Below are 68,376 nucleotides of genomic sequence, written 5' to 3' on the forward strand. Positions count from 1 at the left end.
ATCCACAGGCAAAAATGTCACTGATTTCACTGTTCTTAACTGAAGCTTAGAAATTTTCATTAATAAGCCTTCTCAGTTTGTTGTATGCCTAAACCAATTTCTAATTATGATGGCATTTTTGACAGTTTTGTTTAGCTTTTTAAGGGTAGAATTGGTTGACCTCACTCTGTCATCACACCAGGTATGAGAGAATGTTTTTGTTGTTATTGCTGTTGTTTTTTCAAGTGAAACAGGAAGCCACTGAGAGGTATCACACAGAGGAGGGATATAATGTAGTTTATATTTTAAAAAACACTCTGGGTACTTATATTAGTTAAGTATTGCTCATAAGAAACTACACCAAATTTATTGGCTTAACACTTATTTATTTATTTATTAAAGATTGTATTTATTTATTCATGAGGCACAGAGAGAGAGGCAGAGACTCAGGCAGAGGGAAAAGTAGGCTTCCTGTGGGGAGCCCGATGCAGGACTCGATCCCAGGACCCTGGGATCACGACCTGAACCAAAGGCAGATGCTCAACCACTGAGCCACCCAGGTGCCCCCAGCACATATTTATTATCTCATAGTTTCTGTAGGGCAGAAATTTAGAAGCGATATAGCTTCGTGCTTCTGATTCAAGTTCTCTTGTGAGGTTGCAGTCAAGTTGTCACCTGGGACTGCGGGTCAAGATCCACTTCCAAGTTCACATCCTTGACTGTTGTAGGAGGTCTACATTCCTCACCATCTGGATCTCTCTGGAGGATTGCCCATGAGCTGGCAACTGTCTTCCTCCAAAGCAAATAATGCAAGAGACAGTGTGACCAAGATGGAAGTCACAGTGTCTATGACCTGGCCCTCCAAGCCTCCCAGTGCCCCTGCTCCACTGAATTCATTAGAAGGGAACAGCTAAGTTCAGCCCACACTCAGGAGGATGCAAAAGCGCCACTTCTTGAAGAGAGGAGTACTAGAAAACTTTGTGATGGCAAATGAGTCACTTGGGAGAAGCAGAAGGAAATTAAGGAGTGGAAACTGTACCGTCTAAGTCATTACAAGCACAGCTGCCAGATTAGTCTCATCATATGAAGGTTTGTCCATGGGATTTTCCTGCTCAAAAACCTTTATAGTTTTCCACTGCCTGTACCCTCTAGGTGGAGGGCTAGAATCTTCTAGGATCTCACGCTACTTTCCAGCTGTGCCTCCCAAATGCCCCTTTTGCTTTCCCGTGGATCAACCAGGAGCCATTCTTCTTCCCCATGCCTTTCCTTCTCATTCCTTCTCCCTAAAATGCTCTTGCCTCCGATCTCAGCATATCCAAATCCTTCAAGTATCATGGGACCATGAAACAGTCCCATCCCAGCCAGAGATAGTAAGAGCTTCCTCTTCTGAATTCTGAGAGCTCATCAACACTTGTCTCCCAGCACGCCACCTTCACCCTCACATTAAAGCATCTTTATGGCATACTCCCCTGGGCCACCTTTGTCCTCCACCTTGGCACTTAACCTGGCATCCAGAAGTTTGGTGAGTATATGTCCATTTTATTAGCATCATAAGGACACAAACTATAGCAAAAAAAATAGAGCGAGCTTTGCAATCTTTGGATTTTTTTTCTTTATCATAAAGTGATTTAGCAAAACTTAAAAAGAAAAAGCTTTATGGGTGTTTGGAGAATGAACTGTAATGGAGTAAGGACAGGTGCAGTCAGGTTTGTTCAAGGCTACTGCAGATGTCTGAGTGAGGGCTGGCGTAGACGGAAGTGGATAGATTTGATGTATGCTTTTAGGGTGGACCTGACAGAATTTGACTTAGCATTGTGGTGGGCGGGGAGGGGGCACCACAGAATTAAGGATGACTTCCAGGTGTTTGCTACTGCTAACTGTGGGGCTGATGGTCCCACTTCCAGCGAGAAGAAGACTATAGAAACAGCACATTTGGGGGGTCATGCAGATGTGGAGATGCCCATAGGGAAACCTAGTGGTAAGGTCAAGGAACAGTAAGGTCAGTTCGGTCACAGAAGACACAGGGGCTGGAGATGCAAATTTGAGAGTCCTCAGCATATAGATGGTTCAAAGATGCGTGATGAGTGAGATTCCCCCAGGACGAGGGTGGAAGCAGAGGAGGATGCAAGCCCAGGCCCTGAGGACCTGCAGGATCTAGCGAGCAAGCAGAGGAACAAGAGGGGGGAGAAGTCTGAGAAGGAAGAGCTGAGGAGGCAGGGGGACAACTGGGTGTGCTGCCTTGGATGCAGGGAAAGGCTAGTATTTCTAGAAGGTTGGAGCTATTTACCAGTTACTCTTGCACCAGCAACCACCGGCCGGCCGCCAGCTCTGGCACATGTGTCACTTCGTCCGCAAGCCTGCCTCCCGGGTCCTCAGCCACCGTCCCGTCCTGCCCCTGCCGCCAGCATCCCAGCTCCAGTCCAGACCTCTCCTTTGCTCCTTCCCTTCCTTCCTCCCCGGCAGCCAGAATGACCCCCGGGAAACCCTCCATCGGATCCCATCATTCGTGTTTCAAAGCTCTCCCTGGTCACCCGTCACGTGGGGATACAGTCCACACCGCTTGTGAGTTTCCAGGCCAGCTGGCCCCTGCCTCCCTGACCCCCACTTTGCATGTCTGACCTCCGGTCCTGTTTCCTGCTGTCCCCCACTGTCTCTGTCCTCGGGTTCCAGCCTGAAGTATTGGCCTAAACATAACCTCCCCAGAAAGGCCTTCCTTGACCTCTCCTTGAACCCCCTCCCCTCCACACGATCATCCCAAGAAGCTTTTCTTTTCTTTTCTATTCTTTTCTTTTCTTTTCTTTTCTTTTCTTTTTTCTTTTTCTTTTTCTTTTTCTTTTTCTTTTTCTTTTCCTGCCATTAGCACTGGAGAGGCTGTGTCTGTGGTTTATAACCACGTGGCAGCACAGAACACCAAGTAGGCCCTCACTAAATACTTCTTGAATGCATTAAGCAAAACCAACTTCTCCTTTCCAAGGAAATTCTCCACCAGAATTTCTCTTAAATCAGAAAATATCTTTTTTTTTTTTTTTTTAAGATTTTACTGATTTATTCATGAGAGACACGGACTGAGAGGCAAAGTCATAGGCAAAGGGAGAAGCAGGCTCCTCGAAGGAACACGATGTGGGATTCGATCCCCGGACTCTGGGATCACACCCTGAGCCAAAGGCAGACGCTCAACCGCTGAGCCACCCAGGCGTCCCTACACCGGAAAATATCTTCAATGACTTTATTTACTTTAAGTAATGCAAGCTAATTTGGACGTTTTAGATAAGGCTTTTCAAAAAACAACAGGCCAACAATATCTCGGGAGGCAAGACCTACAGACTCAATTATTCTAAATCATTGCGACTTATAGACTGAACGTGATGCTTTCATTAACGGTTGTTTGTTAATCCACTTAATAATGAGTAACCTATTGAGGTTGAACGAGAGGTGAGTTAAATAATCCCTGATTCTGTAGGAGTAATTAGTTATACATATATTAATTTGCCTGCTTTCAAGTCAGGCACTATTTAAAAAAAAAAAATCCAAGAGGGGAGGTAGCAGGAGTGTAACAGCCATCCATTCTTTGCAACATTTTCAGAAAGCAAATGAAAATGAACCTGAAACAAGCCAACAGCAGGGGCACTCATTAACTTAATACACTTTAATCTTGTGAATAGAAACTACAGCTTGATTCATGGAATCCAGAGCTGCACACTTCCACCTCCAGCCACCTGACAGACACCTCCTCATGGGTGTTCTGGTGGCACCTCCAGTTCCGCACATCCCAATTTGAACTTATTGTGCAATGAGTATGGTCCTCGTCCTGGGCTCCCTGTCTCCGTGGTGTGCCACCCCATATGCACAGGCTAGTAGCCTCAGCACCATCACCCCGGGCCCGCTCCTCGGCCCCCCAAAAGTGTCAAGCTGCCACATCCTGGGGACAGTTTCATAGCAGCCACCCTGATCCCTTCTCAGTCTCTGGGATAACTCCCACTGAGGTCTCTTAACTTGCTTTGCCACCTCCATGCTCCTCTCCATGAAGCCTCCAGTCCTAGGTATGGGACTCAGCTTCGAAAACCGAGATACAGTCATCCAGCCTCAAAGCAAGCAAACCAAAAGACCCCCAAACATTTCATCCTCATCATAATAACTAATACTGAGGACTAATTGTGTGTGAGCTCCATGCTCCGTGCTCTGCACACGTTACTGCACAAAATCCTCCCACTCAGCCCTCAGTCCAAAACCAAACAGCCCACCAACATCTGGCCCTCCCTGCCTTGCCCACTTCATCCAGGCTTCTCCCTGGCTTTGCCAGGTGCCGTGTCAACGGTCTTTGTGTTCCCAGGACACATGGCAAGCACTGGCTGTTAAAATGCTTTCTCCTTGGCCCAAGTTTGCTTGACTCCTTTTGGTCATATGATTCTCAGCTCAAATATAAGTTTCACAAAGAAGCCTTGTGTGATGGTCCAATGCTGGCATCTCTCCTAGTATCACAGAACACTAGCACTTGTCACCCCTCTGTCATGACTTTTCTTTGTTTCCTGGTCAGCTCCCTCGGTAGAATGTAGGCTCCTCCAGGACAAAGATCATGTTCAATTTGCTCACCAGTGAGCTGCAGGAGTAGCACAGGGCCACATGATGGGGGGCACTCCATAAACAGGAGATGCATGGTTGAGAGAAGGAATGAATGAAATCACAGTTCCTGGTAAACACTCTGGAAATGGTCGCTATCACCAATATCCTAGAGCTCCTGTCTCTAATGTTTATCCTTCCCGGTGACCGGCTGTCTCCAAGCATCCAGGTCTGATGGTGTTAGCATCCCTGCTCAAATTTTCCCCCGAGGATCATCAATCCATCACTTTTCTGCCTCCTACTACGCACAGGGAGCCATGCAGCGGGCTTAAAAAGCATCATCTCGGGTACCCTTAACAGCTACCCCCACGAGGTAGGCCCTCTTTTCCAGGGCTGCATGATGACCCTGGAGAGCACGTTTGCCTTCGTGGGCCCTTCTTCCATAAAGAGATATTTAAAATCATATATTACACAGCATCAGTTGTTTATACCACTTAGATTTGTACAAATATACCCCAGGCTGGTGTCATTATTATAATACTCATTGATATTCTGATTGATAAAGAAATGAAAACTTTTTCGTGGGCCCTAGACACTTTTCCCCCTAAGTCAGCCCTGCTCTTGTGCCCAGTTGTCAGTTGAGAAAACTGATGCTCCAACGGGGAAGAAAGAGCGGGGCGGAGACCCGAACCCGGGTAAAGAGGGAGTCTGAGTTTAAACTCTTTTTTTTTTTTTTAAGATTTTTATTTATTTATTCATGATAGACATAGAGAGAGAGGCAGAGACACAGGAGGAGGGAGAAGCAGGCTCCATGCAGGGAGCCCGACGTGGGACTCGATCCCAGGACTCCAGGATCACGCTCTGGGCTAAAGGCTAAAGCGCTGAGCCACCCAGGGATCCCCCCAAGTTTAAACTTATCCCAAGCTGAGCCCCCTGGGACCCCCCCCAGGCGGGGGTGGGGTCCTCCCGGGGGCGGGGAGCCAGGAGCGCGCCGCTACCCTCTGAGCCCCGCCCCCCGCAGGGCCCCGCCCCCGCCCAGGCCCCGCCCCTCGCCCAGGCCCCGCCCCCGCCGGTTCCCGCCGGGCCCCGGGCGCCTGGAGCCACGACTGAGCTGTGCCCCGCCCCTTCCCCGGCTCCAGGCGCGCGGCCGCGGAGGGGGCGGGGCCGCGGGACCGCGCGTGCGCTCGCCCGCCCCCCGCCGTGCGCATGCGCCCTGCTCGCGCGCGCTCACGGGAAAGGATGGCGGGGGCCGCGCCGGGCGCCATCATGGACGAGGACTACTTCGGGAGCGCGGCCGAATGGGGCGACGAGGCGGACGGTGGCCAGGTGAGGGGGGGCGCCGGGCGCCCCCGACGAGGACTGTTGGTCTCCGTCGCCGGCGGGCCGGCCCCGCCCCCGCCCCCGCCCCCGCCGCGCCCGGCCCCGCGGTCGCCGTGTGTCCAAGCACAGCGTGCCCCGCCCCCTCCCGCCCCGGAGCGCGCCCCCCGCGCCCCCGGGGCCCCCCTGCACACCCCGGCCGGGCGGGGGCCGGGCGGGGGCCGGGCCGGGCGGCTCCTCCCTGGGGTCTGGGCCGCGCAGGTGCCGGCCGCCCTGGGGACCCGAGCGGCCCCGCCGACCCCTCCCCCGGGGTCACCCCGCGCCCCGCCCCGGCCCTTCCGGGGCCCCGACGCGGGGCCGGTGCAGACGCGGAGGAGGACCGAGCTCAGAGCCCCAAGTGTGAACCACCCAAGTCCTTAAGAAGTCCCAAGCCAGCAGCATCATTGAGGCGGAAAGCGGAACTCGGGGCTTTCCTGCATGTTTGCACACCGTACTTTTCTTTTCAGCGCTTGGGGCCGACCCGGGCCAACCTGGGGCTCCCCTCGGTGGCCTTGAGGGGCCGGTGTGGAGGCTGGGCGGGGGCGTCCCTGGCGGGAAAAGCAGACCTGGGGACCCCCGCCCCGCCGCTGTGGCCTGGAAGCTCAACCTGAAGCGGGTGTTCAGGATGCGGCTTCCCAGGTCCCCCCCCCAGACCCCAGCGGCGGGCCTGGAGGGGGGCTTGCCCGTTAACGAGCACCCCTGTCCGGTGGGGGAAATGCAGAACCCACGTTCCGCTGGGGGCTGTGTTCCTGGAGCCCTAAGGAGCCCTGTGGCGGGCCGCTGGGTGGGCGCAGCGCCATGAGGCCTTGGAGGGAACAAGCTCCGAAGGCCCGTGATGGCTGCTGACAAGCCTGACTTGTTGAAGAGTTTGGGGCAGGTTGCAGTAGCACAAGGACTTGGGTGTTTGGAGGCTCCGAGAGCCTGTGCTGCCTTCGGTGCCTCCCCCCACCCCTCGTTACCTCCTTCCACTCGTGAGACTTTTGGGTGTTAATCTCATTTTGTAAATGAGGAAAGTGCAGCAAAAAGAGCCAGTGACCTGCTCAAGGTTGCAGAACTGGCCAAGGAAAGAATGAGGTGTTCCAGCCCAGGTCGTTTTGTCTCCACTCAAGCTGCTGGACGCCCGACGTGTTCCCCACGCGAGCTTTGTGACGGCTTCGAGCATCTTGTTCCCGACGCCCTAGTGCTGGTCACATTGAGCCTTCAAGTCACAGAGTGTTACAACTGAGGCACATGGCAGGGCCCTCGAGAGCAGTGCCCTCGTTTCATAACCTGATAGTCCGGCTTAAGGCCCTGTCTTACGCAGTGAGGAATGGCAGGGGGCTACGGAGTTGAGACTGGAGATGAAAGTCTCGACTTTAATCATGATCCAAATTCACCCCACTGACCTGATAGGCTCTCAGCGATGAGAAGGGTGGACCAGATGTTCACTTCTTAGAGGAGGAAGTCAAGATAGGTGACTGAAGGGGCGACGTGAGCTGGATTTTGAAAGACAGTGGCAGGGCAACTTGGGAGACGCATTCTGTTCACTTGATGCCATGTTACTGGATTTGAGAGGCAGGAAGTTGTGTAAAGAGGCTACAGTGATATTAAATCCAGATGGTAGAGGCTAAGAGCCACATTGAAAGGCAAGTAGTTTAGTCTGGCTTCAGCTTGTCAATGGGGACTGGCAAGAGGGGAGACTGGCCAGGTGAACGAGTGAAAGGTTGAGTCGTGCTGGAGCTGGGAGATCTCTGACGGAGACTGGAAACTTTAAGCAAGAGAGAGATATCAGGTTTGTGGTTTACGAAGACCATTGTGGCATCCGTTGTGGAAGACACTTGAAAGGAAGGAATGAAACTGAGCCGTTAGGGACGTATTGCTACTGCAGGCAATTCACAAAATAAGGAATGGTGAAGATGGAAAGAAGGGCCAGATTGGATGTCTATGTGGGAGACAGAATTGGTGGGTCTTTGTGATGGAGTGTGGGGGTGGGGTGAGGGAGCAGAACCTGAGGATGACTCCTGGCTTTGTGGGTTTGGGGTAACAGGTAGATGATGGAATTCTTTACTAAAATATAGGTTGCAGGAAGATCTGTTTAGAGGTCAGTTTTGGACCTAATGAGTTTGGAGAACTAGTGGACATCCGGATGGAAATGAGAGTAGACTGCTGACACTCCGAGCCTGGAGCCCAAGAGAGCGATCCAGGCTAAATTCTAGATTTATGAACAGGGAGGTGGCATTACCCAAGAGAAGATGTAGAAGAGAACAGGGCCCAGGGCAGAAGCCCGAGAATACAGACACAAGGATGAGTCTCAGGGTAAAGGCCAGCCTTCCCTCACAGCCTTGCTTAAGGCTCGCCACACAAGTAAGGTCTGAGAGAAGGATGCCCCAGGCTCCAGAGAAGGAATCCGTGTCCAGAGCATTGCCTGCAGAATGTTAGTCTAGACCAGGAGTAGGCAGGCTTTTCTGGAAAGGGCCAGATAGTAAACATGTTAGGCCCTGCAGGTCCCTGTCACAACTGCTTCACTCTCCCATTACAGGGGGAAGGCAGCCAGAGACCATACGTACAATTGAAAAAAAAAAATAATTAATGGGTATGGCTGGGCTCCAATAAAACTTTATTTACAAAAACAGAAGGACTGGATTTGGCCCTGAGCCATGGTTTGCTGGTTCCTGGTTCAGGTCTTACCCCATCATGTTAGTCGCATGGAGGTTGGTCTCCTAGTTTGTGAAGTCCTTCGGCAGAAAAAGCCATTATCTTGTCATATGCCCTAGGTTTCCTGGTGACAAGTACAGGGCTCAGTTAGAGTAAGCACTTAAAGCATCTGCTTGTTAGCTGGGATGACAGCATTCACGCTGGACAGACGTTAATGTCATCACATCATCATCCTGCTGTGTTCTTGGATTCAGTGACTTGCCCAAGGTCGTTTCCACCCAGCACAGGGACTAGTATCTAGCCAGGCCTGCTGATTTAAGACAAGTCCGTGATCGTCACTTGTTAACAGCATATTGATAGCTTGTGCTTTCAGGAGTCACTGCATCAGTCTATGTTGGAGGAAAGCATTAAATGGCACATATGAAATAGTAGTTATGAAAACAATAATAACTAGTATCTATTGAACTCTTATTAACTGACAGGTACTCTGCTTGGTTCTTCCAGAAATTAGATTACAGAGTCCTTACAACAGACAGATGGAGCAGTCACTATTGTTATCTTTACTAGAGGAGGCAATGGCCACGCTGAGAGCCTAGTGTGCCACAGTGGAGGCACGATACAAGCCCACTTGCTAGGTGCTGGATTCCATTTTCTTAGCCACCCATTACTTGCCCAGCCCACTTCATGAGACTTATGAAAGTCAAGGAAACAATGTGTGGGGGACACTTTGGGAAAGGACAGGGTCATACAGATTTAAGGTAAGATTACAGGATACTTCTATTAATGAAAAAATAGCGTGGCTCTTTTTATCCCCAGCAGGAGGATGATTATGGAGAGGGAGAAGATGACGCAGAGGTCCAGCAAGAATGCCTACATAAGTTTTCTACCCGGGATTATATAATGGAGCCCTCCATCTTTAACACTCTGAAGAGGTGTGTGAGAAAAGTCATTTGTATTTGGAGGAGGCTGGGGGTAACTTAGAGGTAGTTTGTAATGGATCCAGAGGATGGTCTGCAAAAGTGAGAATAATGTGGTTTTGGAATGGGAGGCTTCTAGTGCCCCGCTTCCCTTTAAAAACCTTAATATCCTAGCTATCCTGTCATTGATGGATAGGCATTGATGGATGCCTGTCTATATTCATTTGTGTGCCATAGCTTTTCTGTTACTTTTTCTAGGTATTTTCAGGCAGGTGGTTCTCCGGAGAATGTTATCCAGCTCTTATCTGAAAACTACACTGCCGTGGCCCAGACTGTCAACCTGCTGGCTGAGTGGCTCATTCAGACAGGTGCTTTGTGGGTGGCTTGTCACTCCCCCTCCTCCCACCTTTTAAATAGACCTTTGGATCTTTATAATTCTGATAAATTGGAAAGGTCTTGTTTGTTTTTCCTGGTTTTTAAGACTTCTCTAAGTAGGAACTAAACTTCTTACCCATCTTCATCTGCTTGATTCTTATCTTTGATTCAATAATTGAGGTTTACAGATAGCCTGCAAATGTGATTCTTATTGAGCTGTTTGCCCTAACCTGTTGTAGAATTATAGGATTATATAGTATATGTTCAATGTGACATTTTTAAGAGATCTCTTATAGCAAGAAGTAATTGATGGATAATTTAGGACTGGGCATGATTATGGCTTTTAGCTAACATGATCAAAGTAGAGCCTGTAAGTCCACTGAGCTGGGTATGGATGACATGATGGAGCGGGCGCTGCCCAGAAGGCAGCAGGTTCATTGCTACCACAGCACTTAGAGACAGTGTGCCTCTCGTCACTGGCATCTGCTCTCTTCCACCCAGTCAGTATGTTTTTCCATCTTCCTGCCTGTTCATGGTGGCAGTTTCTCCTTGTCCTAACTGGGCCTTCCGAGATGCCACTGTCCTTTGCAAGTAGGCAGACATCCTTGTGCGTTCTGCCCTGAGCTCCATTTAGAGTCTTACCCCTGAATATAAATGGTAATAAATATCGGGATCCCTGGGTGGCGCAGCGGTTTGGCGCCTGCCTTTGGCCCAGGGCGCGATCCTGGAGACCCGGGATCGAATCCCACATTGGGCTCCTGGTGCCTGGAGCCTGCTTCTCCCTCTGCCTATGTCTCTGCCTCTCTCTCTGTGTGTGTGTGACTATCATAAATAAAAATTAAAAAAAAAATTTCTTTAAAAGATAAAATAAAATAAATGGTAATAAATAAATGGAAATAAATGGTAATTTTTATGAGAAGTCCCAAATTCCAAGCGGTCAGAAGCAATTCTGTGGTCTCTGGTTCACATGTGGACTCTGGTCCTGTCTGCATTTCCTACAACTTGTTGAGGGTTCGCTTGTTCCCATCTGCCTGTTTTCATTTTCTTTCAGGTGTTGAGCCAGTACAGGTTCAGGAAACTGTGGAAAATCATTTGAAGAGTTTACTGATCAAACATTTCGATCCTCGCAAAGCAGATTCTATTTTTACTGAAGAAGGAGAGGTGAGATGTCTGTCTTCTGTCTCTAATACCGGGTCCTAGGATCTTTTGTTCCCTCCACATGAATAGTGGGAATGTGGGGTGTTGTGCGAGTGATGTAAAGAGTTCGGTCCTAAAATCAGGATGTGGGACGAGTTGCATCAAGTCAGAACTGCCCTTTAAATGTTCCGTGTGGTGTAGTCAGCTCTTGCGTGCCGAGAGGTGCACAGCTGGGAAGAGGAATAGCAGGCTCACACCTCCCGTTTCCTGCTGACTCTGGAGCGCAGGCTCTGTGAGTGGAGTGCTCTAGTCGTCTGGGCGCCCTAGGAAGCAGATGCCAAGATGGGATTCTCTGTGCGGGAGAGGATGGCGGACATGCCTGTGAGAAGACCGGCAGGGCCCAGAGAGTCGTGATGCACATGTGGCCCCTAAGGCAGGACGGAGGCAAGGAAGGTTGGAGATGAAGAGCCCTAGGTGATAGTGCAGTTTTCAGAAAGTTTCTGCAGAGTCGAGGCATCTTCAAGCCACAGTTGCCTGTCACTGAGCCCCATGTCTCCTGGGGCAGGCCTGCCTGAGGAGCCCTGCCGCCCTCATTTGGTGGCTGGGGGTATCCAGTGGGAAGCCTGGCCTTGGCACAAATGGGAGGTAGACTCAGAGTCGGCCCTTGGGTCTATCAGTCAACAGGAGGGGAGCCACCCCCCATGGTGATGGACTAAACCACTGTGCTGTCCAATGGCCTTTTTCTCCTGCTGAGGGCACGCAGCTGATGGAATGGGCATTATTTGTGTGTGTGCCACAGCCCCACTCCACGTGCTTGCCTAGATTCTCGCGTGTCTCCCAGAAGCGCCTTCCAATATGCTCTTGTGTGTGGTTGAGTCTTCCAGAAGCTCTGAGTGGGCCTTCAGGGCTTCGGCACTGCCACTCAGCCACCCGTGTGGCACCACCAACTCCGGGTCAGCTTCCTCTGCTGGGACTCTGGGCTGGAGTTAGATGCTCTCCGGGACTCTTCCAGCTGGAATATCCAGTGATTGTTTATACAATATCATCTTCACTTAAGCTCGAGCTAGGCCTTTTATCTTGCCGTCTGTTTGTTTATTGGCAGACCCCAGCTTGGCTTGAACAAATGATTGCACACACCACGTGGAGAGATCTTTTTTATAAACTGGCTGAAGCCCATCCAGACTGTTTGATGCTTAACTTCACTGTTAAGGTAGGAAGAGTATTAGAGTCACAGAAAAGATAAAAGTGTTAATGAGCAAGAGTTATTTTGGGTTGGTTGAGAGGTGGTCTTTCTTCTGCAAGGTCATATTTGCTTTTTGGTAAAGGTCTCCATCGCTTCACTAAGTCTGAACAATAGGAAAGAAAAGCATAGAATATGTATCTGTGGGGCTTTTTTTTATGATTTTATTTTAGGGGTGCCTGGGTGGCCCATTCGGTGAAGCATCTGCCTTTGGCTCAGGTCATGATCCCAGGGTCCTGGGATCAAGCCCCATGTCAGGCACCCCGCTCAGTGGGGAGACTGCTTCTCTTTCTCCCTACTGTTCTCCTTGCTCATGCTCTTTCTCTCTCTGTCAAATAAACAAAATCGTCAAAACATTTTTTAAAATTTTAAAAGATTTTATTTTTAAGTAATCTCCACACCCAGTGTGGGGCTCAAACTTATAACCCCAAGATCAAGAGTCACATGCTCCACTGACTGAGCCAGTCAGGCGCCCCCATATCTGTGTTTTTGGATCAACATGAACTATGTTTTAGAATTTGGCAAGAACATATTCATAGAATTTGTTGTGTGCTGAGAGGAATCTTTAAGATTCCTGGTTTGGGGCGCCTGGCTGGCTCAGTTGGAGCATGCGACTCTTGATCTCGGGGTCATGAGTTCAAGCCCCACGTTGGGCACAGAGGTTACTTTAAAAAAAAAAAAAAAAAAAAAAAGAATGTCTGGTTTGTCTCTTTCATGTGACACATGAAGAAACCAAGATGGGATGGTTAGCCTGGGCCACAGACCTAGTTAGTGGCAAGGCAGGGATCAGAATAAAGGTTTGAGACCTGAGACCAGTGTTTGCTTGTCCCACCTTACTACAAACACTGATGACAAGCCAACTTTCTATGAAATGTGTGGTTACCACCTGTTGACACTTTGTCTGGTTTCTTGTGTTTGTATTGTAGCTTATTTCTGATGCAGGGTACCAAGGGGAGATTACCAGCGTGTCCACAGCCTGCCAGCAGTTGGAAGTGTTTTCTAGAGTACTCCGTACCTCTTTAGCTACGATTTTGGATGGAGGAGAGGAAAACCTGGAAAAAAATCTCCCTGAGTTTGCTGTAAGTTCTTTATTTTGAATGTCTCAGATTAGAAGGAAGCTGCTTTAGGTTGTGCATATTCAAACTTGAAATGCTTCTTCCATGTAGATAATATCCAGGTCAGAAGGCCTGTTCCAGCATAATAACTTGCATGCAGAAAAGAGTGAGGGTCTGGCTCTTTTTGTCAACACTTGTCATTGTTGCCATCTTGAAACCCCAAACTCTCTCCCCGTGCAATTTTTCAGAAGATGGTGTGCCACGGGGAGCACACGTACCTGTTTGCCCAGGCCATGATGTCTGTGCTGGCCCAAGAAGAGCAAGGCGGCTCTGCCGTGCGCAGGATTGCTCAGGAAGTGCAGCGCTTTGCCCAGGAGAAGTGAGAGGCGGTTTTTTTTTGTGTGTTTTTTTTTGTTTTTTTTTTTTACTTGCCCTAGTCCTAATGAGGTTCTCTCTGCGAAATTCTCTCCCCACTTCCTTGGCCCTTTCTCCACAACCAGAGACTCTAGGTCCTCCCGTTTTGGCAGATAACTTCCTTTTACCTAGTAGAGCTGGGAAAAAAGTCAGGGTAATTTTAAATTAGAGAGCTTGCTTTCTGAAGTTTGGCTTTGATGAGTATTTTGTAAAGTAATTGATTATTGTTCAAGTATTTGTGAACCTATATTTTCATGTATTAGGACTCGTCAATAGCAAATAATAGTAGTTCTGAAACAGTACCCCATAGTCTAGTTGTTGTGTCATCGTCCATATCATACAGAACAAAATGAGCCCTTGTGAGCATTCTTCTCCACTAATGGAATCTTAATAATACATTAAAAGTGTGTGGCTCCTTTTGGAAAGTCTGCAAGCCGCATCCAGTCACTCTTTCCCAGTTAGCTATACATGCTGTTTTCATGGATCTGTCAGGGTCCCAGCAAATGACAGTAATATGAAAAACAAAGGGACCCAGATAGTCCCAAGTGTTAGGTTTGAAAAAGGAAGGAGAGAGACAGAGGAGGAAGGAGAGGACAGGGCAGAGTGCCACCTTCTTAACAATGGGAAATATGCTTTTTTTCATCAAGGGGTCATGATGCCAGTCAGATCACATTAGCCCTGGGCACCGCTGCCTCCTACCCCAGGGCTTGTCAGGCCCTTGGGGCTATGCTGTCCAAAGGAGCCCTGAATCCGGCCGACATCACAGTCCTGTTCAAGATGTTCACAAGCATGGACCCACCTCCTGTTGAACTCGTAAGTTGCTTTCATTTTGCTAATAAGGCAGGACACCCTCCATGCTGATGAGAAGGGTTATTTTCAAAAGACTGTGTTTCTCTGAAGTCACTGAGTACAGATCTGTTTTGCAATGTTTCTGGCCTTCTCCTCTTTCTCATCCTGTCCTCAGCCCTCACACACACTGGGACATCTGCCGGGCTGAGCGCTGGAGGGCGGATGTGAGTGGGCATGCCCTCGCTCCTGCCCTAAGAGTATGTGGGCCTTCCTGACATCCCTTCTGTGCATTCCTTTCCCATGATGCTCTGCGTCTCCTCAGATCCGGGTGCCGGCCTTCCTGGACCTGTTCATGCAGTCGCTCTTTAAACCGGGGGCCAGAATCAACCAGGACCACAAGCACAAATACATTCATATCTTGGCCTACGCAGCAAGCGTGGTTGAAACCTGGAAGAAGGTACTCCCCGTTCTGAGAATTCGTGGGCTTTTAGGCAGACAGGGAACCTCCTCTTTCTGGTAGTATTTGGGAATTTTAGCTGCAAGAAGTCATGAGCCCAACTAGTGTCAAAAATACCTTTTCTAGTGTTCATGCATGCTAAATCTCTCAAGGAAATGTGCATGGGGGTCTGTGTATACTTCTTCAAACTGGAATTGAAAGTGCAGCTAGAGAAACCAAACAGGTCTCTCTCAGCACCAGGCCCAGTCTCACTGGCTGGTTTCTGCAAGCTGTCTGACTGGGGGTGGTGCTAGCTGAGTCCCAGGGATGGGGAGGGTTTGCAGGGAGGGGTGGCCGGTAGCAGATCACCCCCACCCTGCAAGGCCGCACACGCTGTCGGGATTCACAGACGTGTGTGTATATGTATGTGCTCAGAACAAGCGTGTGGGCATCAACAAGGACGAACTGAAGTCAACGTCAAAAGCCGTGGAGACCGTGCACAACTTGTGCTGTAACGAGAACAAAGGGGCCTCTGAACTAGTGGCAGAGCTGAGCACACTTTATCAGTGTATCAGGTGAGCCAAAGAAAGCTACTTAATCTTTCTGAGTTATTTTATTAAAAGCCAAAAAACAAACAAAAAAAATAGGGTCACCTAGGTGGCTCAGTTGGTTAGATGTCTGCCTTCGGCTCAGCTCATGATCCCAGAGTCTGGGACCAGCCCCGCATCAGGCTCTCTACTCAGCGGGGAGCCTGCTTTTCCCTCTCCCTCTGCCCCTTGCCCATGCTTATGCTCTCGCTCACTCTCAAATAAATAGAATGTTTAAGGGAAAAAAAGGTAAAAAAATACATAACAAAAGCTTCAGAGATACTGAGTTTATGTTTTCTTTCTAAAATGTATATAGAGGGATGCCTGGGTGGTTGAGCGTCTGCCCTGGGCTCAGGGCATGATCCTGTGACCCCGGGATCGAGTCCCACATCAGGCTCCCCGCAGGGAGCCTACTTCTCCCTCTGCCCATGTCTCTGCCTCTCTCTGTCTGTGTCTCTCATGAGTAAACAAAACGAAACACCCACATCTAAATGTATGTAGAGAACTTTAAACTTTCAGCAGCATGAGTAATTTGCAGGCGCTTACCTGCCAGAAATCTGTTCATAAATAAGCCCAAGAAAAAGGAAGAGCAACCAGAATTTCAAAAGCTGCTTTGAAGGAAAGGGTCTCTTTCCAGTACACGTCAGGCTGACAGGGTATTGCTTAGATGGAAATGACTTGTGACCATAGCTGTGGTATGAACACACACGTCCGTTAAGAAAGCTTACAGGCAGGCGATCTTGGGCGTTCCAGTCTCTCCCCTGTTAATTTGCACTCAGGACAAGGAAGGGGCTTGCTAAATAGGACGTCAGCCAGTCTAGGCTCCCTGAGTGTTCTGCATCGTGATCTTGTCCTTCTAAACCAACGAAGTAGTTTCAGGTAGGCCAGCCACGGAGTCTGGGTTCTTGTACAACACGTGGAACGGATGCTGGCCTCCTCAGACTGTCTCACAGGCAAGCATCTCCCTGGCAGAGCATGTTGGGAGTGACTTGCTGGGATAGGTGGAGCAGCGGTGGCTTTTTAAACCTTCCGAACCGTTTAGTGCAGTGTTTTGTTAGCTTCATGTAAAGGAAGCACTGCGCCTTACTCTTACGTGCAGGTTTCCGGTGGTGGCAATGGGTGTGCTGAAGTGGGTGGACTGGACTGTGTCGGAGCCGAGGTACTTCCAGCTGCAGACCGACCACACCCCCGTGCACCTGGCCTTGCTGGACGAGGTAGGAGGGCCTCGGGGCACGGATGGCGCTGCTCATCTGTCCTGCCAGGACAGCCGTCACCCGCGGCAGGAGCTTCTCTGTACAGGGCTGGTTACTTTCTATCCTCAGTGAGGATGTTCCTTTTAAGAACTAGTTTTGTTGGCTCCATAGACTTCCAACTTTTAGCAAGTGTTTTTCAAAGGCTGAGGAATGGCACAGAAGCTGAAGGGCTAAGTGCTGAGGACTGCCATCGTCGGCGACCTGTGACCGTGATGGCGGTCCTCTGCACCGCGGTGAGCCCAGAGATCCAGCTGTGCTCAGTGCGGCTCCCTCTGGCATGTTTGTAGATCAGCACCTGCCACCAGCTCCTGCACCCCCAGGTCCTGCAGCTGCTGGTTAAGCTTTTTGAGACTGAGCACTCCCAGCTGGACGTGATGGAGCAGGTGAGCAGGTGGCCCATGGGGTTGTGGAGGCTGGTGGGGAGGACCCGCTGTAACAGGTCTGCTCCCCCCCCACAGCTCGAGTTGAAGAAGACCCTGTTGGACAGGATGGTTCACCTGCTGAGTCGAGGTTATGTACTTCCTGTTGTCAGTTACATCCGAAAGTGTCTGGAGAAGCTGGACACTGACATTTCACTCATTCGCTATTTTGTAACCGAGGTCAGCAATACACCATTTGTTTCATGTTTCATACTCTTAACACTAGTGGTGCCTTTTGGCTTAAGTTTAGTTCAGTTTGTACCTAACCCTGAGAACTGTGCTTTCTGATAATCGCGGTGACGGCAATGATTAGTTTCCCAAGCACCTCCCTGCTGCAGGAGCCATATTCTGTGTTTTACCTACATAACCACCTGGGTGTCTTAGTGTTGGAGACGCGTGTGGTCACGGGGAGGGGGAGGGAGGGTTCTCCAAACTGATTGCCATCTCGTCACATGTTGGTGGGATGCCGCCCGCAGGCTGTGCGGGGAGTGACCTGGTCTTCTCTCCCCCAGGTACTAGATGTCATTGCTCCTCCGTACACGTCTGATTTTGTGCAGCTTTTCCTCCCCATCTTGGAAAATGACAGCATCGCTGGCACCATTAAAACAGAAGGAGAACATGACCCTGTGACGGAATTTATAGGTAGGATTGATGCACATGCCCCTCCCTCTGCTACAACCTTAAGCGTCATCAGTCACCTCCTGTTTCTAACCCGCGGCCGATTTTCCTTGTTGTAAAAGCTCACTGCAAGTCCAACTTCATCCTGGTGAACTGAGAGCATCCGTCAGAGCTGACACAGAACATTCCAGAGACCAGCTGTGGGAAAGCCCTCCCAGAAGCTCCTGCTTGAAGAGGCCCCGTCAGCGTCCTGGGACTTGGGCTCTGGTGGGAGGAGGAGGGGCTGTGGGTAGCGCCGCTAGTGCAGCTACCATGTGTCCATCTCCTCGGAGTCCGGGCTGCCCTGCACCCTGTGGCCATGTCCTCCCCCCCTCCTCCATCCCCCAGCACAGGATCTGGGTTCTCCCCCACCCACACACACACACAGGCGGGGAGCTCAGAACCTGAGACTTGTAGGTGAACCACCTTCCAAGGTGACTTTTCTTACAAGAGCCCGGTTGGTGATATTTTATTGTCATTGTTTTAATTTTCCAAGAATAAATTTAAAAACCTTTCTGCTGGATTGGCAGGTGTTGATGCTGGTGGTGGTTTTCTCGTGTGTAAATGAGGCACACCCAGACTCTACTCCTGTGGGGAGTCACGTGTTTTATTCATCACTCGGGCAATCTCAAATGGCCATCCTCTCCCTCCGCCCCCACCACTGATTCCAAGGTGACAGAGGAACTGGTGATAAGTCTGCCCTTTTTTACCACATTAGACACCACACCTGCCAAATAGAAAACACCAAATCATGCACCGAAGAGACCGGAGGTCACATCATTAATGCCTTACAGATTGCACCTCTGCCAGGCAAACGGTTTGCCGCAGTCATGGTGGCAGGGGAGCTGCTGGCACCCGGGTCTCAGCCATCCCGTTTCAGACTCTCCCTCAGGAGCGCCCTTCCAGCCAGCGCCACAGCGGTCTGCGTGGTGACAGGTGTGCGGTGCCGTGACCAGCCGGATGCCAACCCCTCGTCCCTTCAGACCGTGGCGGGACCAAACCAGTGCCCGTAACGATGGGACCCCCTCTGACTGTGATTCACGATATCATTTCCTAAAATGTTCTTCTGGGGGCCTGGGCCTTAGACGATGGGGTCCCCAAACGTACAGTACTCCTCGACGGCAAGGTTGTAACTGGCACCCTTCCCGTCTTTATAGGTGCTGGTCACTATCCTCATCCAGCCGCGCTCACCCTGTGGGCAGGGGGACCACACGTTAGCCTCCATGGGTCCCATAGACCCACAGCTCCGCGAGCACGCCACCCTCTGCCCCCTCGCCACAGTCCAGGCGCCACGCCTGCTCCACCGCCCCTGCCCTTGCACGGGACCCCTCCTCAGAAATACCTGCCGTGAAATATTTCTACTTGATTAATGTTTAACGAGTGGGGTGCGTGGCCCTGTGAGCCAAAAGCAAATGAATGCAACTAGAATGTTGACTCTTCGGGCTCGATGACTTAACTACTTATTAATATCCCCGGTTTCTAGTCCTTTCATCAAAAATATTGACATTTCATCACTTCAACATTAATCACTCTCCTGCACTTCAGAGTAATGAATTTCTGTGTCTTACACTGTTAATGGTTAATACTGAGTCTTAGAAATGGAAATTTTGGCAGTTAATTTATCTCCCTTGGATTTTTGACCCAACCCAAAAGTATTTTTGAAAAAACTGTAATATCACTTAGAAGAGTGGAAACTACGGCAGCAGAAAGGACAAGATGGTTGTAAAGCAACAATGGAGCTGTACTGAAAGTTCCAGAACAGTGCTTCACAACCTGGGCGGGGCCCCCAGGAGACACCTGGCAATGTCTGGAGACACCGGTAGGGCCGCACGGGGGGTCAGGGAGGGGCCAGCGATGCCACTAAACCCGCTACAATGTATGGGACAGTGACAGCCGCCATCCCCGCTGGGAGGGCCCGACCCCTGCCGGAAGCCCCCCCTGCTCGGGGCCGCAGTTGGCAGCCAGGAGCCAGGACAGACCTGGGGGTGAGGGGGCTACGTGCAAACATCTTACCCACGGTTCTCCCCACGAATTCCGGACGATCCAGTACTCGGTGCCGTCGCTGACACCCCAGCCCACCACAGAGATGACGTGGTTTATGTAGGCCTGCTCCTGGTACTCCGCGTGGATGCCTCCCGTGTAGTTGACCATCTTCTCCGTCGCCATGATTCCGCAGCTGCGCGCAAGCCGTGGAAGGATTAGCACCTCGGCGGGAAGGACTCACCACGGGCCCCACGGGCCCGAGGAGCCGACTCAGACCGTGTGGGGAGGGCTCTGCGGGAGCCTCTGTCGTCCTTCACTGCGCGCGTGTGCGTGTGTGTGCGCGTGTGCGTGTGTGCACATGTGCGTGTGGTGTGCGTGCGCACGCCCTTCACCCTCACTAGCGTCCTGAGTGCCAGCTCTACGGAGGACAACGCTCGCGCAGCCCTGACGGTGAAGCCGGCCCGGGACGGGGCCACAGGGCCCGGGCTGGCAGCGGCCCCGGCCCGCTCACCTGATGGGGCCGTTGGCGTAGATCTCGGCCATCATCTTCTCCCTGCCGGAGAGGGAGCCATAGTCGCCGACTCTCCAGAGCGTGTAGTTCTGGATGGCGTGGCACTCCTTGAACTCGGTACACGTTCCGCACTGGTTGAACTTGTTGCACTCTGGGGGCGGCAGGCAAGGTCAGCGTGAGGCCGCCTCCCTAACCCGCGGACAGAGCAGCCCGTCCACACCCGCCGTCCGCTCCGCCAGCGCGGCCGATGCGCAGGCCCTCGGAGGTTAGCCTCCTCTCTTCCTCCGGAGGCCAAGGACAGGGTCTTTTCACAAAACTCCGTAGCGGAAGAGTGTAATTGAATTACTAGCTTTTAGTAAGATAATTGTATTGCTAGTGAGCAGGTCGGTAGGTTAGGAAAAAAATAAGCATTTTCTTCCTTTTTTTTTTTTTTGTCTTAGGGAGGTATCGAGAATTAGGCCACAAAAGAGGAGGCTCTTAGCTCTGTAAGACCACACGGGCCCCTGCATCCTTCCCAGGCCCTGGCCATCTCCCGCCCTGCCTCTTGACCACTCTCGTGTTACCCACTTGTTCTAATTTCCCATCTGTCCAGATTCCCCCCAGGACATCAGACTCCTTGAGGACTGAGTGGCTGGTTTCATTTGTCCCCAACACGCCAAATGCCCCGTGCCCAATACAGCTGGACAGGGACGGTCTGCGGCCACACTGGCTACCTCGGAGACAAGACTGTAGGGCAAACAGTCGGGTTGGCTCAGCTGTGCTGGGCCCTGCCGCCCTTGGGGGGTTCGGGGACCTGGCCGAGGCCAGGGCGACCAGTGCAGGGCGACGCGCGGCCCCAGGGACCACCGACCCCAATCTCCAGAGCCTTCTCAGCCTCGCCAGCCCTCTCCCTGGTTCTCTGCCCCCCGCTGTGTTTGCCCAACAGGACTCACCCAACCAGTCTGGGGGAATTTTCTGGCTGTGCAGCGTGGCTCGGGAGGCCAGGCGGGGGCACCCCGTGGGTGTGCGACGGCGCCCAGAGCATGCTCGGGCACCGAGGGCACAGGGGCTGCTGCAGCTCACCCTTTATGAGGGAGAGGGTGTGGGCGGAAGAGCAGCCACAGTGGCTCCCCACTCCTGCGGCCTGTCTCTGATGGCCCCGGGGGCACCCTGGCTCCCCGCTCTGGCCACGAGGGACTCAGACGCGAACAGGTGACCTAACACTGCCAATTACAGGTTTGGGGTTTGCACTTCCATGCCTTTGGTTCCCCAGGGGAGCAGCCCAGAGGGACGGTGCCACCCCCCGGGTCGGACAGCAGACGGGCTCTGCTGGTGGCTGCAGGCCCCTCCGCTCCGGCTGCGCCCACACGCACAGGTCCAGGCGGGGGGAGCAGGCCATGCTCCAGCCGGGCCCGTGCGCGTCCGTTGAGGACAGCGACCCACCTGCCGGCCTGCTCCCCTCACCACTCGGGAGCATCTAGGCCTGCCTCGGCAAGGCCCCACCTTCCAGAGGCCCCGGGAAACCACCCAAAGGCCAACAGGCCAGAACCCAAACCAGGCCAGTCCTGGCCCCGGGGCACGAGGCTGGAGATGGCCCCCATCTTTTGTGTAGGTCTTCCCCACAACCACCTGCCTGCTCCCCGAGCCTCACCAGCTTCAGGGGTGGGGGGCGCCCACCTCCGTGCCCCCTGTACACCCCGGCCTCAGAGCGGGAGAAGTGGGGGGTCACCCGGGCTCCGGGTAGCTCCGTCCCCGGGAGGAGGGCGCTGGGGGTGGGCAGGAGCCTACCCTGGTCCTTAGCCTGGTAGTTGTTGCAGGTCTCGTCCGGGATGCCGTGCTCGTGGGCGTAGCTCCACACCGGCAGGTCATTGCCGCCCTCACAGGAGCCCGCGTTGGCGCAGTCGAGGACGTGCTGCACGGACAGCAGGGTGGAGGGCCAGGCTCCCTTCCTCTTGATGTTGATCCTGTCTGCAAGGGCAGCACCCACACCTGGTCAGCACGCACCCCCCACTCCCCCCACTGCCCGGCCCCTCCAGGCACGGACCGTCTGTCCACACCGCCAGGCTGCGGGGGCTCTGGAAGCACCTGCTGGAGGGCTGGCAGGACAAGAACTGGGGCCGGCCCCGAGGACCAAGCCTGGAACGGGACAGTCGTGCCCCCCGGGGTGCCCCCCCCATGTCCCCGGTGTCATCACCCAGGCCCGTGTGCTCCTTGCTGCTCCACTTGCACTCCTCTGGCCAGCCTGGGCCTTCTGGAGCTCACCGCCAATCACAGGCAATGGCCCCCCCAGCCCGCCACCCCTTCCTCATTGTTCCCCGGGGCCTGGCCACTCCTGCCCCTTGGCTGGCTGCAGGTGGCTGCCCTGCCCTGTCCTCGGGCCCCTGGCCTGTCCACACACTCCAGGGCACCTGCTCACCACTCCCCGGGGCTCCCCGGGCCATAGCCCCTGCGCCCAAACGCCGTGGGGGACACACAGGAGGTGCTCACGATCAGCCGCCTGAGCGCGTGGGCCGCCGTCCCTAACTGCAGCCTGGCCCTGGCCGCTGAGCCCCGGGAGGTCACTTCCCCGACGCAGGTTCTCCATCCTCACGCTTCCTACATCGCTTCGCCTCCATGGGTCCGGGTGTCCTTAGGCGCCGCGGCTGCGCAGGGATCCCCACTCCGGAGAGACGCCTGCTGTCGCGGGACCCGAGGCCCCACTGCCCGCTCGCTCCCGGCCCGCGGGGACCCCGTCACCAGGGCCCCAGCCCCGCCTGCCTCTCCCAAACTTCACTGGGAAACTCAAAGGCAGCTCCCTCATCTCTGTGCGCCCCAACCCACCTCCTGGGACAATAGGGGCGTGACCCCACCCCCTCCCCAAGGCCGCGTGGACCTGCCTTTCGTGAAGCAGCAGCAAGGAGCGCCAGGGCCGCGCCCCCACGGAAAGGCGGCGGGGGCTGCGCAGTGCGGCTCCCCTCGCCCCCCGTTCCGCTCCCGCCCGTGGCCCCTTTCTGCCTTCGGCCCAGCGCAGCCTCGCTCGCGTGCCCTCCCGTCCCCTCTGGCGAAGCTGCCAACGCGGCCGCCTGCTTCCCCAGCCTCGGCCCCTCCGTGGAGGCAGCGGGCGGCCTGGCCGCTCCACGGTGGAGGCGCCTCCTGCCCTGGGCCCGGGGCGCCCGCCGCCCCCCCCGCAGCCACCGCCCGGTGCTGCCCCCCAGGCCCGAAGCCCGCGCACGGGCGTGAGCAGCCTCCAGGCAGAGGCCCGGGCCGGCGGGGGGCAGATGAAGGCGAAGCCGGGGACCCGATGCTCGGAGGCTCCGCTGGGGGGACGAGGGGCTGGAAAGCAGATGGCGGGGCCCGGGCCCAGGCAGCCCGGAGCGTGGGGGGCGGGGTGGGACAGCCCCCTGAGGGCAGATGGCCCCGCGGGCGCCGCTCCGGAGGTGGCACGGCTCGGGGCTCCTGCTCGGGGCTCCTGCCAGCGCGCACCTGCCCGGGGGCGGGGCCCAGGGACAGGAAGGGGGGCCAAGAGCGCGGGTTGGTGGCCGCGGGGCCACGGAAGTCCCCTCGGTGCTTCTACTTTCTCCGTGAAAGAGGAAGCCTGGCTCTGCCGCCGGGGAGAACGTTACTGGTTGGAGGAGAAGAGGAGCCGCAGTCGTCTGCCCAGGAGAGGGGCCACCCCGGAAGCGTGCAGGGGTGACCACCTGCCCATGGAACCCCGGCCGGGGCCCAAGGACGGACGCGTCCCTCCCCCACCCCACGAGGCCCTCTTTGGGCTCCGCAGGGGCCCTCGCCTCCACCCTGACCCTGGGCGTCGAGGCCCACTCGGCCGGGGCCTCCCCAAGGGCGCTCCTCTCACACCTCAACACGGGGCCTCAGCCTATCTGCCCCTTCCCCCTCTTCCCCTAAGGGTCCGGAGTTACGCTCCGGCCCCAGGGTCTCCTCGCTCATCCCCAGAAGCGAGCCAGGGCAGGGCCACCAGGGAGGCCCCAGCACACGCCCCAGCTACAGCTGCCAGCCCTGGCGTCCAGGCCCCACCCTCCACCCCTCATCCTAGAGACAGCCCAGCAGAGGTCCCGGCCCCAGGTCCAGCCCCCTGGGTGGCCCTCCCGCGGCTGAGTCTCCTGACCTCCTTGCCCTGGACCTCAGTTCCCACATCTGCAAAATGGGAACAGTCACGGGGCAGCTCGGAGGCCTCGATGGAGCCACCCTGCTCTTAATCCACTTACTATGAGGCCACAGACCATACCAGGCCTGCCCCGGGAGCTACCCACCAGGGAGGGGGCGGTGGTCCTCTGCCCTCCCGGGGCCAGACTCCCACCCGGAGAGTCCCGTCTGCCGTGGAATTCGGGTGCCCTGCAGGCGGCTGGACCCCTGGGCGGCCACTGGGGCTGGCCGAGCCCCTCCCACGCCCTGCCAGGAGGCCAAGGCAGGGCGACATCTCCCCACCCCCGCCCCTCAGCCCTCCAGAGGGGAAAACCAGCCGGTCTCAATATCCCAGGCCCGGGACCGGCCTGCAGCTCAAACATTAACTGCGGCTGAAAAGCAGTTTCACTTCCCTGTCCCCAGCCCTGGCAGGGGGTTGGGCGAGTTGGCCCTTCTGGTTTGACCCCAAGTGGCTGGGGCCACAGGCTTCGGGCCCCGGGCAGGCCCTCCCGGGTCGGTGAGGAGCGGCAGCGGGCACGCGTCCGCCGCCCCCCGCCGGCGAGGCCCAGACGCCTCCCACTGTGCGCCGGGCCGGGCACAGGGTCACGGGCCGCCCGGGGGCCGTCGGTCAGGCCTCGGTGGCCGCGTCAGGGGGGCCGTGGGCGGCGGCCTACCCGCCATGGCGCTGGTGCTGCCGTGGGCCCAGCAGGAGCCGCAGTACTGGGGGATGTGCTGGTTCCTGGTGGCGCTGGCGTAGTTGACTCCGTTCACGTTGCGCCAGTCCCAGCTCTTGGGCAGGTCCGACGGGGACAGGTACTCATGAGGCCGGGGGTACGTCCTGGAAGAGACCGGCCGACAGGGTCAGTGCCCGCTGCCCTCCCCCAAGTGAGAGCGGGTGGTGAGCCCCTCGGTCACCAGGGGACCCCTCCATCAGCAGGGGAGCCCCTCCATCACCAGGGGACCCCTCCATCACCAGGGGACCCCTCTGTCATCAGGGGAGCCCCTCCATCACCAGGGGACCCCTCCATCACCAGGGGACCCCTCTGTCATCGGGGAGCCCCTCCATCACCAGGGGACCCCTCCATCACCAGGGGACCCCTCTGTCATCAGGGGAGCCCCTCCATCACCAGGGGACCCCTCTGCCAGCAGGGGAGCCCACCCCCAGGATGAGAGGGACGCAGGAAGCAGCAGGCCCCAGGCCGCCCCGCAACGCCCCCGAGGCCCCAGGCGAGGCCCGGCCGCGGCAGGTCGCAGGGAGCGGCCAAGCGCATTGCGGGCTTTGCCCCGGGAGGTCAGGGAGGCCGGCCCGGCCCTGGGCCCCGCGGTCCGAGCCCCGAGAGCCGCCCACCTGCGCCCCAGCCCCGACAGCTGGTCCGCCCGCAGGGGCCGCCGGCAGCCCCGGGCCCGCAGGAGGGAGGCCGCGGCCGGCGCGCCCGCCAGCAGCCCGAGCAGCAGCAGCCGCAGCAGCGGCCCGGACGGCGCCATGGCTCCGGCCTCGCCCGCCCGCCCCGCCCCGCCGGGCCTTAAGGTGGCCGCGCCCTGACCCACCCCGGGGCGGGCCGCACCCCCGCCCCGCCCCGCCCCGCCGCCCGCCCTGGCCCGGCCCGGCCCGCCCCGGGCGAGCACCTGCCGCCGCCCCCAGCGGGGCTGCCCCCGGAGCGGGAGGGGCCGGGCTAGCTTCGGCCCGGGGGGAACTTCTCTGGCTCGGGAGCCTAACTACAGCCCGACTCGCCCAGAAGCTGGGAAGGCGCCCCCGCGGCCCCGACGGCTCGGGCAGAGAGGGGAAGCCGAAGCAGAAGTGGGTCCCCCGGCCTGGGTTTAGGACTGACTTAAGTGTGTCCCCCTCCTGCCCCTCGTGAGTGGCAGCCACCTGCGAGGCCACCAGGCCGGGCTGTGCTCCAGGGGCCTCCGGAGCTCGCGGCGCTCTCCTGCCCAGGAATGGGCCTCCCCCGAGGCCCGCGCCCAGCTGGCAATCCCCAAGGAAGATGCCCGTGGGCTTCCTGCAATTCCCGCGAGCCCCCTGGGGGGCCCTGCGGTGGCCCTGCGGTCCCAGCCGCGCCGGGAGGCCTGCCCAGAGGTGCCGTCGGGGCCCGGGCCCTGTTCACCAGTCCAGAAGCTGAGCCCCGTGAAGCATGGCCGGGGCCACGAGCAGACCCGCGCTTTACCCACGATGTGTCTTTTATCTTCCCGAACAGCGGCTCCTGTAACCCTCAGTCCCAGACAGTTCATCGTGGGGGTGGGCTGGGCGCCGCCCGATCCTGCAGGGCAGCACTCACGCTGGAGCGGGGGTGGGGGCCCTCCAGCTTTGCCCCAGCGGGTGCCCGGGGCCTGGCCTCAGAGCCCTCTGCCCCGCTCTGGGTGTGAAGCCCCTGGGCCAGACTTCCCGTTCCACCTCAGGTCAGCTACATGACTCAGGTCACCCACGTGGGGACCGGGTGTGTGTGTGGGGGTGTCTTCCTAAAAGGTGGACTTCTGGTACCCACTAAGGAAAAAGCTAAGAGCTCATCATCGCTTGGGAACAGCCAGAGAGGTCACACAACATCGTGAGTGACACATACTGTTGGGGGGCCTCGTGCACCCACAGACTGTCAGGGCCCAGAAGGTGCAAAGGCCAACCACAGGTTTCCCAACAAGGGACGAGGAGGGCTCACTCAGGCTTCCCCTCAATGGCTGGGCCGTGAGGTCCAGGGCCTCATCCCTAATATTGGGTGAAAATGTGCTGACTTACAAGCTTTTCTACTGTAGGGGCCGAGGGCAGGTCACCCCGAGATGGCCACTTGGCATGAAGGTGACTCGGAGCTGCAGGCTCCAGAGAAACTCCGGCCCCTCCTGCACCTCCACACAAGCACCTAAACTGGGAGCCTTTCCCAGGACGGGGGTTACTCGCAGAGACAGACTTGATCCGAGCGGCCCCTCCGTGGGGGACAGACGTCTAGTTACGGAGCCCCGCTCTCCGTGGCGCCCTGTGAACTGCGTTCCTCCGCTCTCGGGCCCAGACCCCGTCCCCGACGCTGTCCCTGTCATTTGGGATGTCCCAGTCACCTCATTTTCACCGACCGTCTTGGGAATTTCTGTGTGGATTCCCCATCTGTAGGAAATTAAGTTTGATCCTCTCCTGTTACTCTGCGTCAGGTCATTCTATTCTCACTCCAGCCGGGACAGTCTTAGAGGGGGGACAGGAGTCCCTGCTCCTCGACACCACATACAGCCACTGGGAGAACGGGCTGCTCTGAAGACGCCCTGGGTATAGACCCTGTACTCAGATCCCCAAGCCAGTGTGGATGGGGACCTGCACGTGGCCTTCATTTTCATTTTACTCCAAGCCCTGCAAATTCTTTGCGGGGCTTGACTGATCAAGAGGCCTCTCTGGGCCAGGGTCAGACAGAGGGGTTATCTCTAAAGGTCCCTTGACCCACTCCCAGCATGAGATTTGGGTCCCATCCCCTCGCCCCAAGCACCCAGCGGGTGTCTGAGAATTGCACTCAGTCCTGACATCGCCTGGCAGCAGCTGGCACAAGGTAAGGGCTCGGCCCTACGAGGCTGCCCCCCCATCAGAGGCCAGTTGTGAGCTCCAGGCTGTAACTTGTGCTTCTGACCCATCGACTCCAGATGGGAGGTTCTGAAGGCCCCTTCCTTACCCTCAATTAGTTTGCAGAGCGTCGCACAGAACTCAGGAAACACATTTACCAGCCTATTACAGGATAAGAATCAACAGCCAGATGAAGAGATAGAGCAAGGAATGTGGAAGGGTGTGGAGTTTGAGGCTCTCTCTCCAGGTGCCTCCCTCCCCTCTCAGGGGAGGTCTGGAGAAGGGACTAGAAATTGCAACCAACTAGTCACAAGATGGACCTGGGGGCTACCAGCCCCTGCCTTGGGGTGGGGTCCACCGTGGCCTCTTTAACATAACAAGACACCTAGGGGCGCCTGGGGGGTCTCAGCCGGCTGAGTGTCTGATCTCAGCTCAGGTCTCCATCTCCAGGTCTCGAGTTCAAGCTTCGCCTTGGGCTCCATGCTGGGCATGGAGCCTTCTTTTAAAAAAAATAAAAACATTAAAAAATATAAATAAATAAATAAATAAATACCCACCTTTATCGCCCTTTACCGCTTTCAAAATTCCAAAGGTTTAGGGACTTGTGAGCCAGAAACTGCAAAGACCAGATACTGCGTTCATCGGCCCCACCAAGTGCATCTCTCCCATAAATCCCAGCACTGCGCGCAGGAGGTCAGAAGCAGGTGCCGGGAGGGCCGGGGATGTTCAGGTCTGAACAGAGCTGACCCTGCGCTCACCGGGATCCTCCTGACTGGGAAGCAACTCGCACTCAGACGAGGATGGAAAGCGCAGCCAGGGGGAGGGGAGGGAGTTGGACATTTATTTTTTTTTAAGGTTTTTATTTATTTATCCATGAGAGACCCAGAGAGAGGGGCAGAGACAGAGGCAGAGGGAGAAGCAGGCTCCCTACGGGGAGCCTGACGCGGGACTCGATCCCGGGACCCCAGGGTCACACCCTGGGCCAAAGGCAGATGCCCAACTGCCGTGCCACCCAGGTGCCCATTTAACACCATACATTTCAAGGCGCCGAGGAGGAAGTGAGGTCTCCCCCGCCTGTGGGCCCGGGCTCTCTCTCCCTGCCGCCGGGGCCGGGGCCGTGGTCTCGGAGTGGAGCAGGCCGGCCTCGGGGCTCCGGGCTCCGCTGAGGGCCCAGCGCCAGCGGCCCTGGAAGTTTCCCCAGGGCCCAGTGGGAGGACATGCCTGGCGGGGCCACCCTCCCATCCCTCCTCCCCCCCCCCCCGCCCCCCGCCCGCCACGTTTGGAGGAAAAGCACTGGTTTCTGTGTGTGGCCTGGGCTCGGGCGGCTCCGATCGGGCCCCCAGACCACAGCCTGGGCCCGCCCCTGCCCCCCAGCTCCTTGGCCGCGGGCAGAGTCTGGAGCCGCATCTAACAGACGTTGGGGGGCTCAGGGCTCTCCAGAGTCCACCATGGGGTTCTGACCCCGGGACCGACCTTGCGCCTGAGGCCCCCCTTCTGGATGTAACTAACGGAGTCATACCTGCGCCCTGGTGCTTCAAGGCAGAGGCGATGGCGTTCTAGAAGGCTCTCCACTCCGGGAGGCGTCTGCTCTCTCATCTGGTTCTGGGCACAAGCCTGAGCGGCCGAGTCAGGTGCTCTCACCCCCTTTACAGGTGGGGAGACCGGCTGCAGGGAGGTGGAGAGACCTTGGGTCAACAGGCAGGAGGCCCGGGGGCGCAGGTGTCACCCTCCCTCACGGTTTAGCCCCTGAAGTGCCCGGGCACGCTCGCGGCCCACCCCCGCCCCGGCCCCAACCCAGAAGCCTACTCATTCCTGAAGGTAAGAGCGATTTCTCCCCTCGTGGGGACACGGACACGCGTGCTTCGCAGTGGGGCCGGCGGCCCGCTCGCTACCCGAAGAGTGCACGGGATGAGTTTTGGTTTACTGTGCGGTTGCCTCAAGACCCTTTCTCTCCTTCGTGCCATGCGTCTGGCTCCCACGCGAGCTGTGGACACTCTGCCTCTTGTTCTGCCTTCCTGAGTTTGGCCACATCCTGGATACGGCGTTTGTTTTGGGGGCCTCCGCCGGCGCTCCATGGGCAAGCCCGGCTTTGCGGGGTGCCGTGGCTGCCTTGCCGGCCACGCGCCTGTCACTTTGCAGACGCCTCTGCAGCGAACCCCCGGCGGACTACAGAGGGGGGCACACAGGCCATCCCGCCGCTGTCCCCAGTGCCATCCTCCCCTCTCTCGGCTGCACGTGAACGCCTGGGGGGAAACGTGGCTTCCTGGGGTCACATTTGTGGGGCTGACCTGCTAGCATCACCTTCAGGACACGTGGGTCACCGCTGGGCATGTGACATGGAGCCCGCTCAGGAGCTGGCCCGTGACCGGAGGGGTCTTGCTCGCTCACCTGATCGAATCTGCTCTGTCTCTATAGTCAGGTGGTCGGCAAGTATTTGTTGGGCACCTGGTTTGTGCCAGACCACTGTCCCCGCCCTGGGGACACAGCAGTGATGAGTCCCACGGGGCCTGCGAGAGACAGGGCGCCCTCCAGGGCCTAGAGCTCCAGGTCTAGGACGGTCCTCACAGCTCTCCAAGGGGTTGGGATTGAATGATGAGGACATAGCCATGGAAAGTGCTGAACTTTTAAAACAGAAGGAAGAATGGGTGCAAAGGCCTTGAAATACATACACAGGGACGCCTGGGTGGCTCACTGGTGGAGTGTCTGCCTTCGGCTCAGGGTGTGATCCCAGTTGAGGGATCGAGTCCCGCATTGGGCTCCCCTTAGGGAGCTCCTCCCTCTGCCTGCGTCTCTGCGTCTCTCCATGTGTCTCTCAGGAATAACTAAATAAAATCTTAAAAAAAAAAAACAAAAAAAAAGGAATACATACACATTGGTAGGCCTGACCAGCCGGAAGAAGCGATGGGGAGCATGGCAGCAGGGATGGCTGGCCAGGAGGTAGGCAGGGGTGAAGTCACCCGGGAGCAAACAGGACCCTCAACGCCCCTTCCCGACCTCCCAGCTGCAGGGCCCACTGCCTGGAGCACTGCAGCCCAGCCCAGCCCACACCTCCCACACAGCCTGACCTTTCTGCCCACCTCCCCGTCCCTCCTTCCCCAGGGGAGGCCTACACCTCACCCCCTCTGTGCCCTGACAGGTGTCTTCCCATCAGAGATCTGAACCCAACACATCAGCAGTGGCAAGAGGGCTGAGGGGTTGACTGTACCCTGCTTGCAGCTAGTTTCCCAGAAGGTAGGGGACGACGTCTGACTGGGACGATGTCTGATTTTCACTTCATAAGATCTCTCTTGTGACCACTGGGAGGGTGAAATGGAAAGGAGGCAAGAGCAGGGGGCAGGTAGGGGCTGCTGTGGTCCCGGAGGGGAGAGTTGCTGATGACCAGGCAGGGATGCTCCCAGAGAGGCGGTGACAGTGGACGCATGGGGTTATGGGCCCGGGAGGTGGGGGCCGCTAGGCCAACCCCCTTATAGGCCAGAGGTGACGAGGAAGGCGAGCTGAGCGGTCCGGATGCCCCGGGTGCCCAGCTGGAGGCCACTGGCCAGCCTGCTTCCTGACTCCTCATAGCGTACCCTGGATGTCAGTGTCCGAAGACCCGTGAGCCTTGTCCCTTCGCTGGAGGACAGGCCCGAGGACACCATGCATTTGAAGCCGCAGAGAACTTGGCCAAGGCCAGCGGGCAGGGCTTGGTGCTGTCCCGTCTCTGCAAACCTCCCACTCCTCCCAGGTCCCCGGAGCCCCTAAATCGGACTCAGCCAATATTGGTTGGGTAAACGAATGGATTTCTGAGACTTTACAACAGAGGGTTCTTGGACAAACATGGGGCTTGAAAAAGTCTACATTTTTGTTTGATTTCAGCTCCAGGTATTGAACCGTCCCCTGCTTATCTCTGTTCCTGCCCCGGCACGTTGCTTATCAGGAACTGCACACCTTGGGAGAGGCGAGAGATGCGCTTGAGAAGGTTGTGTCCAGACACCTCGGAATCACAGCAGTTGGGGGGCCAGCGTGCGCCTGTGTGCTTCCTCCTGGAAACCAGAGACGCCACAGTCCAGGATGCGGACTCCCCGCGTCCCTGGAGAGGTGGCACCGCGGTCACATTGTGTGGCCCCGAGGCTGGAAGGGAGCCCGGGTCGCCCAGCAGGTTGCAGCGCTGGAGGGGGCCGAGGTCTGGCCTCCCCAGGTGGCCGGTCAGCCCTGCTTGGTGAAAACCAGCAGCGTCAACCTGGTCCTTCTCTCCTCTGCTTACTTATTCATCCTCCCAGAACTTTCTTGTACAGTAAGAGAGCACACAGCGAGGCAGAGTACAAGAAAGTAGAACTCGGTTCATCTGATGATCTGCCCACACCCGCTGACTCACTCATAATGGCCCCTCAGATGTCAGTTTCTTGCTAAGACATTTGGAAAAATTTTCTCCTTCTGAATCACAAGCAAACACTATAATTCAACAATCTTCTTGGAGTTATTCAAGGAACTTCAACGCGCTCAGAAGTGGAAGGATCAGGGGCGGAGGAAATCAATGAAATCTCTGAGTCTTCTGTTTTTCTCCTAATTACATTTCATTTGCCCAGCGGATGGGGGGGGGCCTCCATCTGACCGCCGAGGGACACCTCCTGGGGGAAGTCTGGAAGCAGCCGATTGGGGGTTTCTGGGTGACACTTGGTTTTTCTTATCATCTTAGTTCTGTGCCCATAATAGAGCCAAGTGTCATGCAGGAAAAGGCTTGCCATCGCCGCATCTTCTGGTGGACTGATGGCTACGGCCACCAGGGGACAGAGGGTGCTTCAGCTAAGGGCCGGCCTGGGGGTATTTGATCGTCCCTGGGCCTCGTCATGGGCATGGTGCACGCTCAGGGGGGCCCCGCTCCAGCCTTCTGCCCTCTTGGGCCATGCTCACTAACGCTCGGCCCTGAGCCGTCACTGCCCTTCCTTGTGGGGAGAGGTGGGGCCCATCACTCATCACCAACGGCCACTTCCAATCCCTTGGGCCTGGCGGGAGGACGGAACATGGGGGACGCCCTCCAGGGACACTGCTCACCTGCATCCCAGGAAGGGCCGTTTCTATTGGTCGGAGAGAGGCTCGCACATCCACCAGTCCCCTGGCTTTTGCTAAGCTGGTGGTCAGAGGGGAGCTCCTTCCCCGGGGGGGCTGGCTTGGCAAACACGGGGGCAACGGCGTGGAGACGGAGCGGAGACGGGGCGGACTGCCCATCACAGCGACCGCCTTCCCCTGCTCCATCCACACAGCTCAGTCCCCGGTGCACAGCCCCTGGGGCCCCGACACCCAGTCGGCACCCAGCTCCCAGGTGCTGTGCACACATCTGCTTCCGTCCCACCGAGCCCATGTGAGAAACCGCACCCGCGAAGGGGTGCTGGGGGTCGGCCCCTGCGTCTCTGTCTTCCCGCAAGCCTGGGTCTCAGGACCATCGTCCCATTTTACAGCTGGGGAAGTTGAGGTTTCGGGAGGAGGGGCCTGGTGCCACCAAGCCTCCGGCCCGACGGCCCCGCCCCTCGCGGTGGCCAAAGCTCAGCAGAGCCGCCCAGACTGAGTCAACACCGCCCGGAGCCGGGAATCAAAGCAAACATGGTCCCCCCTTCTTTTTTGCCAACCGCCCCATTAACAGAAAAACCTTTTAAGCGCCCATCTGGAGAGCTGGTCTTTCCCCTCCCTGAGCAAACGGAGATGACCAAGAGGAATGTGCTCCCGGGCGAGGTTCGGGAGGGCCCCGACGAATGAACACAGGCGGGTCACAGCTGCGCCTCGGCCCGGCCAACGCGGCCCCTTTCAGCGCCGCCAGCCACGGCTTCCCGGAATAGCGCGTGCGGTCGCTCATCGACAGCCCCTTCCTGACATCCAGCCTTCTTGGAACAGTCTAGACTTTCAGCCTAGACCACCGCTCAGGGGCCCGGGACGTGAGGCCTCAGGCGCCGTGCTCCCACCTCACCATTGGGACAGCCTCGTGAATAAGTACATTATTGGCTTTAGGAAAAGTTGCCGCCCTCAGCAAGGCTGCTCGGAGAGCCCGGCCCGGGCGCCTCCACAAACGCTCACTGAGGCCCTCCCCGTGTCAGGCCCTCGGGACGGGGAGATGCAGCAGAGGATAAGCTGCAAACCCGCTGAAAACCAGGGGGCTGGGGCCCGCGGGGAGCTCCCACCGGGCTGCTGCGGGACCGGGGGTGGGGGTGGGGGGGTCTGCCTTGGAGTTCTGAGGTCCCGCCAGCAGGGGAGGGTGGGGAGGGCAGGTGAGGGGTCAGAGGGAAGAGCGCAGGAGGGAAGGTAGGCAACTTCTAGGGGAGCTGAAGGGTTGATTCTGTGTATGTATTTTTTTTAACGTGTGAAAAAATGCTAAGTACATGCAAATTTCCTCCTCTCGAAATTGCACTTTCTTCTCTTTACCTTCGGGGGTGGCAAGGTTTGGACCAGAAGCATCTGCAATCATGTGGTCATTCAGCTGGGAGTAGAAAAACATTCCAACCTTAGAGATGTTGCAAGAGTATTAATCTTGTACTTAGTTTGCAAAGATTCACCAATTGTTAACATTTTGCCACATTTGTTTAACCTGTCTCTCGACATTTATCACATTGTTACCGTGGTTGCCCAACTGTTTGCCAGTAAGCTGGGGGCAAGGTGACTCCTGACCCTGAACGTTTTGTAGTTTCTCGGGAAAACAAGAATTTCCATTTGTGTAACCGTTAGGCCAGGATCGAATTCAGGAAATACACGGTGGATACAATGTGGTTACTCGGTCTACATGGTCTGTATTCAGGTTTCTTAGCTGTCCTGCTAGTGTCCCTTACCGCAGCTTCTCGGCGGGGCCGGGATCTGACCGAGGGTCACCCGGAGCTCTCGGTCCGCACATGGCACATGGCCCGTGAGGTCACTAGACAGTGCAGGACAAGCAGGCCTGTGCTGGCACCCACGGGGCAAAGTCCTTCTCCACGTCTGATTTCTCCTGAGGGATTCCAGCTCCTCCTACGTTGTGGCTCAGCTCCTTTGGGAGAAGTAGGGGCTGTTTTGCAGCCCAAAGTCCCCTCCTACAAAGCAGTTAGTGACTTTCCTGTCCTTACCACTGACCTCCCACCTTGGGCCTTGCCAGGTTTGTGCACAGTACGCAGGGTTTAGGAGCTGCGGGTCTGGGTGGGGCTCGGGCCCAGGCAGGACCGACCCTTCCGCCAAGGTCACCTGCCGGTGGGAGGCAGGGGAGAGAGTGTCCAGGGAGGGTCTGATACCTTCCGTCCTGCCTTTGAATCCGGGTCCAGGGGCCAGTGTCCGCCACCGAGAGCTCCTCCATCGGCTCAGGGCCCCCGCACGGGTCTCCTTCATTTCCACATCCCCGGCTCCTGCTGCGAGCCCAGCACACAGCAGGTCCCTGTGTGTAGCTGTTCCGAGAGCGGGGACCTTGGGAGCTCGGCCAACACTGGAGAGGGGGTCTGAGGACGCAGGTGCCCCCCGGTGTGGTTGTCCGCTGCTGCCCCAGGGGCTTCGGCATGCAGGGCAGGGGAAGAGCCACGCCGGTGTGAACGTGCGTGGCAGGGGAGGGCAGGTGGCCACGAGCCTGGTGGCCCAGTGTGGCGGCATCGTGAGCCCTGACAGGGCCGCTTTCTGAGGACCAAAGCCCGGGAGAGGGGCTGGAGAGGAAGCGTGGGGTCACGCTGGGAAAGGCCTCGATGGTGAGCCTGGAATCTGGAATTGAGATTGTGCCTCTTGACAGCGCTTCCCCAAACTCTGAAGATCACTCGTTGCCTTTACAATTCTCGCCAAGTTCAAAGGAAACTTTCTCTCATTAGCCTTTTCCTATTATAAATACTAATTAATTTTTTTCTTCTGTTATCATTAGACAATGTAAAGTAAAAATGTCCACCCATGTCTCCCTGAAGGGCAGCTCAGTGGCTGTCTGACCACTCCTGAGGAAAGACAGCTGGAGACCCTGGGAGCCATGGCCGGTTCTGAAGGCCAGGGAGGGGCATGTCTCGCTGGCTGCGGGACTACGGTGAAGTCACTTCATGCTCTGGATACGGTGGCCTCCCCTGTCAAGTGATGGGTTGAGACAAAGGATTCCTCATGATACTGCTGGCTTGGTCAGGGAAAGCTCTCTGGAGGTGGTCTGGTCACCCCATGAGCTGGGAGCTGTGGCTCCCTTGTCATATCATGAGCCCCCCCAGCAGGGAGCCCACAGGTCAGTGTCCACCACGGCAAGGCCCACATCTCGTGCTAGGCCTCCAGGCACTGTGAACAAAGGCAGCCTTTGGTCTTGAACTCTAGGAAGTGACTGGGCGATATTCTGTGTTGGGAGAGGAAGAAACACCCCCTCCACCAGGATGACAGGCAGAGAGCAGAAGAGTAGCAGTCGGGCCTCTTGGTCAGCTGGTCCCATCAGTGTGGTGACCAGAGCCGTGTTGGGTGCTCACCAGTGCAGGGCGGCTCTCCCAGAGACCCAGGATTCCGTGAAGACCCTACACTTGGACACAAAGCCAGGATGCGTGAAATCGTACATATTCAGATTGGCCAGTGTGGCAACCAGATTGGAGCCAAGGTAAGAGCTTGATTCCCGGGACTAGCTTTCCCTGCAGGCCCCGGGTGTGGCCCACAAACGAAGTATCCCAGGTCAGCAGGCAAGGCAGCAAGTCCAGCAGATGGCCTGCACTTGCTGAATACTTGGCTTAATTAAACAAAGCCCATGGTGAAGGGGACACAGCTGATGGCACAGGCTGCAAGGGTTAACTGAATTCATGTTATCTCGCCGCCACTTGCAGGTACACCATGTTTACTTTTATGACCTGTGACCTACGACTTTTGTATCTAAAGACAGTAATTTGTCTCAAAACAGTTGCCTAAAGTTTGTTGGGCAACTTTTTACACCATATCACGAAGATGCCTTTGCCTCTCTTCTCTTGTTTATGTTACAAAGTTTAAAAAGATCCACATCTGTTCCATTTAGTAAGCAAAAGAAGACTAATGAGGTAAACCTAAATGTTTTAGTAGCAGAAATAATTAAAATACACTCCCAGGAATATAAATGAGTGTGTCCTCACCTAAACTTTTGTACAAAGTGCCTGAGTCGGTGGCTAACTAAGAGATGACACAGCCCAACAGGCCTCCAACCTAAATTTTAACCCCAATTTTACACAGTTGTACTGTGTTAACAACCATCTCATTGTTTCCTTTGCCATTTTGAAATTAGTCTCACTAGTATGAACTGCGTTACAAATTAAATTGCATTGGGGCACCTGGGTGGCTCAGTCGGTTAAGGGTCCCACTCTTGGTTTTGGCTCAGGTTGTGATCTCAGGGGTCGTAGGATGGAGCCTGTGTGGGCTCCGTACCCAGCAGGGAATATGCTTGGAAACTTCTCTTCCTCTGCCAACCCATGCCTCTCTCTCTCTCTAAAATAAATAAATAAAAATAAACAAATCTTAAGAAAATTAATTGCATTAGAAGTTAAAACAATTGTGGTAAAACATACACAGTATAATATTTACCATTTTTTGAAGATTTTATTTATTTACTCATGAGAGACACTGAGAGGGAGGCAGAGACACAGGCAGAGGGAGAAGCAGGCTCCCTGCAGGGAGCCCGATGTGGGACTCGATCATGACCTGAACTGAAGGCAGATGCTCAACCCCTGAGCCACCCAGGCATCCCTAAAATTTACCATCTTAATCATTTAAAGAATATATTTTATTTATTAGAGAGACTGAGAGCACAAGCAGGAGGAGTGGCAGAGGGAGAGGGAGAAGCAGACTCCCCACTGAAAAAGGAGCCTGACAATGTGGAGCTCGATCCCAGGAACCCTGGATCATGACCAGACGCTTAACTGACTGAGCCACAGGCGACCCACCATCTTAATCATTTTTAAGTGTACAGTTCACTAGTGTTAAGCATATTCACGGTGTTGTGCTTCCAATCTCCAAATTGCTTTTCCTTTTGCAAAACTGAAACTCTGTTCCCATTATATACTAACTCCCCATTTCCCCTCCCCCAGCCCTAGGCACCCATCCTTCTACTAGCTAAGAATTTGAACTTTTTAAAAAAATTCATATTTATTTAGAGAATGTGTGTGAGCAGGGTGGGGGCACAGAGGGAGAGGGAGTCTCTGGCAGTCTCCACGCCCAGTATGGAGCCCAATGCAGGGCTCGATCCTGCCACCCTGAGATCATGACCAGAACCCAAATCAAGAGTCGAAGGTCCAGGGACGCCTGGGTGGCTCAGTGGTGAAGCATCTGCCTTTGGCTCAGGGCATGATCCCGGGGTCCTGGGACTGAGTCCCACATCAGGCTCCCTGTGAGGACCCTGCTTCTCCCTCTGCCTGTGTCTCTGCCTCTCTCTCTGTGTCTCATGAATAAATAAATAAAATCTTAAAAAAAAAAAAAAAAGTCGAACGTGCAAACAACTCTGCCATCCGGGTGCCCCAGAATTTGAACTTATTTAGGAACCTCATAAAAGTGACATCATACAGTATCTGCCATTCTGTGTCTGGCTTATCTCACGGAGTATTATGTCCTCAAGGCTCAACCACGTTGCAGCCTGTGTCCAAATCTTCCTTTTTTATGGCTAAATAATAGTTCCTTGTGTGGATACACCACATTTTATCTACTCATCTGTCCATGGACACATAGGCTGTTTCCACCTTTTAGTGATTGTGAATAATGCAGCTAGGAAGAACTAGTCTTCTAATGCAGCTGTTTATTTTTTATTTATTTATTTTTTAGATTTTATTTATTTATTCATGAGAGACACAGAGAGACAGAGGCAGAGGGAGAAGCAGGCTCCATGCAGGGAGCTGGATGTGGGACTCGATCCGTGGACTCCAGGATCACGACCTGGGCCAAAGGCAGACGCTCAACCGCTGAGCCACCCAGGCGTCCCTAATGCAGCTATTTAAAAGCTGGGGCAAAGAATATCACTGCCGGAGACGAAGTTGCCATCTTTCCACACCACGCTGATGAGACTTTCCTAAGTCAAACACAGAGAAGTGGGAGGCCCCAGCCCTGCCCTCTGAAGTGGGTAGATAATCTGGAGCCAGGCTCAGAGAGGAAGTGCAGGGTCGAGATAGGGCCTCCGCTCTTAACGCACCATCATGTCTTCTGGTGTAACGTTAGAGCCCTAGTGACTACTTATTATTTGGGGCCATACTTAGTTGGTGGTGTCATAGAACTTAAATTTATTTATTCCTTCAGCCCCTGAACAGTGCTGGTAAATTACTATAAAATAGAGTCTGGTTAATGAGACCCCGGCCAGGGCACAGCCATCACTTATAAGATAGGGCTAGGAAAACACCCTTGGGGATTTTAACATAAATGAATATATTTTCATTGCACTTGAATATGTCCTTCTCTAGGGCAATGAAAGGGGCTATCTCAGTAACTGTTTCCATATTAAGAGCTCTGCACACAGCTATATTAATAAATACTGTATGTGTGATTGAAAGTGTCATGTGTTTCAAATAGTTGCAGGAGTTGTGCATAATCTTGAATTGTGTGCACACCTGATCATGAAAAATGCACACTGCTAAAAGCCGTGCCTGGATGTCCTAGTTATGGGCTTTTTGGAAAACTGCATGAAAATAAATCCCCAAGTGAAGGAGGAATTATTGTAAAATCAGATAAGAATTCAGTCCATTTTCATTTAATGGGATCTATACTTTACTAGCTCGAAGCACTGTAAGGTGAAATTACAGATACCCTGTCTGATGTGAAATTGTAAAACGACAGGTTTAATGTATATGACGGCCTCCATTTAATAGGAGCAAAATCCAATTTAATATTTTATGTGTTGGCATTTTATTTAAGGCATTCAGGTGGGTATAAAACACAGTCTTCATATTCATGTTTAGTAGAGGCAAGAGCAAATTACACTGTGCAGTGGGCATTGACAAAATGGGCCTAAAAGAACGTCTGGGAAAGGAGAGGCCAGACAGACGGCTCCAGGCAGGCCCAGGAGCACCCTCTTCCTGTCTCTCTGGTCAACCTGCTGGCTCCCAGGTGCCTACCTGCCCTTTACTGGGGGTCCCTCTGTACTGACTTCCCCTCCTGCTGCTTTCAGTTCTGGGAGGTGATTGGCGATGAGCACGGGATCGACTCAGTGGGCGGCTACTGCGGGGACTGTGCTTTGCAGCTGGAGAGGATCAGCGTGTACTACAACGAGGCCCACGGTAGGACCCTGTGCTCTGGTAGCAATGGTCACCTGCCCCAGGGACGCGGTCAGACGAGGGCCTGGGGAACAGAGCGTCAGAGTGATGTCTAGGCAGAGCCGTGAAATCCCCGGTGCAGCGGATCCCCAAGTCCCATCCACGGCAAGGAAGGACCCCCGATGAAGTCACGGGGTGGGGTGGGGGTGCATGTGTCTTAACGCCTGCTGCCAAGCACCAACTTTCCTGTTTAGTTTTTAAATGAAAACCCGGAGACACTTCCAGCAGGGGCATAATCTCCATCATGGGCACGACGACAAAACAAAACAGAACATGACGGACAAAGTATTTTGAAGGTATTTTATAGACTTGAGCACTCGTTGTTGGGGTCAAGGATATCACTCTGAATGTCTGTCTTCTAGGATAGCTTTTTCCTGACTGGTATCACAAGGTTCTATTTTGATGAAACATTAACTATTAGAAAAACAACAGTTTGCTGACTTCTTCTTATTTTTCTACACAGGTAAGAAATATGTGCCTCGGGCGCTGCTGGTGGACCTGGAGCCTGGGACGATGGATAGCATCCGATCCAGCAAACTGGGAGCGCTCTTTCATCCAGACAGCTTCATCTACAGTAGGTTTTCCTGCAAGGGTCCCCCAGTATCTGCCCCCCACCCCCCCCCAACCCCGACACCCAGGCAGCCTGGTTACAGGCCTCTCCCTGCGCAGGTAACTCTGGGGCTGGCAACAATTGGGCCAAGGGCCACTACACGGAGGGCGCCGAGCTGGCCGAGAGCGTGCTGGACGCCGTGCGCAGCGCCAGCGAGGCCTGCGACTGCCTGCAGGGCTTCCAGCTGGTGCACTCACTGGGCGGCGGCACGGGCGCGGGCATGGGCACGCTGCTGCTGAGCAGGATTCGTGAGGACTTCCCCGACCGCATCCTGAACGCCTTCAGCGTCCTGCCGTCGCCCAAGGTGTCAGACACGGTGGTGGAGCCATACAACGCCGTGCTGTCCCTGCAGCAGCTGGCGCAGCACGCCGACGCCTGCTTCTGCATCGACAATGAGGCGCTCTACGACATCTGCGTCCGCACGCTCAAGCTGGCGGCACCCAGCTACAGCGACCTCAACCACCTGGTGTCCCTGACCATGAGCGGCATCACCACGTCCCTGCGCTTCCCGGGCCAGCTCAACGCCGACCTGCGCAAGCTGGCCGTGAACATGGTGCCCTTCCCACGCCTGCACTTCTTCATGCCCGGCTTCGCGCCGCTCACTAGCCGCGGCGGCCAGCAGTACCGCGCACTCACGGTGGCCGAGCTCACGCAGCAGGTGTTCGACGCGCGCAACGCCATGGCTGCCTGCGACCCGCGCCGCGGCCGCTACCTGACCGTGGCCTGCATCTTCCGGGGCCGCATGTCCACCAGGGAGGTGGACGAGCAGATGCTGACCGTGCAGACCCGGCACAGCAGCTGCTTCGTGGACTGGATCCCCAACAATGTCAAGGTGGCCGTCTGCGACATCCCGCCGCCGGGTCTGAGCATGGCCGCCACCTTCATGGGCAACAGCACGGCAGTGCAGGAGCTCTTCAGCCGCGTGGCTGAGCACTTCTCGGCCATGTTCCGCAGGAGGGCGTTTGTGCACTGGTACACCAGCGAGGGCATGGACGTGGGCGAGTTTGCCGAGGCCGAGAGCAACATCCATGACCTGGTGTCCGAGTATCAGCAGCTCCAGGACGCCAAAGCCGCTGAGGAGGAGGAGGACGCAGAGGCCGTGGGGGAGGCAGAAATGGAGCCGGAAGACGGGCCCCAGGTACCTGGTGAGGCCGCGTGAGGCCTAAGCAGGGTCCCTGCAGGGTTCCTGTCCGCCCCAATGATCACATGCGCATCCCGGAGACAGGGCCCAGGTGGGAGCTGGGGGCACTGGGGCCTCCCGCTGGCATTCGCTAACCTTTGAGACTTCCATACTCCTGTGCAAACTCTATTAACTGGTTTTTAATAGCAAAGTGAATTTGTTGCGAAGCACTGCCTTTGTTTAACAATGTTGATTGGGTAGTCACTGCACGCACAGCTCCCTACCAGACACCAAGACTCCGGGTGTGCGGCATGTGCTCTCCACCCTTTCATGGTGCTGACAAGCACCCTGCCACCCTTGCTTGGCACCCTTGCTAAGAGTCTTACCCTAGGTTCTGTCATGTGTGCTGCCCAGCATCCTACCTCCTGGTACTTGCTGGCCTCCAGAAGAGCCAGGTGACTAATTGGTACGTGGGGAGCTGTGCAGCCAAGGCAAGTGAGTCAGCATCCACTAGTGAATTGTGTAGACCTTGTGTGCACGTCAGCGTACTAACTGGAAAGGGAAAATGGGAGGAAAAAAAAGTGGCAATGCTTTTCATCAAAATACCTGGCCAACCTCCCTCCCCCAAACAACAGGCAAAACTCACCAACTCCAATCCTCTGATCTTTATTTCTGAATAGCTAGCTTTTAATGTGTGTGTTGAGATAGTTTCTTATGAGTGTTGGATTCTGGGAATTCATTAATCACCATCTTCAGTTTTCCTTGTAAAGGCTATTTCAAAATGCCCTTTTCACTTTCATTCAGTAAACACTTTCTGAAAGCGCTCTGTAGCCTCTGCTCTTTCAGAAAGGGCACCCGGTGTGCTGGGCAACCATTCAAATGCAGGAATTCAGCAGCCGCCCGCTGCAGTGTCCTTCCTCCTTGTGGAGGACGTGAGCTCATTAGGGAACTTTTACAGTTCAAATTAATTTGCAGAAGTTGCCATAAATGTTTGCATGATGACACAGCTTTAGCCATTACCAGAGTTTAATCTGCTCACATTACAACAGGACCAAATACACAGGAGTGTAATCAAATCATCCATAACTTTTTAATTACAGTTTACCTATTTCTGACATACAGCACAGCCATCCCTTCCAGGGCCATAAGGGTCTTAATGGCCTTCTAGAATTACCACTGAGCTATCCTATTTGATCCATGGGTAGTCAGCAATGGAAGAGGCTCTGACCCTCCCTGCAGGAAATATTTACTTGCAACCAACTAGGCTCTGGTTTCCCGATTCGTGTTGGTAATCTGCAATAAGGTTAGCAGGTGGCTGCACAACACTGGCTGCTCATGCTGAGAAACATCACTCCTCATGTATGCATTGTGATATAACTACACCAAATCTGTATGGGGAGAAAATGAGGTTCTGCTAATCAGCTTCACAAGCCTTTTACCTACAACACTTAAAAAAAAAAGTTTTAAACACTTTCTACTTGTGGTTCAAGCACTAAAACCAAAAGTATATTTATTAGGAAACTGTACCTATGCTGTTTGAAGTTCATAACTTCTTAGAAACTAAAAAGACTTATGACCTTTGAAGTTATAAGAATTTATATATGCTTCCTCTAGCACTTTCCTTCTCCAATCTAAAAAGGCAATCAAATAGATACAAGGAAGAATACAGATCTAAATTAAAAAAGAAAAAAAAAACCTGCTGATTTATATTACTGTCAAGATTTTTGTTTGCTCAATAGTAATCATTAAAGTACAAGGAAATTCAATTTTAAATGGCTAAATTGCTTTATTTCAGACTAAATAAATTCCTTTTCTTGGAGCCTAACCGCCCAGACTGATTAATTTGAGTAGTTAAAAATATTTCAAAATGTATCTCACCATCCTACTCTTTTGTATGGTAGAAATAGATTAAAACGCGCGCGCGCACACACACACACACACACACACACACACACAAACAAAAAAACCCACTAGAAACCAAAAGAAATCTGTCCCCTCAGATTTTGAGCCTATTTCTTTAGTGGTATGGTTGCCATGGCGACACTGGTCTCAGAGGCAGAGACACGGGATCAGGATTTCAGACCTTGTCCGGTTCCTTCACTTTACCCACAAGAACCCTGCATGAGCAGAGATTAAGGACTCCCTCGAAAATCACTCAACTAGTTAGTGAAATATCCACAGGTCTAATCAGGGTCCCCTGGTTGTCTGGACACAGTAGTCCTGCCAGCTGGCCTGGATACAGGAGTTTACTTTATCCCAGTATCAGTTCAGGATTTTTAATCACAGAGAAAGAGGCTTGAAGAATCTTCGTTGGGTAGTAAACTTGTCTTTTATTCGGTTACTTTACCCAGTTCCCTATCACCAGCCCCCATCCCTAAGTCTCACCTTAATTACCCCATCTGCCACTCTCCCGGAGATGACTTCTCTCTAGTTACTCAGCTGGAAAGAATTCAGCCCTTTGCCCATCAGCTTTGTTCGTCTATGAAAAAGGCCTGACAGCCTTGGGATCCATTTATTTCTATCCTGTAATGAAAGATGCTTCCTAGGACCTTGATCTTGGGAACCGAAGTGCTGGCAACTGAGGTGCCCTGACCTCAGGACAGCAGATCAGCCCAGGCAAAGAGTTCACGGGACCCTCAAGTGGCTACCGCCCAGTGGCCCAGCTCTCACACTCATCCAGAAGCTCCTCCTTGCATGTCCTGGGCCAAGAATTAAATAAAACCTACAGGTCAAGTGTCCCGGGGCAGGAAATCGCCTGCAGAAGGCAGAACAAAAGCATTTTCTTGGGCTCCTCCTCAGCACTGCTCAGTGGCCCCCACATCTTATTGTTAGCTTAAGTACCATGGTGAGAACTGGTCCTGGCATAGAAGCTGAACAGTGTTTCAAAATTTCCTGTTCAAATTTATTTCTCCATTCTCCAAAACAGTTAAAAATCAAGCAGTTAACTTTGCAGTGGGTGTTTTACTCAGCTGAGTGCTTCCAAGTTTCAAAGGAAGATAAAAACAAAACACTTGCAACAAGTCTTCACGCCTGAGTATTTAATGAAGAAGCTAGTCACTGTGCAAACACCACAGAGCAGTTGCCTTCCTCATGCCCGAGACCTGCAGGCAAGTTTTAAAGATTTAACTACAGCTCGGCCATCAACTTGATGAGCAATGTACTGAATGGCTCTGCTCCATCTCCCAAGAGGAGCACTCCCAGGACAGAGATTCATTTACAAAACAACGTGAAGCACATTTCTTGCTTAAATCCCGACAGGAGCAGTTCTCCACAGGTTTTAAGTGTATGATAAAAAGTGAAGACCACAATTTAGTACTTTTCCCCTCTAATCTATGCTTTTAGTAATTATTGTCATTTAGACTACTGGCTAAGGAAGCTGCACAGGAGAATGAGGCCAGTGGATAAAAACCCGTCCACCACTCTGCCGTGCCTTCTGCAATTCAAAGATAAGGGACAGTGAGAGCCTCAACAAGAGGCTAATTTTGTCAATTGATACCATGAAAAAGAGAACTTTCTATCCTGAGACATTTAAAACATCTTTTCTGTTTCCCTCTGCTCATGAGATACTAAATCTGCCTCCCCCCACCATAAGAAACTCTGGTTTGCAAGGTCCTAATCCTGCAGCAGTACATGGTTCCTATGAATAAAAAGTCCAAAGGAAAACAAAAACCAACAGTGAGAGTGAACCATACTTTAATTTATTGGCATTGTCAACCTAGGACAAGACAGGGATTTTTTTTTTTTCCATGAAGGGATATCGTTTTCAATCTGCCATAACATGTACCCACACATCTTCACCTCGGAAAATGTAGCATTTCAAGCTTTAGTCAGGGTCTAGGAGGAAAGAAGAAAATGCACCAGTTGCTAGTCTTTTGTGTTTTCTTAAAAATGCAACATGAACATGGGCAAGGACTTCCTTGTCACGAACTGTATAACTCTGGCGTCACTTTGCATGGCTGATGCTGACTCTTGGCTCTTGGCTGTTAGAAGTGCTGGTTCACCTGCATGGCCCTGACTGAACGGGGGACTCTTCCCTCCTAAGCAGGACCAAGTACACTCCTGGCAATAAAGAAACTACTCTGCCTTTAAAAAGACACTAAAAGCCCCCTGTGCTCCTGGGCTGGGAGCATCCCCTGCAGGGCATATGGAGAGCAGTTTTGCTGTTCTATTTTGTTTACTGTAGCTGGACACCATTTCCTGATCCCAAGGACATCACAAGGTCAAGGTAGCTTGATGCAGAGTTTGGCTCGGCTCTGCTGCAGGGTCTCAGTGATTTTCTCAGCTAGCTCGTTGTTAAAACAAAACAATGCAAGATAAAACCAGGTCTCATTACTTAGAATTATGAGATGAGACAGAGAGCCCCTAGAAAAAGGGCTACATTCAAAACACCGCATCTCCAGACTCATAATAAAATATTTACTAATTCAAAATGGAAATGAAAAGTGCTTAGGGGAGACAGCTCCAATAAGTAAAATTGCTCATAACCACAAGCTGCCAAAGGATTCATATTGATCACATTTCCTTGCTACTGCAGGTCTGATGCCTTTTTTAAAGCCAAACAAGAAAATTAAATCTGAAAAACATCTCTCTGGTTATTTGCCTTGCTTATCTTTGAAATAACAACGTCAAGAAGAAGTTTGGAGATCAAATCACTTCGGTAGTTGGGAACGAAGAGTCAGAATTTATCAACTGTACAAAACTGTTATTGCACAGAATTCACTCTACATGTCCCGTATCTCTGGAGAAGAAAGATGAACCAAGGCCTTCGAAAGAATCAGAAATTTAGCAAAAACAGTTGTCACTGCAGGGTCTTGCAGATGTTACTGCTTGATAAAATCACAGGACCCTTGCCTGTGCTTGTAGCCGTCATGTTCAGGAAGCAGTCATTTGTGAGAACATTAGCAGATGTGGGGGAATAAAGACGCAAAGAACCGCAATTTGTCATGCCCCTGAACTGTTATGTAACTCCGACAGCAATTACAAAAAGTGGGGAGTTTATCCTCCAAATTATTTGATGTTGTGCAGACAAATGAAACAGGTTTAATTAAAATAAGATGGCTCTCTACCTAAGCACTGCTAAATGAGCTGAAAATCAATGTGCCAATTACTTCTGCTTGTCAGGGCCCGAAACAAGATTCTTTTATGATGCCACAGGAATCCTATCACCTGTATGCTTTAAATTATTACCCTGCTAAATAACATCTGAATGTACTGATTGACCAAAAAAACGGTCAGAATTCAAAACTAAAATTACTTTGTTTTGAAGGTACTCTAAAAACAAGATGCAAGTCTTCTCTAACAAATCAGTAACTTACAGATTACTCCTTTTTCACTTTCACAATTTTTACGGTGCTGCCGGAAGTCTTCTCGGCATTTGCTTTGAATTCTGTCTTCAGTGCCTCTCTCACTGCTTTTGCACAGATCTGGGAGTATCGGATGTAGCTGGAAGTAAAAGATAACATAAAATTAATGTTCAATGATCCGACCAAATTGGTATTACTTTTTTTTTCTTCCTATACTTAATTTTGGTTAGATTGTACATTATTGTAGAACTGGATTGAAAAATGATCCGTGCCAGAAGCAATCTACACAGAGAAAAAGACCAGAAAGAAATGTACCTAAGTCTTAATTGACATTAGGATGGGTAATCTTTGGTTTTTCTTCCTTGTACCATCTTCCCTCTTTAGTACATGTTAAAGTAAAAGATACATAATGATTTTAAAAAAGAAAAATCCGGGATCCCTGGGTGGTGCAGTGGTTTGGCGCCTGCCTTTGGCCCAGGGCGCGATCCTGGAGACCCGGGATCGAATCCCACGTCGGGCTCCCGGTGCATGGAGCCTGCTTCTCCCTCTGCCTATGTCTCTGCATCTCTCTCTCTCTGTGTGACTATCGTAAATAAATAAAAAAAAAAAAAAAAAAAAAAAAGAAAAATCCCACAGTACAGGAAGTAGAGCAAAATGTTATGAGAGGCTATAAGTATTTCCCCCCACCTTTTTTTTTTTACTTAAGTTTTTTTTCTTTATGCTATTCTTACAAGATAAAGTATATGTAATTAAGAGGAAGAAAACTATTTTGAATTCAATAGTTCTTCCTCTGATTACTTCAAGGTTTTCTTGAGAGAATATTGGATTTTGTTCTACAAGTCTGCCACTGATGACACTTCCCAATTAAGGTTTCTAAATGAAACTGAAAAGTCCTTACAGAACATCCTCAATTCTAACAAAACATCTAACAGCCTGCTTCCTGTTTGGTAGATGGACTCCCATCAACATCTTATTTTCCAAAAAATGTCAGCTCACTTTTTACACTTTTTGAAAACAGGAAAGGGGGGAGGGGGGAAGGAGTGCTGCTGTCTATTTTCTTAGGTTTCAGATTTGTTTTTTTGGGCCAGAGGCAGGCATTTCAATGCCTCCTCAGGCTCTGACTAATTGGGCTGACCTTCAGGCTGCTCCATCCTTCCGGAGAGCTTATGCACCTGTAGACGCGAGAGAATCAACCAGGAGGATAACGATGCGAGCCCCGCTGGGGGGGGGGGAGGGGGGGGGCGGGGGAAGGGAGGGCACCGCACCTGTCAGAGCAGGTGCTCAGTAACCCGCCCCGCGCCTGGGGCCTGGGTCTCCCTCGGCGCCCGCCGTCATCGTCCCCGGGGCCGGGCCTCCGGCTGCTCCGTGTCGCGCTAGTGCCCGCGGTGCCACCCGGTCAGCTCACATGGCAGCGGGTGCACGAAGCCACAGGTGTGAAGGCGGGGACCCCCCCCCTCGGCCCCGCAGGTCGCGTGGTCGCGCGGGCCGCACGCAGGAGCTCCGGCGGCCTCCACTGCTCTCGCCGACGGGGGTCAGCGGGGTCCCCGCAGGGGCTCGAGGCTCCCCCCGCCCCCCGCCGCCATCTTGGGCCCGCGCTCCCCTCCCCCCGCCGCCGCGGCCCCGACCCCCGCCCCCCGCCCCCCGCCGTGACCTCCGACCCCGGGCCGCGCCGCCGGCCCCCCGCACCCCCGAAGCGCGGGTCTACCTGAGTCCAGCCTGTCGCCAGTACGCCACCATGATGTCGCGAGCGCGGGCGCGTCGGGTCGAATCGCGAGGACGCCTCAATGTCGGCTCTGCGCGCGGCCCAGCGACAGGAAGGTCAGGCTTGGGAACCGGAAGAGGCGGGACTCCGGACCTGCCAATCTCACCGCCTCTTGCCCCGCCCGCCCTCCCAAGCAGCCCCTGCTGCCCCGCCGCGGAATCCCCCCGACGCCGGGAGCCAATGGGGGCGCGCGGCCGGGGCCTCGGGTGCCAATCCCCGGGCGGGCCGGCCGGCCGCGCCCCCCGATTGGCTCCGCGGGAGCCCCGGTGTACCCCGCGGGCTTCCGTAGTACCCCGGCGGGGCGGCGGGGGCGGGAGGGCAGCCGAGGGCGGCGCGGGCTGCCCCCCCCCCCCCGCCCCGGGGCAGCGGCCCGAGCGAATCCCGGCCCTGACGGCGCGCGCGTGCGCTGCGGGGGCCGCCCCGACGTGCGCCCCCGGGGCCAGAGGGCGGGGGTGGGGGTGGGGCAGGGGGCGCCAGGGCCGCGGGGCACACGGGCACGCCACAGTTCCGAGGGCAGTTTTCAGGGACCAGGAAGGTTCTCGCGAAGGAACAGAACAGCTTCCGTCTTTAACGCTAGGCAGGGTGAGATGCCCCGGCCGCCCGGGCCTCCCGAATCCACGGCTCCCGCGAGCTAAACGTCAGGGAAGAGCCGCAAACTGCCGGCTACTCAACCACAGCGGAAAATGAGAACTTCTGGAGTTTTGTCATTAGATCAGAGTAAAAAAAAAAATCAAACAGGATAAAAATTTGCTTAGAAATCTTTTTATCATTAGGGCGTTACACCTTTTTTTAGAACAAGTATAATTTTACAGAAATTATACAAGTAAACTTTTTATCAAAGATCAATATTTTGCAATGTTTTGTTTAATTGAAACGTTATTTCATTTGTAAAAACCATCTCCGGTTACAAAAAATAATCAAAAACCTCATTGAAGTTGCTTTTACAAATGTCCTAAGAAGTTTTAAGCTAAACAACATTTTAAGTAGAAACACTAATTTTTAAATAGTTTGGTATATTATTTCTATGGTTTATGTACATATACTAACTGGTTTCTTTTACAGGAAACCCGGTGAGTTTATTACATGAAGCACTGTAAAATAAAGGCAAGAGCTAATCACCTTTTAACAAAAATACTCCGTATGCAACAACTGCAAATATCAAAGATATTATTTCCTGGTTGGTAACTGCCTGCTACAAAATATGAAATACATTTACTGGATTATTTTTCAGATTGCAGCTGCCCTTAGCATCCAAAATAACTGATTTCCCGTAAGGATAAGCTGCAAAGCACTTCACATAGTGGTTGGCTTAGGTCAATGCTGCTTCTCTCATTATTATTCTTTTTTTCTTCCCCACCGCCCCCAACCCCCCGCAGTTGCACCGTATTATTAAAAACACTAAGTACCTGGGATTTATGCTTCAGAAAGACATCATTTGAGTAATTTCAAATGACATACAGCTCTTCATGTAAAAAAGATGTTTTGTGGTCACAATTACTTCAAAAAGTAATTATATTCAAATAACCTGACATATCATGCTTTAGCAATTCCAGAGCCATGATTCTGACACATGGCAATTTATAAGTTAGGCAAATGTGAAATGCTAAAAGATGTGAACAGCTGTTCTTCTGTTTAAGTTTAGAGTGCTGCAAAATTCCGGTAATGACTTTATTTTTTCAGTGAACATCACCAGCCCACGGTATAAGCATACTAAGTCATAAAGTACAAATCTGAGGAAGGTAGTACCTTTCCTAAGTTCCAAAATTTTGGCAAATTAATACAGTACTTTTATACATTAAAATACTTTTTTGTGGTTGTTGGGAATTATAGATTATTTTAGGGATAATTTTCACTCCGAAAATATAAGTACCAAAACAAAACACTGGTTTTTAATGGTGGTTTATAGCAGAGCAAGTTATTCTATACAATATGTCTTTTCAAACTATATAATTTCTCCTTTTAGAGAGCATTCCCTTGTGCAAGCTCTTGCAGTTTATTGCAGCAGGGTAATTCTATGTATTTAGGTGGCTCTGCTTTGTTCTGAGGTTGGTCCAAAGCCAGGTAGAGTTCACAATGCATGAAAAGCTTTACCATTCTACCTTAAAGGAGATTTAATATGCCAATATGATTTTCCAAGTACTTTTCAAAAACTGTTCAATTTTCACAAAATACTGGAATCCTCAAAATCAGATGGTCATTTCAAACAATACTTCAGATGATCCCTTTTATTTAGAAATCCTATACCTCTGTGTTTTGATCAGAAGTCCTATAGCTTTTCTTCAGCTTATTAAAAAAAAAAAACCCTCTACCTAAAATACAGTTTTATTTTTTAAATAACAAATAAATATACTGCCGGTTTGCAGAGACCTGGGGAGTGGATGTGGAGCACCAATTTTCAGCCTCATTTCTCTACAAACGCTGCCGCTGCCATCGGCGTCCTTATGCTCCCTCTCGCCGAAGCCGCCAATTCTTCGATCTCAGCATTTAATTTATGTATCACCCATTCCATTGCTTCTCGGCCCTTAAAAAAAAAAAAATCCAACACATTGATTGTTACCAAGTGAGAGCAGAGGCACATATCCAATGAATGGCACATCCGGAAATAACAAGGAGCATTTACAAGTATAACTAAACCTCATCAGGATGGATTGTTCTTGTCCTTGCTTTTTTTTTTTTTACTTTAATATTACTTACCAAATATTGAATGCCTTGGGCAACTGGATTGATCTAAAAACTCATTTTTATTTTGCATTCAGAGGATGTTTTCAAAAGATTCCACGATTCAATGATGATCATCATTTTATTTCAGGTTAGAGTGGTCCCTTTGGGGTGGGGTCAAAAGGTCAAACCCATTTTTTTGGCCCATTATTTTATTTATTTACTTAAAGATTGTATTTATTTATTCATGAGACACACACACAGAAAGACAGAGACACAGGCAAAGGGAGAAGCAGGCTCCATGTAGGAAGCCCAGTGCAGGACTCAATCCTGGGACTCCAGAACCACACCTGGAGCCAAAAGCAGACGCTCAACTGCTGAGCCACCCACAGGTCTCTTTTAGTCCATTATTTTAAACCAAAATCCTGGATAAGGTGCTGAAAGATCTGGTCCCCGATTCCCTCTTCAACCAGTCTCTCCTGGTACTTTATGCAGGTTCTTGAAGAAAGGAGGAGTATTTCCTGCTTCCTCTCTCAGGGCCTTTGCACATGCAGCCCCTCCGCCACAGGCTTCCCAGCACATCCCTCACAGCCGATGTGTCCCTCATTCAGCACTCAACACTTATGAAATACTTGCATCTCTTTGTACTCTTCCTTTCCTAATGACGTGATTAACGTCGACTTCCTCTTAATTCCACGAGGGCAGGGACCATACTTGTTTTGTTACCTGCTAGTCCCTAGTCTAGCCTAGCACTAATAGAGAAGACATCTGTAAGTATCTTTGCAGTGCTGAATAATTCCATTAAACGTGTTAGACTAGAATGCATTAAGTATCTCTTTCTTGAAACTTAAATTGTTTTATATCCTGCATTCTCCAAGGGGGCAAATATCAGAGGTGGGGAGATGTAAAAAAAAAAAAAAAAAAAAAAAAAAAATCCTCACTCTTTTAATGTACAAAGTACACCTTCACCCTTTCATTCATCTCTCCATGGTGTTAAATACTTTCATGTGCTGGTGGCCGTTAGAGAAAAAGAATGTCTAAAATGGACCTGCGGGTTGGGTTGCAGGGCAGAGAGGATAATGAAAAAGGCTGAGAACTGGCATCTTAAACAACAGTACACAGTGACATCACCAAGTACTTCTCTCATGCTTTTCAGGTCTTCTCATTTGCGATTCATGCCCAACCTAGCAAGATGGCTGACTGATCTTCACTTCACAGACGGGGAAACACAGAAAAGTTCTGAGACACAGAAAAAGTTAACTTAATTGTCCAAGGTTGAAAGGCCGGAAGAGTTACGGCTTGCACATAAATCCAGGGGTTCCAGCTCCCAGAGCCTATGCAAGAAACTGCCTGTATGAATTCTCACTGCATCGTGGTTGAGAGTCTGTTTGCCAGGACAAACACACGCTTGGTACTAAGCTCTTCCAAGACAGGAAACCCTTGAATAAGGATCAGGGAGCAGCCTCACTTACTTTATTAGCATTTGAAGATATCGTGCTCGCCATCAGTCCTTCAAGGTAACTGCTAAGACTGACTCCTTTCACACTGATTATGGCTTCTTGAGTCAAAACAGTTCTGGAATACGATACATTCACATCGTTTCAGAATGACCTTTCATTTTTTAAGAAACATATGATAAAAAAATTAAAACATCTGGTAAAAGAAGTTTGTCAAAACATTTTTTACTCACTTTTCTGGGTCCTGAGGATGTGGTTTGTATATAAGTCTTTCATCTACTGAAACCATATTTGTAAATGAAATCTACAGAATGAAAAAAAAAGAAAAAAAAAACTCCAATCACTTTGGAACGAAGATGAAAAACACTTATGAAATTAATTCACAAACCAAAATCATGCTAGGTAATTATACAAATAAACCGCTTTGATATTATTGCAAAAACAGAACTTAAATTTCACTATTCACTGCTTCCTTTTTATTATAAAAATAATGAATATGACAAAAGCATTACAGTAAGAATGTGCACATGATCCCAAATTCATTTTATTGTGTGCTGTCCCCTGGAAACAATAAGGAGCCTCACTGGAGCAGTGAGGCTAAGCTGCAAACAGGAAAAGACAATACAACATATAATCATTGATTTCTTAAGCTACAGTGAAGAGTAAATATTCACCTGTACATCAACCATAAAAGAGACAAAAAAAAAAAGCTATTAGTTTAAAATCAAAACAAATGGGAGCCAAAACTTACATTAGTAGATTTAAGTTCCATTGTCTTCTCTACAGGATCAACTACAGAATGTTCCTGCACGTATGTTTTAGTTCTTGCCGCGCCAATAAGCTAAATAAAACGTTCACAATTAGTAATCAGAGGAGGAGGGATTTCTTAGCAAGCGTATCAATATTTTATTTGAAGGTAAAAATGTGTTAATATCTTGAACTAAAAAATCTGTTTCATAAAAGACAGAAGGAATCAGACAAAGGTCAGAAATGAGGACCGTCTGAGGGTAACAGGAATTCACACACCATGAATGAGATGAGACTGCCAGATACAAAAACCCTTCCCAGAGGCAATTAGCGACCAGCCCGGGGAGAACGCGTGCCGTATAAAACAGACACTGAAACCGCCAAGGTGTGACAACGGAGCACTGAGCCTGAAATATGGAAATCAGAATATTTGGGTAAACATGGCATCTGGAGAAAGGAGAGCTCGGGAATATCTGTCAATATTTTCCTAGAGCAGTCTGAGGGAGAGGGTGCTGCGGCTTCGTTGTCCAGACAGAAAAACGACGATCTCATGAGGGAGGATAATGCATCCCGTCCAGGGTCACTGCTGTGCTTGGACTTCAAGCCAGCCCCCCTGACCTTGCTTATTTCTGTGTCCCTGCTATCCAACGCAGGCATTTGTGCATACAAAGCAATTAGGACACTTCTGTTGAAAAATGTGTCCTTTAGTTTTCTGAGTGGACCTCCCTTCCCCAAGGAGAAAGAAACGGGAGTCTGCTTATTATACCAGAGTTCTCTCACATTGTAATCATCTGGCACTCCAGTGTCTTGCTGGTTAAATTGGCTCATTAAAGCCTGCTCACATGTAACTGAATAGAATTCTGTTTTTAAATGTATGGGGAGGAGACTCAAACCTCGGAACGACTGTGGCCTAGCTGAGTCTGAGAGTACACTCTCACTTAGTGTCACGACCCACCATGGACCACAGCCACTGTCAGCTAACCATCACCACCAGCCCCCAGCCTCCAGATCTCACTACTGGCCTGGAGTGGTTGGCAAAAGCAGGAAAAGCAGAACAGAACTCCTTTTAGATTACAGAGCATTAGCTGGCTTCCTTCAGAAGGTTTTATCAGGCGCCTTCATGAAGACTGTAATAATATTTCCAATTCATTATACACTCATAACTCAAGTTTATTATAATACAATTTGAACTGATGCAAAAATGACATTCAGAATCGGCTCCCACAACCTATTTGAAATTATAATGTGGTTTAGAAAACTTCTCTACAGCAGTCACATTTCCACAGGAATAAAGACACACTTACAGATTTCACAATGGAAGGCAGTCCCCACTCTGTGCTGAGAAGTCTATGGCTGTGCAACTTTCCAGAGGGATCTATATGTCTGTCCAACACATCAACTCCAACCACACTTGGGTTCATAGGGTTTGGGTATTTCTGCATTGCAGCTGTCGTAACAGTTTCCCATGGGTGGCTGCCGACATGAACCAAAAACCAAATATTTGAAAAATATGCATATAAATTATACCGTTTTTATAACCCTTCAAATCATTCTTTATAGTTGAAGCTTAATTAATTTAACTAGGGAAAATTATTTTTCTAAAACCCTGACTAAAAAATGATTTGGGGAGCTCAATCTACATTTTGAACATATATAGAATTCTGTGTTTTCTCAGCATGCAGGCTTTATGGTACAACTGAGGTTTATAGAGATATAAATAGCCTATAATGCGTTAGAGTACAGTTTTTTTTTTTTTAGAGTACAGTTTCTTAAATAATCTTTCCTATTTACTCATGTTCACTTTCACATGTAAATTGTTTCTAAGAACCATGGATTCATAAAAATGTATTTTAAAAAAATATGTTCTACAAAAACAAACAGGAAAAATTGTTATTATTATACCATTTGTTGTTTTGTCTGGTCCAAGTTCCAAAAAGCTATAAAGATGTAACAAAAGTAGAACTTACAGACACCATAAATTCTTTTATTAGGGATTACAAAAAGACCCAAAGTATTATTGATTTAAATACTATAAATTAAAATATTTTTTCTCTATGTTAAGGTAATAAATAACAGTGGCCCCTCCAATCTTTATCCATGGCTTTTCCCAAAGGAGTGATTCTGATTTGTTTTGAAAAGGTCACTCAATATCATAAAGTATTTTTAAGGCGCTCTTAATATACTCTTTTCTAACATTCTCTCTTAATATTATCTTCTTGAAAAAGCCCGTGTGCTTGGATGATTCAAAATGTGATGTACATTTGTTCACAACTTGTGTGAATAAGATGCTGGTACAAAAGCCATCCTTTTCAAAAGAGCTCCTTATTAAGGACAATGCGTATTAGACGTGATTGAGCCCACCTGCAGTCTGATGCTACCCTATCTGCGCTCTTGTCTTCGTTGAAAGGAAAAAAAGATCTGGAGATAATGTTTCAAACCACATTTACCGATAAACCACACAGCATTACTTTTTATTTTTCTAAAAGCAAAATAGGTAGGCCATTAATCCAGTTCAACTTTTCAGAGAACTAAGCCTGACAACTACTTCTTGCCAATAGAAGGAAAATCTCAACACCATTCATTTCCCAGAACCTTGGACAACCAGTCCATTAAAAATAGACATTATTTTTAATGTTTTCATTTTTGCTATTATATAAATGAACCTCATTCTGTTTTTAATCTCAAGCCTTATTCAGCAATCAATGCAGCTATATAAGGGGAGCTACTTCATAAATCTAAACAGTCCCCACAAATAGAAGTGATACAGGCCGAGCACTCAGATTGTTACCAAGGCAACTATCTAAAATGAAAATCAGATGAACCCTGTCCCTGTCTCCATCTAGTCATATACCACGGTTAGCTGGCTTCCTTGCACTTATCTCTTTTCCCCATCCCCTCTAAAAAATTAATAATTGCACATGGCTTCGGAGTGGTTATGTATTATTTGTAATATAGTCCTTCTCTGAGCCAACTCAAAAACACTGGTGTTGACTTAACTTGAACTAAGACTGCTTCATGAAACACAATCAGCTCAAACATTACACAGGATGCACATTAACAGTCTTCCAGCAATTAATCTGAACCCCACTAATGAAGTCATGTGAAAAGACCTGACGCTGGAAGACACTCAGAATGGCACCAAAGGGCAGAAGGAAATCTTACCCAACTGCCCAATATCTTCACCTATAAAGTGAGGTGGGTAGACATTTAGATACACTTAACTCCAGCCAGGCAGCAACAACATCTTGATTAATCTACCAATATGTAACCATTTCAAAGAGCCCTGGCACATAGGGCTCTATTCCTATTTGTTAAGGGAATCCATGAATGGCTCCACTTGGATGCCAACTATATGTGAAGCCTCAGAAGGAAGTGCTGGACAAATACGGGGAAGCCACTGAATGAGGACTTTGATGTTGCACACAGCAGCATCCTTAAGATAGGTAACACTTAAAAAAAAAAAAAAAAGATAGGAAACACTTGACAATGGTTAAGATTTGGGAATGGAGATGGTAACTTCCATTTCAGGACCGAGTTTGAAGAGCCCATAGGACATGTAAGCAGAGATGTCTGGTAAGACCTGAAAATAAGGATCTGAAGTTCAAGAGAGGCTGGAGCCCATGATACAGATTTGGGTGTCATAAGTATGTATTAGCTGGGACCCTGATTGAACAGCCCAGATTACTTGGGAGAATCGGGATTGGAGCTGCTTCTCCCAGGACACGTCTAGCATTTGTTTAAAGTCTGTCTTCTGGGAGGAGGATCCCAGAGCTTTCACCAAATCTCAGAGAGACGTATAGCAAGAAGATTAAGAATCACTGATGAGATCCAAGACAAGAAGCCCATTAACAGAATCTTCTTAAACATTTACAATGAAGGGGAAGAGAGGAAAACACTTAAAAGCAGAAGGAATGGAGACAGCGGTGGCAGGGAGAAGTGTGTCAGGAAGACAGAATCAAGTTGTTTTTGTTTTTAAAGATTTTATTTATTGGGGAATCCCTGGGTGGCTCAGCGGTTTAGCGCCTGCCTTCAGCCCAGGGTGTGATCCGGGGTCCCGGGATGGAGCCTGCTTCTCCTTCTACCTGCGTCTCTGCCTCTCTGTGTCTCTCATGAATAAACAAATAAAATCTTAAAAAAAAAAAAAAAAGATTTATTTATTCATGAGAGAGAGAAAGAGGCAGTCATAGGCAGAGGGAGAAGCAGGCTCCCTGTGGGGACCCTGATGCCAAACTCAAACCCAGGACCTCCCTGATGCGGATCGATCACCACCTGAACCCAAGGCAGCCCTCAACCACTGAGCCACCCAAGTGCCGCAGAATCAAGTTCTAAGAGGTGGTAATCAAGTTTAAAGAACTTCTGAAGCACCGAAATCCACAAGAGGACTGCCAGCAAGACACCATCCATGATCCCGAGGGCCGAAACATAGTAGTAAAGACTGCAACCGGGTAAAGAGAAAGATTGCAAATTTAGAGTCTTTTTTTTTTTTTTTACCCCCAAAGACTGTAAGCATTAGTGAAAGCATTAGGGAAAAAAAGGAATCTTCCCCGAGGCTAACATCATACTTCCCAGGACCCTCCTGGATGGGGCCTGATTCACTGAATACGGAAAAAGCTTCCAACTTCTTTTGAAACTGCCCTTGGAAACATGGTTTTGTTTTGTTTTCTTTTTTTTTTTTTTAAATCAAATGGTCCAGACTAAAACATACTGCAAAGCTATAAAAACTAAACCAGTGTGGCAAGAGCAGCGAGATGGGCGGGACGGAGCAGACGGCTCAAAAACGGACTCAAATGTCAAGGGCAACAGAGCGGAGGCCGAGGGCGGCTTTCAAGTGGAGGCTGCTTCCCCGGAGTAACTTAAACGGATTAACCGCTTCTTAGCGCCCCAAACGCCGCAGCTGCTGGTCCGCGCGGCTGCACGGCTGTTCCCCGCGGGCGGAGCGCCGAGCCAGCAGGAGGGGTCCCGTCCCCGCAACATGGGGAGGCCCAAGGTCGCGGGGCTCGGGGAACCGGACCCGCACCCCGGCTCACCCCGCAGGCACCGCACGCGACGCCGCCCGTGGCTCGGCGGGGACCGCGCGGCCGGAGGTGACACGCACGGGCCTCCCTCCCCGGGCACGGCCGACGACCGCGTGCCGACCCCCCCCCCCCAGCCCGGGCGGCGGGGCGGAGGTCCCAGGCCCTCTCGGGGGGCGGGGGGGAGCCTGGGCCGCAGACTTCGGGTCCCCGCCCCTCCCCCACCTAGACTTCCGGTCCCCGCCCCTCCCCCACCTGGGCTCCGGGTCCCCCTTCCCCACCTGGGCTCGGGCCCCCGCCCCTCCCCCACTTGGACTTCAGGTCCCCGTCCCCCCACCTGGGCTCCGGGTCCCCCCTCCCCACCTGGGCTCCGGGGCCCGCCCCGCCCCCACCAGGCCCGGCGCCTGGAAGCTTCCTGAGGGGCGCCCCGGCCTCGCCAAAACGGCCCGCCCACCCCGCGCCTGCCCCGTGCGCCCCGCCGCCCCGCCCCCCGCCCCAAACTTACTCAAAGACGTGCTCTGAAGTCCAGATCTTCATGGTGCCGGCGGCCCGCGCGGCGTCCGGGCGGCGCTAGGGGACAATGAGGCAAAAAAGCCACACTTGCCCCCGCCCCGCCCCCGCAGCCGCCCCGCCGGCCGCGCACCGCGCACCGCGCACGCGCCGTGGGGCCCGACGCCAGGGACGTCCCGACGCGCGGCCTCACGCCCTATCCCGTCCGGGTGTCGCCCCAGCCCGGCGCGCGGCGCAACGAGGCCCCGCCCCTTAGCGCCGGGCGCAACGCGCCGGCGCAGTTCGGGGGCAGCGCCCGGGGCCGCCGGTGTAGGCGCTGCGCTGTGCTGCGCAGGCGCGGCACGCGGCCGGCTGCCCGCCCCCTCGCGGGCGGCGCGGGGAGCGCGGGGAGCGCGGGGAGCGCTGACCTCTGCGCAGAGTTGGGCCGGGCCCAGCCGCCGGCTCGCGCGCTCCTGCCCTGCTAGGCCCCGCGGGCGGCCGAGGGCGGCAGCAGACCCGCCTGCACCCGGGCCCTGCCGTGCGGCTGCTTGTCTTAACATGGACTGTCGGGCCCCAGAGTGCAATCGGGCGGCCAGCCCGCCCCCTCCCTCTCGGCCTGGGCCGTAGGGCCTCAACGTCGGCCGGACCACCAGCCGGCCCCCTCCTGCCTCTGTTGGGGCTGTGGGGGCCCTGAAGTCATCCAGACGACCAACCAGCCGCCTGCTATCTCAGCATGGACTGTAGGGCCCTCAGAGGCATCCAACCAACCAACCAGCCCCCTCCTGTCTCATCCTGGACTGTGAGGCCCCAGGGTCAGCCAATCACCCAACCAGCCACCTCTTCTCTCTGGTGGGACTGGGGGGCCCCTGAAGTCATCCAACCAACTAACCAGCCGCCTCTTCTCTCTATTGAGATGGTCGGGGCCCCAAAGTCATCCAACCAACCAGCCAGCCCCCTCCTGTCTCAACCTGGACTGTGAGGTCCCCAGAGTCATCCAATCAACCAACCAATAAACCACCCAGCCACCTCCTGTCTCAGCCTGGACTATAGGGGCCCCAGAGTCATCCAGTCAACCAACCAACCAACCAACCAACCAGCCAGCCACCTTCTGTCTCAACCTGGACTGTAGGGGCCTCAAAGTCATCCAATCAACCAACCAACCAACCAACCAACCAACCAGCCAGCCCCCTCCTGTCTCAACCTGGACTGTGAGGGCCCCAGAGTCATGCAATCACCCAACCAACCAGCCAGCCAGCCACCTTCTGTCTCAGCCTGGACTGTAGGGGCCTCAAAGTCATCCAACCAGCCAGCCAGCCAGCCAGCCACCTCCTGTCTCTGTTGGGGCTGTGGGGGCCCCAAAGTCAGCCAGACAACCAGCCGGCCCCCTCCTGTCTCGGCCTGGACTGTGAGGCCCCAGAGTCAGCCAATCACCCAACCAGCCACCTCTTCTCTCTACTGGGACTGGGGGGCCCCTGAAGTCATCCAACCAACTAACCAGCCACCTCTTCTCTCTATTGAGATTGTCAGGGCCCCAAAGTCATCCAACCAACCAGCCAGCCACCTCCTGTCTCAACCTGGACTGTGAGGGCCCCAGAGTCATCCAATCAACCAACCAATCAACCAACCAGCCACCTCCCGTCTCAGCCTGGACTATAGGGGCCCCAGAGTCATCCAGTCAACCAACCAACCAACCAACCAACCAACCAGCCAGCCACCTTCTGTCTCAACCTGGACTGTAGGGGCCTCAAAGTCATCCAATCAACCAACCAACCAACCAACCAACCAACCAGCCAGCCACCTCCTGTCTCAACCTGGACTGGACTATGGGGACCCCAAAGTCATCCAGTCAACCAACTAGCTAATCAGCTCTGTACTCCTTCCTCTTGTCCTCCCAGCAATTATGACCTTGGGTGGGCAGAAGACATACAGACACAGAGAAACTAACATCAGACTGTGTGATGGGTGCCCAAATGAAGGGTGTACTTAGGAAGCATGGGTGCTAGTTGGAACAGAAGTGAAAACTTCATGGTGCTGAGTTTGTAGATGGGTCTTATCTCAGATGTCACCCCAAGAGAAAGATTCCTTCATCACCCTTCTATAGAGATCCTCCAAGTCCTAGTTCCTCCATCACAACATTCCATGGCATTTTTCTCAGCATGCATCACCCTCTGAGATAGTCTTGTTTATTTAACTTCCACTTGAATGTAAGTCCTTGAAGGTGATGATCTTGGCCGTTTTGCTCAATAAATGATTCTTAATACCTGGTATATAGTAAAGGTTCAATGATTACTTATTGAAAAATAAAAATTGTTTGTGGAATGAGCAAATTACTGAAGTCATCTAGTTTATCTGTTTAACTCCACTAGACTGCAAGCCCTCAAGGGTGAGGCTCTTGCCAGACTTCTTCAATGACCTCCCCATACCTACACAATAATTATTGGTTGCATAAGTGAGTGAATGACTAAGAAGTGAGGGCAGGCAGGAATGCCATGTGACGTCATATGCAGGTGAGCCTTGTCCAGTGGACAAAGTGCAGGGCCTAGTTTTCAGGTTCCGCCCTCCCTCCTCTTCCACCCCTCCTGTCCTTGTCCCTAACAGAACAATTTGCCATTTTAAATGATGGCTATGGAGCAAAATCTTTACATCTGGTTACTTAGAAGCCAGTTAGAGGCACTGCCTCATTCTTGCTCTTAGCTCATTTGATTGTTAAAAACAAATAAAAGCCAGGTTAATTTAAGAGGGAGGATATATTTTTTTTAAATAGCTGAAGTCCTTTATATAGAAAAACAGAAAAATTACATTAGGCAGGAAGGAAATAATATGGTTGGGTAGTTGCTAAGTGCAATTTGTGGTACCTAGGACTTAAAAAAAAAAAGCCCTGTGGTACTTGGAGTGAATTCTTGGGGAGGTAATGCTTTAAAGAGTGGCTCAGCCTTGATTAAGATGTGAAGTTAATGTTGCCGGGTGTTTAAAACACTGGTTCAGGACCCGACAGCACAGTACAGCCTGTCCCTGCTATTCCTGGAGCTCCAGGATTCCTATTCTGTTTATTTTAGAGATTGCTATTCTTCCCTCTAATTCAAGATACCTGTTTTTCAAAATCATGAAAATGATTTTGTATCAGACTGTATCAGTCTATTGATTTTACTTGCTGCATCTGGAGTAAGTGATGGGGGCAGGGGCATGGAAGGATGGAGATTCAGAACCCAGGTATCTTTTCTATGTGTTTCCCCAAGGTAGAAGTAATACCACCTGGTACTTGGATTTGGAGAGCAAGACCTTTACGTAGATTATCTGTCAGAGACTCACTTAAAAACACACAGAGGAAACAAATGACTGGTTTTTAAATACCTAAGAAATGTATCACTGACTGTGCCTGTCCCAGAAACAGGGAAATTATTAGCAGGTCATTACTTTGACTCGATACAAAGTAGATGACTGGCCCTGGTGGCACTTGCTGCGGGGATGACACCCAATCCCTGGGTCTCTCCACACCCTTCCCTGTGCCTCGGGATGGAGGGTGGGGTGAGGGAGGGAAGAATGTAGGTGTGATTCCAACCATCAAGGAACTTCCAGTTGAGGATGCAAAGCACAAGTCAAGAAATAACTAGAAGACACTTAAAGTGAAGGTTGGACATTTGGAGCAAAGAGACCAAGGCTGTGAACTGCAGTCCCTGGAGCAGGCTCCATGGCAGAGCATGAGGCTGCTGGCAACTGCTGATAGTGGGGTCCAGAGACAGGCCTGGCAGAACAGGTGGATGAGGTCACGTGCTTCAACGGCAGCTCAGCCCCGGCTCCTTTCATGTCCTTCCAAACTTTAGTCATTCACGTGCCATCTTCACAATTTGCCCTATCTAACCTGTCCCATTATTACTTAGTTTTTTTTTTTCCCATCAGCTTCCTTGCAAAGACACTTACAGAGTTACTGTCAATAGAAAATTAGTATTTTTTAAAAAAAAAAATATATGCTAATTCCTAACTATTAAAACAGTAGGCCTGTGGGCTCCTGCTGTCTTTCATGTCCTCTAGGAGAGGGGATGCCTCACTTTGGGGTTCATCTCCAAGCTTTCTCTATATTTTTCGGACTCTTATCCATCCTCTGCAAATTGCAAACCCACCTTTTCCTCTGAACCTCTTGGCAATGACCTTTATCTCTGAATTCACTGTCAACTTCCCCCACTTGCCTCCATTTCTCTTTAAAAGAAATGGAATTCTTTAAAAGAATGCCATTCATTCCCATGAATCCTCTGTATTTCATCTGCACTCAGAGAGTGTGTTCTTTCTCTAATCTGTTTGCCTTTGCTCCTTTATTCACTCAACAAATGGCCTCAGATCATCTGTTTGAGGCCATCCCTATCCACACGGAGCTTATACTACTCCAGTGGTTCGCAACCGGGGCGATTTCCTCCAGGGGATGTGTGATCGTGTCTGGAGACCTCTTTGGCTGTCATGCACAGGGAGGGGCTGCTCCTGGCACCTAGCAGGCGGGAGCCAGGAACACTGCTAACACCCTGTGGTGCCCAGGATGGAGACAGTCCCTTGTGACAAAGAGGTACCTCACCCCAAATGTCAGTAGTGTGGCAGTGTGGAAACCCTGGGCTGTGACTACCAGGCCCTTAGAATCTGGCCCAGTCTTCCTGTCTGGACTCCATCGTTTGTCCTTCCATCCCCCAACTCAACTAAACCCTTTGGCTGCATCAGTTACTCACTGTCCCCAGTAGGCCCCACATTTCCACACCCTTGAACTTTGTACATGGTGTTCTCTGCCCAGAATGCACTTCCCCTTGCTTGCCTTGAAGAGTCTTACTCACATCTTGAGACTGAGCAAATACTCCACTCCTCTGAGTACCTCACTGACATGCCTCTTCCCGAGCTTGGCACAGCGCTTTGCTTCTGCTTTGGTGCTCCTGTTGGCATTTAATAGACACCATATATTGTACTGTGTGTGTGTGTGTGTGTGTGTGTGTGTGTGTGTGAGTGTCTATACAACTTAGTCTGCTTGGGCTACTGTAACAAAATATCACAGGCTGGGTGGCTTATACACAATGGCTTATTCTCACTGTTCTGGAGGCTGGAAGTCTGAGACCAGGACATCAGCATGTTCAGATCGTGACTTCTTGCTGCATCCTGTGGCAGAAGGGCAGGGCCAAGGGAGTTCTCTTGGGTCTCTTTTATTAGAGCAGTAATCCCATTTGGGAGGACTCCACTTTTATGACTTAAGCATCTCCCCAAGGCCCACCTGCTCATACCATCATGCTGGGCATTAAGATTTCAGCATATCAATTGTGTTGGCGGGGGGTTGGGGGGGTCGAGGTGGGGGGATACAGACATTTAAACTATAGTGGCCTCTGCATTAGAGGGACTGGGAACCTCTTATCTAACTTTTCATTTTTTTGAGTCCTTGCTCTAATGTGGTTGCACAGGGGAGCAGGAATTATCAAAACATGAAGATACTCATTACGGAACCAAATACTTGTTACAAACTTGATGCTGAGAACACTGGCCTAGATCCTCACCTGTGGGGCCCTAGTGTTTGCTGGTTCATCTCTCACTGGTTGTTCGTGGCTGAAAATGCACCACAAAAGTGAAATGGAAACTTTAGGAGAAGATGCACGCTCTGGTCAGTGTACGAGAGGGTGATGCTAGAGACCTCCTCCATCATAGACCGAATCACCAGGGGGTGACTCTGTGGGAATTGAGGCAGTTTACAACTGAGAAGAGAAAACCAACAAGGGATAGATCTCGAAGACAAAACCAATTCTAAGGCAATCATTTCAATAGCTAGGGACTGGGAGCCACTCATGGGAAAACAAATCAACTCACTGAATATTTCTGTAAGGGTCTCCAATCCTGTGATCAAGCTGTGAAATCCAAATGGATTGTGTGGTGCTGTTCTTGGTCTGGTGGAAAAAGACTGTGGTAAAAACTAGCACTTGTGGGGCACCTGGGTGGCTCAATGGTTGAGCGTCTGCCTTTGGCTCAGGGCATGATCCCAGGGTCCTGGGATTGAGTTCTGCCTCCCCCGCAGGGAGCCTGCTTCTCCCTCTGCCTGTGTCTCTGCCTCTCCCTGTGTGTCTCTAATGAATAAATAAATAAAATCTTTTTTTAAAAAAATCCAGCACTTGATTCATTCTGTATGATAAGAATACGCACAGAGTTAACAGTTTTAGCCTAAGCTGCACATGTATCTCGTAATATATGTAAATATATATTCGTGCGTATATGTACCACTGCATATATGCATATGTATATAGGTGCATGTGCGTGTATAAAAACTGACTATGGTCATTTTGTATTTCATTTTTCAGGACGAAGCCTCAGCCACACTTTTTGTTTTTCACTATTTACTATGAAATTTTGGTGTTGGTTTTAGGTGGATTCAGTGGGCTAATTGGGCACCAATTATACACTGAGGATGAGGGCTTTCTGACCCCTCCGGGATCAGAAGGACACAGAGGCACAGTTAGGAGACATGGGAGGCCCCTGCAGTGAGAAGCAGGAAAGGCAGAGGCAGAGGGAGGGGAGGGGAGTTCAAGGCATCTCTGGCAAGGCGTGCACACACTTTCAGCTTTTCTGCTTGGTGACCCGAGCAGCCCTCACCCAACAGAGAGCCAGAGTCTGTCTGGCCACAGGATGGGTCAGAGAGGAGCGGCCTGCAAGGCTCCAACGTCCTGCAGCCTCCATGGTGTGGGGGGCTCCACTGGCACTTGGGGTGGGGGACAGGGGAGAGAATAGGAGGCATCCACGGTCTCGGGGACCCCAGGGGCCTTGCCAGTTCAGGGATCTCACGTTACTTCTAATTGGGAAGTGTCTTGAGTCAAATTCGATTTTGTTCCCATTAACGAGCAAGGATTTTGGGTAATTGCACAGAACTTCCCTTTTTTTTTTTTTTTTAAAGATTTTATTTATTTATTCATGAGACACAGAGAGAGAGAGAGAGAGGCAGAGACACAGGCAGAGACACAGGCAGAGGGAGAAGCAAGCTCCATGCACGGAGCCCAATGTGGGACTCGATCCCGGGTCTCCAGGATCACACCCTGGGCCAAAGGCGGTGCTAAGCCACTGAGCCACCAGGGCTGCCCTGCACAGAACTTCCTATCCGTATGATTTCCCCCACCTCTTGTTGGCCTAGGTGTCTAACCAAGTTTTTACCAGGGTTTAAAAAAAAAAGAAAAAAAGAAAAAGGAAAAGGCTCCTAAGTATGCCCAAACTCCTATCTTAAGAAACGAATCTCTTCTCCTGGGAGGACTTTTTCCAGTAACTGCTTATCCTGAGACATGAAGGATCTTCAAGCCGGATCTATTTGTCCTGTTAGTGGCCGCCCTGCGACCAGGCCGTCGAGGTGGAAAAGAACACCACCCTCGGCTGGACACAACTTGGCCTTGCTCGGGCGGTCCGCACAAAGGTCCGCAGCCCGGCCAGAGGGCCTTCCCGGGAGGACAGGAACGTCCCCATTGCACTCGTGCCCTGCGATGGGCAGCCTCTGCAGCCCGGTCACGTTGGCCTAATGCACTTTGCTTGGTCCCCGTTAGCACGTCCAGGACACGGGAAGGTGGAGGAGGGGCGCTGGCCTCACGCCCGAGGCCTGGAGACCACGGAGGCCTCACAGCAACGTTCGCGTGGACATATTTAGGAGCCTTTTCCCTTTTTCTTTCTTTCTTTTTTTTAAACCCTGGTAAATGACATTTCTTATTTGAAGTCACCCAGACAGTGGCCTGTTGTTCGGTGACCGTGGCCCAAATAGCAAATTAACTCCTTGCCCCTTGTATCAAAAAAGGGAGAAGGGGGTACAATCTGCGCGGAGATTCACCCTCTTTCTGTGAGGCATAATTAGGTTTGTGAAAGGAGACAGAGCCTGGCTTTTTGCTGTCTGTGGAGCTTGGCAATCTCCTGCATTTTGCTGGAGGCAAATTAGTTCTCTCTCTTTGCTGGAGGCAAATGGACCAATTCAGAAACAGATGAGGCCTTGTAGGGGGCTCCCCTTCCAAGTACCCCCATCCACGGGGGACCTTGGAAACAGGGAATTACAAATGCAGCTGCGGATTGGCCTGGGTCGGAATCAGACAGCTCCTTTTTGTGTGGCCTGTTCTTGCTTGACTTTATCTTGATGACCTTTCGGGTATAACATTTCAGTGGCCAACAGCGTGAACGCGGAGGGAAAGAGCAATTACAGCCACAACCCGCTTCCTGAAAGCTGTTCGGCTGGCGAGGCTTTCAACCGATCAAACCCCCGGGCTCCATCCCATTCGGTAATGAGTGGCGGGCAGTAGTGCGAGGTCCAGAAAGATCTGGTCTTTCTCCAAGGCGGCCCGGGCCCATCACGCAGATTCTCGCACTGGCAGGTGTGAGTCTCTGCCCAGGAAGGAACCCGGGGCTACTGTTCCCACCGGTCACACAGCGTGACCTGCCAAGCCACCCTTCCTCCTGTGCGAGGTGGGGCGGGCGGGGGTGCCGCACTGTCTTCAACTGCTGGGCATTCAGAGAATTTGGGGGAGTCAACTTTTCCTTTATTATGGTCTCCTCTCTCTCTCTCTCTCTCTCTCTCTTTTTAAAAACTGTACTTAAATGCAATTTGCCAACATATAGGATAACACCCAGTATTATGGTCTTCTCGAGAGGCCCATTCCGCAAAAGTGTGACATTTTGTGTATATGGTACAAATTGTATTAGAATCCAGCACAAAAGGGTGGGAAGGCAGGAGAAAAGTCAGTTGTTTGCCATGAACCAGCTTGTAAGAGCTGGTCTGGTCCTTTCAAAAAAATTACATTCGTTTCTCATCAAGACTCACTCAGCTCCCACGGTGCAGAGTACATGAAGGAGCTTACAGGCACGTGGGTAGAAGGTTCTTGAACACAGGTCCAACAGGAATATTCGGATGGTATTTTTCCAAAGACCCGAGGGTCAACAATACAGGCAGCAAGCGCCTGGGCCCCAGCAGGTAGCTCTCCTCCACCCACCTAAGAGTCTATTGCCTTTTGTGTCGCTATGACATATCCAGACTGGTTGATTCAGGTAGTTAATGAGCAGGAGACTAAATGGGATTGTTGGCATCCAAGATGGAAACCAGAACATTGGGTGGCCAGCCTTGCTGGCAACGTGTAAGCACGGCCTTT

The 68,376-nt window shown here is 52.1% G+C and overlaps 5 protein-coding genes across 8 annotated transcripts; 2 read left to right on the forward strand and 3 right to left on the reverse strand.

Moving 5' to 3' along the window:
* The first annotated feature begins 5,728 nt into the window (after positions 1–5,728).
* NELFCD (negative elongation factor complex member C/D) lies at positions 5,729–18,340 on the forward strand. Of its 3 annotated transcripts, none has more exons than XM_038572734.1 (15): positions 5,729–5,862; positions 9,343–9,458; positions 9,702–9,811; positions 10,870–10,979; positions 12,058–12,165; positions 13,122–13,274; positions 13,499–13,629; positions 14,312–14,477; positions 14,776–14,910; positions 15,325–15,464; positions 16,576–16,690; positions 17,017–17,112; positions 17,188–17,328; positions 17,661–17,790; positions 17,889–18,340. In XM_038572734.1, exons 1-15 carry the CDS (start codon positions 5,743–5,745, stop codon positions 17,921–17,923), a joined length of 1,806 nt encoding a protein of 601 aa, XP_038428662.1. In that variant the 5' UTR covers positions 5,729–5,742; the 3' UTR covers positions 17,924–18,340. The 3 variants fall into 3 exon arrangements, with proteins under 3 accessions (XP_038428662.1, XP_038428664.1, XP_038428663.1); XM_038572736.1 differs by having other exon boundaries at positions 13,502–13,629; XM_038572735.1 differs by having other exon boundaries at positions 5,731–5,862; positions 9,346–9,458.
* A 51-nt stretch (positions 18,341–18,391) lies between these two features.
* CTSZ (cathepsin Z) lies at positions 18,392–25,882 on the reverse strand. Its single transcript, XM_038572737.1, has 6 exons — positions 25,746–25,882; positions 25,072–25,235; positions 22,067–22,246; positions 20,300–20,450; positions 19,819–19,981; positions 18,392–18,997 (listed from the first exon to the last, which is right to left on the reverse strand). The coding sequence occupies exons 1-6, from the start codon at positions 25,880–25,882 to the stop codon at positions 18,887–18,889; spliced, it is 906 nt and encodes a 301-aa protein (XP_038428665.1). The 3' UTR covers positions 18,392–18,886.
* An 8,351-nt stretch (positions 25,883–34,233) lies between these two features.
* Positions 34,234–43,660, forward strand: TUBB1 (tubulin beta 1 class VI). Of its 2 annotated transcripts, none has more exons than XM_038572739.1 (5): positions 34,234–35,016; positions 35,758–36,453; positions 39,961–40,069; positions 40,569–40,679; positions 40,775–43,660. In XM_038572739.1, exons 2-5 carry the CDS (start codon positions 36,397–36,399, stop codon positions 41,872–41,874), a joined length of 1,377 nt encoding a protein of 458 aa, XP_038428667.1. In that variant the 5' UTR covers positions 34,234–35,016; positions 35,758–36,396; the 3' UTR covers positions 41,875–43,660. The 2 variants fall into 2 exon arrangements, with proteins under 2 accessions (XP_038428667.1, XP_038428666.1); XM_038572738.1 differs by having other exon boundaries at positions 34,882–35,016; positions 36,332–36,453.
* Positions 43,661–45,511: 1,851 nt separating this feature from the next.
* On the reverse strand, positions 45,512–49,004 carry ATP5F1E (ATP synthase F1 subunit epsilon). Its single transcript, XM_038572741.1, has 3 exons — positions 48,844–49,004; positions 47,151–47,277; positions 45,512–45,669 (listed from the first exon to the last, which is right to left on the reverse strand). Exons 1-2 carry the CDS (start codon positions 48,873–48,875, stop codon positions 47,154–47,156), a joined length of 156 nt encoding a protein of 51 aa, XP_038428669.1. The 5' UTR covers positions 48,876–49,004; the 3' UTR covers positions 45,512–45,669; positions 47,151–47,153.
* Positions 49,005–49,646: 642 nt separating this feature from the next.
* Positions 49,647–59,428, reverse strand: PRELID3B (PRELI domain containing 3B). The gene is made up of 6 exons (XM_038572740.1): positions 59,280–59,428; positions 55,067–55,235; positions 53,767–53,856; positions 53,249–53,319; positions 53,031–53,133; positions 49,647–51,421 (listed from the first exon to the last, which is right to left on the reverse strand). The coding sequence occupies exons 1-6, from the start codon at positions 59,309–59,311 to the stop codon at positions 51,302–51,304; spliced, it is 585 nt and encodes a 194-aa protein (XP_038428668.1). The 5' UTR covers positions 59,312–59,428; the 3' UTR covers positions 49,647–51,301.
* Between the last annotated feature and the right edge of the window lie 8,948 nt (positions 59,429–68,376).

The sequence above is a fragment of the Canis lupus genome, chromosome 24, assembly GCF_011100685.1.
Source record: "Canis lupus familiaris isolate Mischka breed German Shepherd chromosome 24, alternate assembly UU_Cfam_GSD_1.0, whole genome shotgun sequence".
Classification (NCBI taxonomy): Eukaryota; Metazoa; Chordata; class Mammalia; order Carnivora; family Canidae; genus Canis; species Canis lupus.

Bases quoted from the DNA above. Each gene is read 5' to 3' on its own strand.
- NELFCD (XM_038572734.1), top strand. From the start codon at position 5,743: ATGCGCCCTGCTCGCGCGCGCTCACGGGAAAGGATGGCGGGGGCCGCG. The intron at 10,980-12,057 runs GTGAGATGTCTG...GTTTATTGGCAG, and splicing joins TTTTTACTGAAGAAGGAGAG to ACCCCAGCTTGGCTTGAACA. The intron at 14,478-14,775 runs GTAAGTTGCTTT...GCGTCTCCTCAG, and splicing joins ACCCACCTCCTGTTGAACTC to ATCCGGGTGCCGGCCTTCCT.
- CTSZ (XM_038572737.1), bottom strand. From the start codon at position 25,882: ATGGCGCCGTCCGGGCCGCTGCTGCGGCTGCTGCTGCTCGGGCTGCTG. The intron at 25,236-25,745 runs GTGGGCGGCTCT...GGTCTCTTCCAG, and splicing joins CTGTCGGGGCTGGGGCGCAG to GACGTACCCCCGGCCTCATG. The intron at 19,982-20,299 runs GTGAGCGGGCCG...GCTTGCGCGCAG, and splicing joins TACGCCAACGGCCCCATCAG to CTGCGGAATCATGGCGACGG.
- TUBB1 (XM_038572739.1), top strand. From the start codon at position 36,397: ATGCGTGAAATCGTACATATTCAGATTGGCCAGTGTGGCAACCAGATT. The intron at 40,070-40,568 runs GTAGGACCCTGT...TTTTCTACACAG, and splicing joins GTACTACAACGAGGCCCACG to GTAAGAAATATGTGCCTCGG. The intron at 40,680-40,774 runs GTAGGTTTTCCT...CTCCCTGCGCAG, and splicing joins TCCAGACAGCTTCATCTACA to GTAACTCTGGGGCTGGCAAC.
- ATP5F1E (XM_038572741.1), bottom strand. From the start codon at position 48,875: ATGGTGGCGTACTGGCGACAGGCTGGACTCAG. The intron at 47,278-48,843 runs GTAGACCCGCGC...TTTTACTTCCAG, and splicing joins TGGCGACAGGCTGGACTCAG to CTACATCCGATACTCCCAGA.
- PRELID3B (XM_038572740.1), bottom strand. From the start codon at position 59,311: ATGAAGATCTGGACTTCAGAGCACGTCTTTGA. The intron at 55,236-59,279 runs GTAAGTTTGGGG...TCATGTCGGCAG, and splicing joins ACTTCAGAGCACGTCTTTGA to CCACCCATGGGAAACTGTTA. The intron at 53,320-53,766 runs GTAAGTTTTGGC...TTCATTCTGTAG, and splicing joins TGGAACTTAAATCTACTAAT to ATTTCATTTACAAATATGGT.